Source organism: Aquarana catesbeiana, linkage group LG04 (assembly GCF_042186555.1).
Source record: "Aquarana catesbeiana isolate 2022-GZ linkage group LG04, ASM4218655v1, whole genome shotgun sequence".
Taxonomy (NCBI): domain Eukaryota; kingdom Metazoa; phylum Chordata; class Amphibia; order Anura; family Ranidae; genus Aquarana; species Aquarana catesbeiana.
This window is the reverse complement of record NC_133327.1, coordinates 537,632,283-537,704,371: the sequence shown is the minus strand read 5'-3', so window position 1 is coordinate 537,704,371 and position 72,089 is coordinate 537,632,283. Positions and strand designations below refer to the sequence as shown.

The 72,089-nt window shown below is 42.6% G+C and overlaps 1 protein-coding gene across 1 annotated transcript; it reads left to right on the top strand.

The window, feature by feature from the left end:
* The first annotated feature begins 34,415 nt into the window (after positions 1 to 34,415).
* GJE1 (gap junction protein epsilon 1) lies at positions 34,416 to 63,406 on the top strand. The gene is made up of 3 exons (XM_073627857.1): positions 34,416 to 34,727; positions 37,850 to 38,032; positions 58,125 to 63,406. The coding sequence occupies exons 1-3, from the start codon at positions 34,689 to 34,691 to the stop codon at positions 58,518 to 58,520; spliced, it is 618 nt and encodes a 205-aa protein (XP_073483958.1). The 5' UTR covers positions 34,416 to 34,688; the 3' UTR covers positions 58,521 to 63,406.
* The last annotated feature ends 8,683 nt before the right edge of the window (positions 63,407 to 72,089 follow it).

The following is a 72,089-nucleotide window of genomic DNA, read 5'->3' as shown; positions in this document are numbered from 1 at the left end:
TCTGCCAGAGCACACAAGGGGAAGACCTTACCCTTGAGTGCCCCTCCACACCCTGAAAGCTCTCTGAATACCATCCTGCAACCCCAGGGCCCACGAATCATTTCCACCACATTGAGGTGTACCCCGTCACCCTGAAGGTATCGCCAAGTATCCGTTTCCAGTTCCAAATGCCGGATAACCAGGCCCCCGTTCCTAACTACAAATCTGCCTACCTCCCTATTGACCTTCCTGTGGGCAATGATGTTGGACCACATGATGAGCATATCCAGGAAGGCCATGTGGGAAATTAAACTTGACATTATGAATGATGTAGAACATGGACCTCAGTCCTAAATCATTGCCGCCGACGTATAGCACTAGAACGTCCGGCAGTCTATCCAGTCATGCAAAACGATGAGCTTCTGGTACCATCCTGCTCCATAGCATACCCAGTACCCCCAACCAGCAGACGCAAGCCTCCTGCCTAGAAATGCCTAGTTGCCTACCATTGGGCCTAACGTCTGCTCGCCTGGCCCCCCAAAACACATATGAGTGGCCCAGTATCCAGACAAGGCCCATCGCGCCACCTGAAAGAGAATAAACAACACCACAAATAACACCAAACAAGCATGCAAACACAGAACACTCATAAAATTACCTACTCCCCCCCCTAAACAGATGAGAATGAACATATAGCTGGAACCTCTTCAATTCCCACCTAAATCATTGCCGCTGACGTCTAGCACCAGAATGTCCGGCGGTCTATCCAGTCATGCAAAACGATGCACTTCTGGCACCATCCTGCTCCATAGCATGCCTAGTACCCCCAACCAGCAGGCGAAAGCCTCCTGCCTAGAAATGCCTAGTTGCCTACCATTGGGCCTAACGTCTGCTCACCTGGCCCCCCAAAACACATATGAATGGCCCAGTACCCAGACAAGGCCCATCACGCCACCTGAAAGAGAAGAAACAACACCACAAATAACACCAAACAAGCATGCAAACACAGAACACTCATAAAATCACCTACTCCCCCTCCTAAACAGATGAGAACGAACATATAGCTGGAACCTCCTTGATTCCCACCTACCAATATGCTTGACCGCTTCGTTATTGAACCCACACCTGGCGCCTTCTGTGGCCGCCCCAATTCGGAATGAGTGCGAGGAGAATTCTTTCTCCTCCAAACCCAATGCCCTTAAACATTTACGGAAAATGGATATGAATTGAAATCCGAACAAGGGGAACCCGTCTGGATGTAACAAAAAGGGCGGAGCCGGCACAGCAAAAATCGGAACCCTTCTGCCCCTGCCAGCCTGATCCGCTTTGGACCGTGGCAAAAGCAGGGATACCCTGTCCTCCCCACAGGTGACCTCCTGATCCAACATACCAGCCTCTTGGAAGGGCTGACTAGTTCACCAATCTGAAAAGCCCCCAAAAAAGCCAGAGAGAAGCTCGTTTTAAACAAAGAGTCCTCGTAGGCTAAGGAACACAGGGAAACCAATTGGGCTAAAACATTTTGCAGAATATCAAACGAAACAGACCTACGATAATAATTTAGAGCCTGTCAGACCCAAAAATCTTTTGTGAAATCACGACAGCCCTGCAATTTTAAGAAAAATGCTAACCCTGGCAATTTCCGCTCTATGACTGACACCGACACCCCTCCTCACAGGTCCGCAAAACATAGTAAAGGACCTCACCTCCGGGCCCTCTTGCTCCACCTCAGCCTGCTGCAGCAAAGACAACCACTCTTGCCATACTTTTTTTATAGGCTGCCCACGTCGTGTCACTCACTGACCATCTGATCCATCTGGAGATGACCCCAAGGCAACCCTCCACAGCCATTCAGGACAAGGGACCCCATGTTGCTCTGCTGATGGAACCTGCCCCACCAAAAGCGAGACAATGCGTCAGTTAAGTTTAACTCCTGGGAGGTGAACAGCATAAAGAAAAACATTTAACTGTCAACAACGTAACAGTAGGCATACCTCCCAACTTTTTGAAATGGTAATTAGGGACACCTATCAGCAAAAGTATGCAGGCATAGGACACACCCCCTACCACACCCCCTTTAAAGGGACTTGTACAAAAGAAAGATTAGTTAAACCCACAAGGTATGTAAAAATTGGTGCTGCGCTGTTCTTAAAAAAAAAAAAACTATGCTGCTAGAGGAAGTAGTACAAAGGTTAAAAAAAAAAATAAATAAATAAATAAATAAATAAATAAATAAAACTATGCTGCTAGAGGTAGTAGTACAAAGGAAAAAAAACTATGCTGCTAGAGGTAGTAGTACAAAGGTAAGAAAAAAAAAAACTATGCTGCTAGAGGTAGTAGTACAAAGGTAAAAAAAAAAAAAACTATGCTGCTAGAGGTAGTAGTACAAAGGTAAAAAAAAAAAAAAAAAATCTATGCTGCTAGAGGTAGTAGTACAAAGGTAAAAGAAAAAAAAACTATGCTGAAAAAAAACAAAATAAACTATGCTAGTAGAGGTAGTAGTACAAAGGTAAACAAACATGTAAAATGATATAACTATATAAAAAAACAGAAACAATATAAGAATATGTACAATCAATATAGAGCACTTCTATACCCAATAGGTGCAGTGTGATGTTCCACAATAATCGGTGGTAATAGCAAAGTGCAAAGTGCAAGAAAATAATTCAATAAAGATTTAAAGCCAGATGTGATAAGTATCTAACTGGAAACACTAAAATCAATATACAATCACTAAAAACCTCAATAGATCGTGCAAATAGGCAAAAAAAATTGTGCAAAAAACAGCAATTAATAAATTAAATGTGCAACGTGCAATCAATATGTGCAAAAATTGCAAATGCAGTGTATAATAAACATATAACCAAATAGGTCCACTGTAGAACTTGTGGAACTTCAAACAAAAGATAAAATAGATAAAAAGTGCATTTTATATACATCTATATAGATCAGACCAAAATGAGCGACAAATGAGGAGGAATGAGGGACAGAGGGACATTGCTCCAAATCAGGGACAGTCCCTCAAAATCACGGACAGTTGGGAGCTATGCACTAGGTGCTGAAGAAGTTGCACCACGGGTAGTGATGAGGCTGTGACACGGTTGATGACCTATACCACCCCAAGATTGTCACTGTGAAAATGCACTTTAAGGTCCCTGAAAGACTCTCCCCACACCTCCACGGCCAGCACCACCAGAAACAATTCCGGGAGCACCAAATTTTGGAGAAAACCCACCTCTTTCCATGAATCCGGCCAAGGCCCGGCACTCCAGTGGCCTTGAAAGAAGGCCCCATAACCAGTCGAACCGGCCGCATCCATGTAAAGTTCCAGGTCATAGTTACTCACCGGCCCGAACATCCACAATGCCCGCCCGTTAAAGGATTCCAAGAAAGAGTGTCACGCTCGCAAGTCTTCCCGATGTTCCTTGTTAAGGCGCACAAAATAAGTGGTTGGTTTGACCCCGGCCCTACTTGCCGACAGCCCTCAACAAAATACTCTGCCCGTAGGCAGGATGCGACACACAAAATTCAACTTACCCAACAACGACTGCAGTTTCCGAAGTTGAACGTTGCGCAACAATTCCAGGATCTCTAATCACTAATCTCAGCCTTAAGGGCCACCAGCTTTTCTTCCGGCAGACACTCCATGGCGCAGGATTCCAACACAATGCCCAGGAAACTAAGGACAGTGGTCGGCCCCTCCGTTTTCTCCGGGGCCATGGGGATACCAAAACGATCAGCGATGTGTTCCAACATAGCGAGGAGCACTGCACATATCTTGGAGGAGGATGGACCCACACAAAGGAAGTCATCCAAGTAAATGAAGGATTGAATTCACCCCTGAGACATCCCGAACTACCCACTCTACAAAAGAGGCTGAACGTCTCAAACAATGCGCATGAAATAGAACAGCCCATAGGAAGGCATCGATCTACATAGTACTCCTCTTGCCAATGACAACCCAGCAAGCGAAAACTATCTGGATGAACGGGAAGCAGCCTTTTTTGGATCAAATCCTTTTTATTACTTTTTCAACTTTTACATTATTCATCATAAACAGTAAAAAAAAGAAAAACATACCCCTTTATACCATTTAATAACCCATAACACAGCCAGTGTCATCATAAACATATTATCTTAACCATGCCTTATGCTTGAACTTCTCCACCACCCTAAAACAGGGTATCCCCTGAGGGAGATAGCCAGTAGTCGAGTCAATCGGGAGAAGTGTAGATTTCTCCCAGTTGACTATCAACCCCGATACCCTCCCAAATCCTTCCACCAACTGCATTGCCTTTACTAGTGATGGCCCCATGTCACCCAGAAATAGCAGAACGTCGTTGGCATATAACGCTATTCTTTCCTCACCCCCTTTTCTTTTATAACCCTGCAGACCGGGTGAGTTTCTTACTACCTCCGCAAAAGGCTCCACTGCTAGGGCAAACAGCAGGGGCGATATGAGATGGAGATGGACACCCCTGCCTGGTTCCCCTCTCAAGGGAGATCCGTTCCGAATATGTGTTGTTTATTTTTAATCTAGCGCTGGGGTGCTGATAGAATATTTTAAACCAATTGATAAACAGGGGGCCAAACCCATATCTTTCCAATACCCACCATAAATAGCCCCATTCCAGAGTGTCGAATGCCTTGGCAATATCCAAGGACAAGACAACTCTGGAACCTTCATTCTCTACCGGAGTCTGGAGATTCAAATAAGTCCTTCTTATATTTTTACTGGTAGACCTGTTCTGCATAAACCCAGATTGGTCCGGGTGGATCAAAGTAGAAAGACATTTGTTTAGCCTAGTTGCCAGGATTTTTGCCAAAATCTTGACATCAGTACCCAGCAACGAGATTGGTCTGTATGACGATGTATCTAATTGGTCTTTCCCCTCTTTCTGAATTAGTACTATAATAGCTTCAGACATTGACAAAGGTAGTCTACCTACTGCAGCTGACCAGTTCAATGTCTTCAAAAGCTCAGGGGCCAACACCTCCCCATATTGTTTGTAGACTTCAGAGGGCAATCCATCTGGGCCTGGGGACTTCTGGTTCGGCATATTCCTTATTGCTTGCTGAAGTTCCTCCAGTGTTATTGGAGCTTCCAGACTATTCCTGTCTGTGTCCTATAACACCGGAAGCTTAGTGCCTTCCAAGAACTTCTCCGTCTCTCCCTGTTCTGGGCAGTGTAGCGTCTTATATAAATCACTATAAAATTTTGAAAATATTCCGTTAATTACCAGAGGATCTGATGAAATTTCCCCTTCAGTTGTTTTAATCATGGAAATTATTGAAGAGGGTGAATTAGTCTTGGCCAATAGGGCCAACGTCCGATCCACTCTTTCCCCCTCCTCAAAGCTCCTCTGCCTCTGGAAAAATTTCCTATTTTCTGCTCTTCTAATTTCTTCCATTTTATATTCTTGTTGCTTCATTACCCAGGATTCTTGATTTTCCGGGGTTGGATCTAGTACATACTTTTTTTCTGACTCCAAAACCTCTTTTCTAATAAGCTCTCCCCTTGCCCTTGTTTGCTTCTTTACTTTTGATATCTGTTGAATCAAAAGCCCTCTGAGATATGCTTTCAAGGAATTCCAGATCACACCCCCCGAAGATGTACCAGTATTATATTCAATAAATTCTCTCAATCTTATTTTTCTTTCGTCCCTATTCCCCATTATCTCCAACCATGTTGGATTTAATGACCACATTCTCTGGCCACCATTATCCCGCATAGTTATTGTTACTATCAGTGGCGAGTGATCGGACACCCCCCTTGGCCGATACTCGATTTTACCTATTAAGGGTTGGACTTCCTGATTACCAATGGCCATATCGATGCGGGAGAGAGTGTGGTGGGACCCCGAGAAGCAAGAATATTGCTGACTACTGGGGTTACGGGCTCTCCACAAGTCACACCACCCAACCTCCTCCAGGAACTGTGCCAACCTGCCCTCCGACACTCTACCTCCACTGAGCCCAGGCGGGAACCTATCTAGCCTGCTCTCCAGCATGGCAATCCCCTACTATAATAACCGGAACATCTTTCTTATCCTCCAGAAACCCCAATAGCAGGGACAGGATCTCCAACTTAAATGGGGGAGGGATATACAGATTTGCTATAACAAATGGCCTACCCTCAATTAAACAATACAAAAAAATAAAACAACCCAACCTATCAATACTGACATCCCTGCAGGAAAACATCAACCCCCTCCTGACCAGAATGCTTACTCCCCTTGAGTAGGAGGAGTACACTGAGTGATATTGTGTCTGAGATTTTTTATTTCTAATTAATAATTTAGTCTCATCAGTCAAGTGAGTTTCCTGCAGGCATATCAGTTCGGTAGCACAAGATTCCAATTCCAAGAATACGGTAGCTTTTTTTAATGGGCTCGCTCATCCCCCTAATGTTCCAGGAGTTTATACCAAATGTTTTAGGCCGCATTCAAATATATAACAATAAAGAACAATACCAGCAATATAACAACCGGCATGAAGTTAACCTCCTACTTAGAAATAAAAAAGTCAGGGCCATAAGACGTCGCTGTTCTAAACCAGCGCTGTTATATATAAAACTACAAAGAAAGAATCTCCAACCTCTATTTTGACAGTACCAAATTACCACATGTGCCCTTTTTCCCCATAGCCATTTGGCCTTTTGCATCAAAACAACAATAACCCCTCTTACTTCACTCAGTGCTAATATTGTGAGGAGGGGACAGGGAGAGTTTGGGGAAAAAATACCCCCCCCCCCCTTTCCCACCTCTATCTAAGGTTTTTTTTCTATTCATTCTTATTCTTGTGGAATTTAAGTGTTTACGCTTCATTTCTTTCACCTTCCCAAACTTTATTAACAGTTCTCTGTAATTTTTTACCATTTTTATTATAACTGTGATACCCCATCCTTTAAATAGCCCCTTCTTCCCCACCCATTGCCTAACTTGGCGTGCCCTAGGGGCATTCCTTGTGACCTTACTAACCCCCACAACCCAATCCATCCACTCCCCCAGGTGCAGGGAGAGGCGATCGACTGCTGAGTCTGAGCGAGCAGGAGCCAACCATAGAGATAACATCTACAGGAAGGTGAATTACCCCAGACCTTTGGATGAGATCGGTGGAGCAACCGTGGTGGGCCTAAAGATAAGCGCATTGCCCCCGTGGGGGCGAGGGGATCTGGTGAGTGGGGACACTTGAGGGGGAGCACGAAGTCACAAGTGGAATTTTTCGAACACTTACAGTCACCAAATTTTTTGAACACTCACAGTCACCGTGTTTATGTCAACTATTATGAATGGAAATTCAATTTACTTGATGAACTATTAGCTACACGCAGCAAGACCTGTTGGAATATTCGCACTCACTAATTTGGGATGTTAACCCCGAGGGGGGTTCTACATATAATTATGGACTATCACTAAGTCTTTATGCACTCATAAAAATATTTGTTTATATATTTATTCTTTATTGCACATGTTTTCACTGCATATATATTCTTTTATGATTTATAATTGAGGGTATGTGCTTTATTAAGGTCTATACCAGTATTAATACATAGGACGGGTAACTTGGAGCTAATAATCTAGCATACACTTAGAGACTTGCACATTAAGGTATATTTACCAGTAGGAAACACTCACTGATTAAAGATGAGTCATGTTTTTGGCAGGATCATTTCGCTAAGTGAATAACAGCCTGTTTATTAGTCACATATTCATAGCTCACTGAGCATTAATATAAAAAATTAATTTTCCTTTTTTCTCACACCTGGCACCTTTACCCAAACTAGGAAGCGCCACCACCCCTCTTCATTCGTATAATCTGTGGTTATAGACCCCTTTGGGGGCCTATATTAGGGGAGGCAGCATACCAAGACAGATCCGTAAGCGCGATCATTTATTCTCTTTATTTGCATCTCTTTACTTTACTTGCCCTGTTCCCCTGTTCACACTTGTCATGCCTGCCCTTCTCTATTTTTTTTATTTTATTTTTTGCTCCAGGCCTCGCTGTATTAGAACTCGAACAACTCTTTGCTTGATGGTTTCACTGCTAGCTCAGGGAATCCAGGGTAAATTCATTTTTAACCTCTTTAATTGTACTTATTATTATTAATAATTATGCAATGTATGCAATTGCAGTGAAAACAATACATTTGGAATAGGTGATTGTGTGTTTGCTGTTTGTGTCAGTGTGTATACAAACTATGTTTTTGCAAAACTAGCACTAGCAAGACAACCTAATACAGTGAGGTGGCAACCCTAGTTGTGGTAATACCTGATGTCCTCACGTACTGTATACATCCTGTGTTCAAGGTTAGCCAGAATGTAAAATCATTGTAGTAACATACAGAAATGCTTTAAACCTTTTCTGTCTACACACAGGGTAGTCAAGGGCATTAGGGTACATTAAACACCTTCTATTCTATGTATGCACTGTGCAAAATGTGTTTAGAAAATAAATGGTAAAACTTAGAGTACATTATGGTGATCTCTTTTTGTTCACAAGATGACATATAGTATGTTCTCCTGTGACGAAAAAACAAAGCATGTGGCGGGCTATTGCCTACTATATGCAGAGCCGCGCTGCAGCCGGGACAGATCCCAACAATACTGTCGAGATCCACCCTGCCGCCTGATTAACAGCTGGCTCTGCCTCACTAGAGGCAGAGCCAGCTGTGCCTGCCCCCTCCCCCGTCCGTTCCCCATCTGTTCTTCCAGTCAGCGCTAGAGAATCCGAAGGGGGAGGGCGCATCCCTGCAGGGAGAGGATCGGGAAGGGGGGGATCCCTGCGGGGGGAGGCAAAACTATGCATGTTAAGTAAAACATCATGTACAATATCCACCAAATCTGCACAAAACCGGAAAAAAATAAATCTAGTTGTATGTAAGATTTAATAATGAGGTGTAAAGTCAGTGTGGTTTGGCAACATATAAACGCACAATATCTCAGAAACCAAAGCGGCACAAACATTTATTTTTGCGGCACAAACGAATAGCGTGTTTGTTTTTAAAATTCAGCAACATGGGGTGCAAAGTGGGCAGGGTTTCAGCAACTATAACGCACAATATTCCTGAAACCAAAGCGGCACAAACATTTATTTTTGAGGCACAAACCAGCATAAACGCGGTACAAGCGAATGGCGTGTTTGTTTTTAAAATTCAGCAACGTGGGGTGCAAAGTTGGCAGGGTTTCAGCAACTATAACACACAGTATCTCAAAAACCAAAGCAGCACAAAGTTTATTTTTGCGGCACAAACAAATAGCGTGTTTGTTTTTAAAATTCAGCAACATGAGGTGCAAAGTGGGTGGGGTTTCAGCAACTATAACGCACAATATCTCTGAAAACCAAAGCAGCACAAACGTTTATTTTTGCGGCACAAACCAGCACAAACGCAGCACAAACTAATGGTGTGTTTCTTTTTAAAATTCAGCAACATGGGGTGCAAAGTGGGCGGGGCTTGCATTGAATTGAATGTTTAATATCTCAGAATCCGAACCGGCACAAACGCTCGTTTTTGCAGCACAAATCAGCACACACGCGGCACAAACGAATGGTAGATTTTTATTCAGGTTTTACAAACATGGGATGCCAACTTCACACAGCTAAATAATAGTCACCATTTTCTCACTCAGTCTATGCTTCAGGGGTCACAATGGGGACTAGCCTGGCTTATACTTTATAGTTTATTGTGCTTTGTTCAGTTGGTGCATGTTAATGATGAAAATGTTCCTGGAAAGCCAGAAAAAAATAATCTTTGACACATAGGGGTTTATTTACTAAAACTGGAGAGTGCAAAATCTGGTGCAGCTGTGCATGGTAGCCAATCAGCTTCTAACTTCAGCTTGTTTAATTAAGCTTTGACAAAAGCTGAAAGCTGATCTCAGAAACCGGACCGACACAAACGCTCATTTTTGCGGCACAAATCAGATTTTACAAGCATGGGGTGCCAACTTCACACAACTCTCTTATTTACATGGCCAATTCAGCAGCAATTCAGAAACAAACCTGCCTGTTCTAGCAGCAGCTGAATTAGTTCAGATGATACAGAATATTGGAGCGGTTACTGTTTGTACAGCTCTGCAAATCTGTGTGCTAAAGCCTGATGTTATCTTTTCAATAAGGCATTTGAACAGTTGAACATAACCGTTGTATGGGTTTTGTATTGAAGGACCAGCCAGGGATATTGATGTATATTATCTGGCTAGATTCAAGATCATCTTCTGCTGTTGCACTCAACAAGTGTATATATATATATATGGATTACAATTAACGCTGGGAGGTAAAGAGGTTAGTGTGTTGTTAAGTTGTCTTTTCCAACTGTTTCTTTTTTTTTCTGCATTTTCACTGAATATATTGTGCCAGAAGGCCAAAGATGTTTAAAAGAAAAAAATCTAATATGAAATATTGGAAAAATGTAAATTCTGATAAAGCTGCCTCTAAAGTGTAGTTTCATAGAACTGACATTTCACCATAGCTATAGGTCAGACTCAGACCTGCCCTAGAAAATGGCAGTTGGAATCTAAAAGTTGTTGTGGGGATTTCAGGAAAAATAAGATGTAGCATGATGACATAATGAAACACGAAGGTCAAGGCTGCTCATGGAGGATCCCTGGATATCTTTTATTTACATGTGAGATCAGAGGGAAGAATAGTGTCTTTCACAGTAAACCATCAGATGCATTTTTTTAAAACTTAAACCCAAGAGCAAAAATGTAATATATTTAAACTTACCAATCCATGGATGTGGTGGCTGCTTTAGTTTTCCTTTTTCAGCCTTCTTTCCTTTATTTTCACCTAAAATGCTGGGAGGGACACACTGCTAGATGGCCCGTGTGCATGCTAGATGGCCCGGTGTGCAAGGGGCCTTACTGAGTGGGCCAGTGTGAACAGACCCTAAACTATATCAGCCATGTTTTCAAACATTGAGCATACATTTGACAACCCCATGTTCAGAAGGCACTGTTCACAGAGGGTAATAGGTACATTTTATAATTACTTGTTCCCAATAATAGTGTTACTGTTATGGGATGGTCAGTGTTTTATTGGATGTGTTACTCTTATGGGATGATTTAGAACATTAGATTATTTCATTAAAAACTAAACTTTGGTTTTCTTTGCCTGGCAGTACTGTTTAAATGCAATCTTGAGAGCTAAATCTGGTATGTTTACCCAATAATTTCCTTATACATATATACGTAATATAATGAGTATACTGCACATTCTTCATGCCTTGGTCAAAGGCAATAACTGATTTTAAAGCAAATTATACTCACTTACCTGCGCAACAGTGCTTTCAGCCATCAAGGGGCTTGAATTGTATCTTTGACAATTCATTTTTTTTAAAGAAAGGGTAAGGAGGGAAAGGAAACCCTTTTTGTCTAGTGCCCTGGAGACCTTACTGGCCCTGGAGACCTTCCTAAATATGGATATTGTAGTTCTCTGGATTATATGACAACTGGTGCCAGTTTACGTAATCATAATTCCCCGCAATAGGTGTCACTTTACACATTAATAACCCCCAGCATTGGTTCCAGTTTCCAGGATAATAACCCTCACACAATATTAACCCCCAGCATTATTGCCAGTGTCAGCAATTATAACCCTCAGCATTGGTGCCAGTTTATACAATAATAACCCCCAGCATTGGTGCCAGTTTACACAATAATTCCAAACATTTGGTGCAAGTTTATGCAATAATAATCCCCAGCATTGGTGCCAATCTCTGCAGTAAACCCCAGAATTGTGCCAGTTTAAAGAATATTAATCCCTAGCAATACACAATAATAATCCATAGCAATAGTGCAAGTTTCCAAAATATTGACCCCCTGCATTGCTGCCAGTTTTCACAATAATAACACCTACATTGGTGGTCAGTGGTGTTGTGCTTTTTAAATCCCCCTTCACGGCCAGTGGTAGTGCTATTTAAAACATGCTTCCCCAATGGTGGTCAGTGGTGGTGTTTATTAACCCCTTTGTGCTGCAGTAGTGGCCAGAGGCAGTGTTCTTTAACTCCTTCAGAGTGTAGCATGAAGGGGCTAATTAACACTGCCACTGGCCACTGGCCACTAATACAGAAGTGATCAGTGACAGTTCATTAACCACGTCATGCTGCATTACTAGCCAGTGGTGGTGTCAGTTAAATAACCCCTTCATGATCCCCCCAATCACAAAGGCCCCATACACATCAGAGGCCAGGACTAGCAGTCATGTGTAGGGCAGAGATCAATCTTAAAATATTGGACTTCCCATCATATTCGGTCACAATAACATCAGTCAGACTAAAAATTCCGGTTATACAAGATAATATATTATATAAGACAACATTGTCAATATGAGAAAATACAAGCATATGAAAGGTAAAAAAATTTAAGTACAGAAGAATTTGAAGGGGGGAGTCATAGAGGGAAAATTCTAGCGAAAGGTTATGACTAGGGATGAGCTTCGTGTTCGAGTCGAACCCATGTTCGACTCGAACATCGGCTGTTCGATCGTTCGTCGAATTGCGAACGATATGGGCCGTTCGCGCCAAATTCGTGTGGCGCGTCACGGCCCATAATTCACTGCAGCATCGCAGTGCATTGCTTGCTGATGATTGGCCAAGCATGCACTATGACCCGCATGCTTGGCCAATCACAGCGCCGCCTTAACAGAGAGCCGTAATTGGCCAAAGCCAAGGAGGCTTTGGCCAATTATGGCTCAGGGGATTTAGTACAGGCCCCACACTATATAAGGCCGCCTGCACGGCGGCCCTGTGCAGTGTGTTCCGGTGTGCTGAGAAATAGAGAGAGAGAGAGAGACAGTGTCATTTCATTTGAGTTAGCTAGATTAGGCAGGACAGTCAGTCAGTTAGCTGCACTTAAAGTGTATTGTCTATATATATGCATCCCAGGTGTTGCATATATATATATATATATATATATATATATATATATATATGTATATATATACACTGTATTCAGTTTAGCTAGATCCGTTCCTGTTATCTTCTAGACTATTTACATTTAGTGCAGTGAGTCGTGCTCACAGTGTTCAGCTAGATCCGTTCCTGTTATCTTCTTACTGACAGGCAGGCTTGTCTTGTTACAGTATTTTGAAGAAAATTACTGGTGTTCTTTCGATCCTATTAGTACCACAGTCAGGCAGATAGACTATTTACATTTAGTGCAGTGCGTCCTGCTCACAGTGTTCAGCTAGATCCGTTCCTGTTCTCTTCTTACTGACAGGCAGGCTTGTCTTGTTACAGTATATAAAGCTACCTGAAGAAAATTACTGGTGTTCTTTTGATCCTATTAGTACCACAGTCAGGCAGCTAGACTATTTACATTTAGTGCAGAGCGTCCTGCTCACAGTGTTCTGCTAAACCTACAAGTTAGTGGGGTGCGTCCTGCTCACAGTGTTCAGCTAGATCCGTTTCTGTTATCTTCTTACTGACAGGCAGGCTTGTCTTGTTACAGTAAATACAGCTACCTGAAGAAAATTGCTTGTGTTCTTTTGATCCTATTAGTACCACAGTCAGGCAGCTAGACTATTTACAGTTAGTGCAGTGCGTCCTGCTCACAGTGTTCTGCTAAACCTACAAGTTAGTGGGGTGCGTCCTGCTCACAGTGTTCAGCTAAACCTACAAGTTAGTGGGGTGCGTCCACCTCACAGTGTTCAGCTAAACCTACAAGCTAGTGGGGTGCATCCTGCTCACAGTGTTCAGCTAGATCCGTTTCTGTTGTCTTCTTACTGACAGGCAGGCTTGTCTTGTTACAGTAAATACAGCTACCTGAAGAAAATTGCTTGTGTTCTTTTGATCCTATTAGTACCACAGTCAGGCAGCTAGACTATTTACAGTTAGTGCAGTGCGTCCTGCTCACAGTGTTCTGCTAAACCTACAAGTTAGTGGGGTGCGTCCTGCTCACAGTGTTCAGCTAAACCTACAAGTTAGTGGGGTGCGTCCACCTCACAGTGTTCAGCTAAACCTACAAGCTAGTGGGGTGCGTCCTGCTCACAGTGTTCAGCTAGATCCGTTTCTGTTATCTTCTTACTGACAGGCAGGCTTGTCTTGTTACAGTAAATACAGCTACCTGAAGAAAATTGCTGGTGTTCTTTTGATCCTATTAGTACCACAGTCAGGCAGCTAGACTATTTACAGTTAGTGCAGTGCGTCCTGCTCACAGTGTTCAGCTAAACCTACAAGTTAGTGGGGTGCGTCCACCTCACAGTGTTCAGCTAAAGCTACCTGTAGAAGGTTGGTGGTGTTCTCATACTACAGGCAGGCAGTTGATTTTGCTAGCTGCAGTATCAGTACATATATATATATATATATCCCAGCTTAGTGCAGCTACAGGCCATTAGTATGTCTGGAAGGCCAAGAAGGAGAGGCAGACAGTCACAAGCCAATAAGAGAGGGCAAGCAGGCTCTGTGTCTAATGCTGGTCGTGGAGACGGTGCATCCTCATCAGCACGTGGCCATGGGACACGCTTGGCCTTTTTTTCGGCAGCTGGCCATGTTGAGCCGCAACATGCGGAAGACTTGGTCGAGTGGATGACCAAGCCGTCCTCATCCTCCTCATCCTCTCTCACCCATGCCCAGGGTACTTTGTCTGGCAAAGCAGCGGCCTCTTCCCTCGGCTCAATGTCATCAGTGACTCCTTCCCTAGCCCCACCATGTCCTCCTGAGGAGTCCCTCGAACTGTTTGACCACAGTGTTGGGTACATGCTCCAGGAGGATGCCCAGCGTTTGGAAGGCTCTGATGATGATACTGAGCTCGATGAAGGCAGTAACATGAGCACGGACAGAGGGGGTGCCCAAGAAGGACAGCAATCTGGCAGTCATGCTCCCCCTGCTGCAGCATACTGCCAGGTTTGCTCCAGTGATGAGGAGGGAGGGGATGATGAGGTCACTGACTCAACGTGGGTGCCTGATAGGAGAGAGGAGGAGGAGGAGGAGGAGGAGGCGGCACATCACCAACGAGGCAGGATGCCCTCCAGGGGCCAGCCTAAGGGCAGCACATTGACTGCATCACACCCCAAAGCTCCACATGTGCAGGGCGCTGCAGTCTCTGCGCGTTATTCAAAAAGTTCTTTGGTGTGGGCCTTTTTTGAGACGAGTGCATCAGATCGCACCGCTGCTATTTGCAACATATGTCTCAAGCGTATCTCGCGTGGCCAAAACATCTCCCGCTTGGGTACCACATGCTTGACCAGACATATGTTGACCTGCCATGCAGTTCGTTGTCAAGCGTATCTAAAAGTCCCACACCAAAGAACAAAGAGGACCTCTCCTTGCTCCTCATCAGCTGAGATTTCCAACCCCACTAGACCTTCAGTCCTCTCTGAGACCTGCACTGAGAGGAATGAAGGTGTAGAATTAGGTGTGTCACAGCCAAGTACTTGTGGGCAATCTTCTTTCGGTACACCGACGTCAGATTGTACCAGGCAAATTTCCCTGCCCCAGCTGCTGCACCGCCGAAAGAAGTTTGCTCCCATCCATCCACATGCCCAGCGGTTGAATGCTAGCTTGGCAAAATTGCTAGCACTTCAACTGCTGCCTTTTCAGTTGGTAGACTCTGCCCCCTTCCGTGAGTTTGTGGAATGTGCGGTTCCTCAGTGGCAGGTACCCAAACGCCACTTTTTCTCACGGAAGGCGATTCCGGCTCTCTACCAGCATGTGGAAGGCAATGTCCATGCCTCGCTGGACAGGGCGGTCAGCGGTAAGGTGCATATTACCGCTGACTCATGGTCCAGCAGGCATGGACAGGGACGTTACCTAAGTTTCACGGCGCATTGGGTGACTCTGCTGGCAGCTGGGAAGGATGCAGGACAAGGTGCAGTAGTGTTGGAGGTTGTTCTGCCACCACGCCTCCAAAATGCTAATGATTGTGACACACCTCTCTCCTCCACCCCCTCCTCTTCTTCTTCCTCCATGGCCTCTTCCTCGGAACCAGCGGTGCTCCGTAGTCGTTCAAGGGGCTACGCAAGTACGCAGGCCAAAAGATGCCATGCGGTGCTTGAGCTGGTGTGCTTGGGGGACAGGAGCCACACTGGGGCAGAGGTTCTGTCAGCTCTGCAGGGGCAGGTTCAGAGGTGGTTGACACCACGCCAACTTAAGGCAGGAATGGTGGTTTGCGACAATGGCACCAACCTCCTCTCTGCCCTCCGACAGGGACAAATGACCCATGTGCCCTGTTTGGCTCACGTCCTTAACTTGGTGGTGCAGCGGTTCTTGGGCAGGTACCCGGGCTTACAGGATGTCCTGAAGCAGGCCAGGAAAGTCTGTGTGCATTTCCGCCGGTCATATAATGCCAGTGCTCGGCTGACGGACCTCCAAAAGGAGTTTAACCTGCCCAAGAACCGCCTAATCTGTGACATGCCCACCAGGTAGAACTCAACGTTGGCCATGCTGCAGCGGCTGCACACGCAGCAGAGGGCCATCAATGAGTACCTGTGCGACTATGGCACCAGGACAGGGTCAGGGGAGCTTGTTTTTTTTTCCCCACGCCAGTGGGCCATGATCAGGGATGCATGCACTGTCCTGTCACCATTTGAGGAGGCCACGAGGATGGTGAGCAGTGACAGTGCATGCATCAGTGACACTGTCCCCCTTGTCCACCTGTTGGAGCACACGCTGCGTGGAATAATGGACAGGGCACTTGAGGCAGAACAGAGGCAGGAAGAGGAGGACTTCCTTAGCTCTCAAGGCCCCCTTTATCCAGACAGTGTTCCTGCGTGCCCGCCGATCACACAGGAAGAGGACGAGGAGGAGGAGGAGGAGGAGGAAGATTGTGTCAGTATGGAGGTGGAGCCTGGCACTCAGCATCAGCAGCAGTCTTTAAGGGATCAGTCCCAAGAAACACATGGACTTGTACGTGGCTGGGAGGAGGTGGCTGCGGACCATGTCGTCCTTAGTGACCCAGAGGACTCCGGACCGAATGCCTCAGCAAACCTACGCTGCATGGCCTCCCTGATCCTGCAAAGCCTGCGTAAGGATCCTCGTATTCGTGGTATCAAGGAGAAGGACCAATACTGGCTGGCAACCCTCCTTGATCCACGTTACAAGGGTAAGGTTGCGGACCTTATCTTGCCATCGCAGAGGGAGCAGAGGATGAAACATCTTCGGGAGGCCTTGCAGAAAGGTCTGTGCAACGCGTTCCCAGAGACTGGGAGGTTACAAACTCCTGTTTCTGGACAACGTGTTGCTGAGGCTTCGGTCAGTCAAAGAAGGAGCGGTGGAGAAGGTGGCCGTCTGACCGATGCGTTCAGACAATTTTTTGGTCCGCAGCCCCAAGGTATGATCGGTTCCAGCAACCATCGCCAGCGTCTGTTTTACATGGTGCAGGAATACCTAGGGGCAAGATCAGACTTGGACACCTTTCCCACCGAAAATCCTCTGGGTTACTGGGTCTTGAGGATGGATCACTGGCCAGAGCTTGCACAGTATGCAATTGAGCTACTGGCCTGTCCTGCATCCAGCGTTCTTTCGGAACGCACATTCAGTGCTGCTGGAGGCGTGGTAACCGATCACAGGGTGCGTCTGTCCACTGACTCGGTCGATCGACTGACCTTCATAAAAATGAATCAGTCTTGGATCACCACCAGCTACCAAGCACCTGATGCTGATGTAACCGAATAATTTTTTTTGAAATCTCAGATCCCTTCAAAGACTGCCTATGCTGATGCTGAGTGACTATCCCTGAGTAATTATCCTCTTCCTCCTCAATCATCACGCTGATAGCTTGTAAGAACATTTTTGGTTCTGGGCGCCACCACCAGTGCCTAAGGCACAATTTTTCAGCCACTGTTTAACAGGGGCGTGTAATTACAATTTTTGATGTAATACTTTGCAGCAGGGCTCGTTCCTGCATTCCAACTAGAGTGTCTGTGAGGGGTTGCAGTGTTGTGGCACCAGCACCAGTGCCTAAGGCCCATTTTTTCTGCCCCTGTTTAACAGGGGCGTGTAATTACAATTTTTGATGCAATACTTTGCAGCAGGGCTCATTCCTGCGTTCCAACTAGAGTGTCTGTGAGGGGTTGCAGTGTTGTGGCACCAGCACCAGTGCCTAAGGCCCATTTTTTCTGCCCCTGTTTAACAGGGGCGTGTAATTACAATTTTTGATGTAATACTTTGCAGCAGGGCTCGTTCCTGCATTCGAACTAGAGTGTCTGTGAGGGGTTGCAGTGTTGTGGCACCAGCACCAGTGCCTAAGGCCCATTTTTTCTGCCCCTGTTTAACAGGGGCGTGTAATTACAATTTTTGATGCAATACTTTGCAGCAGGGCTCGTTCCTGCGTTCCAACTAGAGTGTCTGTGAGGGGTTGCAGTGTTGTGGCACCAGCACCAGTGCCTAAGGCCCATTTTTTCTGCCCCTGTTTAACAGGGGCGTGTAATTACAATTTTTGATGCATTACTTTGCAGCAGGGCTCGTTCCTGCGTTCCAACTAGAGTGTCTGTGAGGGGTTGCAGTGTTGTGGCACCAGCACCAGTGCCTAAGGCCCAATTTTTCAGCCCTTGTTTAACAGGGGCGTGTAATTACAATTTTTGATGCAATACTTTGCAGCAGGGCTCGTTCCTGCGTTCCAACTAGAGTGTCTGTGAGGGGTTGCAGTGTTGTGGCACCAGCACCAGTGCCTAAGGCCTAATTTTTCAGCTCCTGTTCAACAGGGGCATGTAATTACAATTCTTGATCTAATATTTCACAGCAGGGCCCTGTGAGGGCTTACAGTGTTGTGGCCACAGCAACACCTAAGGCCCAAATTTCTGCTGAGTATATAGGGCAGGACCCTACTTTCAAACAACTAACTTACAAACGACTCCTACTTGCAAACGGAAGGAGACAACAGGAAGTGAGATGAAATCTACCCCTAGGAAGGGAAATTCTCTCCTGTAAGAGTTAATATGGGAAAAACATTTCTCCTTTCCACTGATGCTTTCCAATCCATTGGGACAAAAAGTGAGGTGAAATCTTCTGAAGAGGAGGAAAGACAGCAAAACAAATGTCACAGGGGTGATAACCCTTCCCTATGTTTTCCAAAAAGCTTAAAAAAGATTTTTTGGCTGGAGCTAAACACGTTAAAAATGTACCCGTTCAAAATTACAAAGAGATTCTACTTAACAACAAACCTACAGTCCCTGTCTTGTTTGCACCGCCTGTATACTGCTGTTCAGAGTATATAGGGCCTGGTGGCCCCACACCTTTCCTTATTTTAATTTGGGTGTGGGGTTCCCCTTAATATCCATACAAGACCCAAAGGGCCTGGTAATGGACTGGGGGGTACCCATGCTGTTTGTCTCACTGATTTTCATCCATATTGCCAGGACCCAACATTACATTAAACCCGCAAGCAGTTTTAAATGAGATTTTTTCCTTTAAAAATGACATTTGGTGCAGGGACTGTTCTAAACATGGGAAACACGCGTCACTTTACAGGCATACTATAGACACCCCTCAGGTACGATATTTAAAGGAATATTTCACTTTTTTTTTTTTTTTACTTTAAGCATCATTAAAATCACTGCTCCCGAAAAAACGTCCGTTTTTAAAAGTTTTTTTTGCATTGATACATGTCCCCTGGGGTAGGACCCAGGTCCCCAAACCCTTTTTAGGACAATACCATGCAAATTAGTTTTTAAAATGAGCACTTTTGATTTCGAACGTTCGAGTCCCATAGACGTCAATGGGGTTCTAACGTTCGTGCGAACTTTCGGTCCGTTCGCAGGTTCTGGTGCGAACCGAACCGGGGGGTGTTCGGCTCATCCCTAGTTATGACATGAGTAAAATTCCAATTATAGAGTCACACAGTGCATTTCATAAAATATGAATGGAAGTGCAGTAACATTTTTTTAGGAGCATTAGAGAAGGGGAGGAGGTGGGAGAGCTTGAAAGTCTGACAGGGGATTTAACCCCTTGCCACTCTAAATAAACTGAAAAAAATGGGCTTTAGATATACTTTTAATGTTTCTAATGATGTCTAATGTAGTACAGTCCAATCTTGTCCTGTGTCCCAGCTGTCCAATCTAGTTCATAGATGCAAAGCTATGTGTGGCCAAATGAGGTTGATTTTTCTGAGTACTGGCCTCATGCTGCATCAGAGGCTGTAGATGTGAATTCGTTCTTCTGCATTTTATATCTGCATCCCTGAACACACAGGACCCACAATGCGTGTTCTGCACCACCTAGCTTATGGCTTTGGCAGACTGTCTGCAGTGGGGCTGGACACTCCTCCTGTCTGCCCCAGACAGTCAGACTGCTATGGCTTTTGTTGGGGCTGAGAAGGTCTTGCAAGCCATGGTATAGATCAGTGGTTTTCAACCTCAGTCCTCAAGTACCCCCAACAGGCAATGTTTTCAGGTTTTCCTTTACTTTGCACAGCTGCTTTAAATCAATATCATGGACATGGTATTGATAACAGCTATTTTATCTAAGGGAAGTTCCCAAAACATGGCCCGTTGGGGGTACTTGAGGACTGAGGTTGAGAACCACTGGTCTAGATAGCACTGAAGACCCAAACGAGAATCAAACTGCCCTGACTCCACATAAAACATCTGTATTGGGCTAAGTTTCTGTTTATTGTAGGCATGATTACATTTTTAAAAACAAAGTAAAAGGAAGTAAAGGAAACAATTAGTATAAATGCTTATAAAAGGAAGCACAATGTAAAGTAGACTTGATCTACCTTACTTAAAGTGAATCTGTCATGAGAGAAGTATGGGGGCTGCTATTGCAGCCCTCTTTCCTAAAATGCTAGATGCCTTACTGTATCTGACTTCAGATTGTTTCAGTCACAGTCCTGAAACAAGCATGCTATAAATAAATGCCAGAAAACTGGTAGAACAGGCCAGCACTGGACCGGACTGGTCCGACGGTCTATCCGACGGACTTTCGGCGGACTTCCGATGAACTTTCCGAACAAACAGACTTGCCTACACACGATCACGCCAAAGTCCGACGGATTCATACGTGATGACGACCAGACTAAAATAAGGAAGTTGATAGCCAGTAGCCAATAACTGCCCTAGCGTCCGCTTCAGGTCCGATGAAGCCCACACACGGTCGAATTGTCCGCCGGACTAGGTCCGTCTGATCAGTCCGGTCGAAAAGTCTGCTCGCGTGTACGCGGCATTAGATAGCATTGATGTCAAAGTATCAGAATGACAGACAGGGAACTAATATACTTGAAAAAGTGAGTCCAGTAATGGCAGCCTCCACAAATCTTGCATGATAGTGAAAAATATGTCCTGTTTAGAGATGGAAGGCCTGAAAAAAAAAATACAGTAAAAAGTGGGAAAAAAAAACATTTTTTCCTGTTTTTTTTCAAAGCCGTTTGCCGTTTGCTGTTTTTTTGTTTTTGTCTGGAAAAATTGGAAAAAAAGAAAGAAGTGTGGAATATGTTCTTTTACAATGATAAATAATATACATATGACATGGTATTCAATTCGATCATGCATTAAGGTGAAAGACCTTCTGTGCTGCAGCTCTCCCCCAGACCCCCCCCTTTTTCTTACCTGAGCCCGATTCGATCCAGCGATGTACACAACTGCAGAGGCTCCAGCCACTGTCGCTCTCCTCATTGGACAAATTGATAGTAGAGGGAGCCATTGGCTCCCACTGCTGTCAATCAGGAGCACTGGCGGGGGACCCCCTAAGAAGAGAATCGGGGCTGCTCTGTGCAAAACCATTGCACATAGCATTTAAGTATAGGCATGTTTGTTATTTTTATATAAAAAAAAACAAAGGTTTACAACCACTTTAATGAAAGATTTCATAGAGTTTATATAAAGTCTTAAATTATTGCAAGTTCTCTCAGCTGAAGACAAGCAAATCCTGAAATACAATTAATGTAACACTGTACTCCTCAATGCAGTTTTCAAACAAGAAAAATATGCATATCTGCCACTAGGGGAGAATGCAGGGAAAAGGATCCGTTAAGTTTGATTTTGGGCTCCATCTTGTACCTCCTACAGTTGGTTGATTGTTGGAATACATTAGATGACAGTTTTTGTCCTCTCAGGCCTAATTGACAGGTAAAAGGGTACGTTTGTCTGACAAATTAGTTAACCTTTATAGCCTTTAAATGATTCCTATTAATGTTCTCCACCATCACAGCATAATGTTTCCTTATAGTCTGTTCAGTAAATTGTATATTTCTTTTCCTCCATAAAATGGTGAGGTCAACATCTAGCTTTTGGAAACATTTCCACAGTACAATTATAGATTAGGGCAATGAGGGATCAAGACCAGGCACCACATCCCATTAAATAAATTAGGAACAACTGGTAAAGAACTAGCGGGACTTTAAAAGTGCCAAAAATAATATACAGTATCTCACAAAAGTGAGTACACCCCTCACATTTTTGTAAATATTTTAAGCTTTTCATGTGACAACACTGTAGAAATGACACTTTGTTACAATGTAAAGTAGTGAGTGTACAGCTTGTATAACAGTGTAAATTTGCTGTCCCCTCAAAATAATTCAACACACAGCCATTAATGTCTAAAACGCTGGCAACAAAAGTGAGTACACCCCTAAATGAAAATGTCCAAATTGGGCCCAATTAGCCATTTTTCCTCCCCAGTGTCATGTTCCTCTTTAGAGTTACAAGGTCCCAGATGTGAAAGAGGAGCACATGTGTTAAATTGGGTGTTTTCGCTCTCACTCTCTCATACTGGTCACTGGAATTTCAACATGGCACCTACGGCAAAGTACTCTCTGAAGATCTGAAAAAAAGAATTGTTGCTCTACATAAAGATGGCCTAGGCTATAAGAAGATTGCCAAGACCCTGAAACTGAGCTGCAGCATGGTGGCCAAGACCATACAGCGGTTTAACAGGACAGGTTCCACATAGAACAGGCCTCACCATGGTCGACGAAAGAAGTTGAGTGCACATGCTCAGCGTCATATCCAGAGGTTGTCTTTGGGAAATAGATGTACCAGTGCTGCCAGCATTGCTGCAAAGGTTGAAGGGGTGGGGGGTCAGCCTGTCAGTGCTCAGACCATACGCTGCACACTGCATTTGGTCTGCATGGCTGTCATCCCAGAAGGAAACCTCTTCTAAAGATGATGCACAAGAAAGCCAAACAGTTTGCTGAAGACAAGCAGACTAAGGACATGGATTACTGGAAACATGTCCTGTGGTCTGATGAGACCAAGATACAATTATTTGGTTCAGATGGTGTCAAGCGTGTGTGACAGCAACCAGGTGAGGAATAGAAAGACAAGTGTGTCTTGCCTACAGTCAAGCATTGTGGTGGGAGTGTCATGGTCTGGGGCTGCATGAGTGCTGCTGACACTGGGGAGCTACAGTTCATTGAGGAAACCATGAATGCCAACATGTACTGTGACATACTGTAACAGAGCATGATCCCCTCCCTTGGGAGACTGGACTGCAGGGCAGTATTCCAACATGATAACGACTCCAAACTCACCTCCAAGACGGCCACTGCCTTGCTAAAGAAGCGAGGGTAAAGGTGATGGACTAGCCAAGCATGTCTCCAGACCTAAGCCCTATTGAGCATCTGTGGGGCATTCTCAAACGGAAGGTGGAGGAGCGCACCTTTGTGATGCCGTCATGGAGGAGTGGAAGAGGACTCCAGTGGCAACCTGTGAAGCTCTGGTGAACTCTATGCCCAAGAGGGTTAAGGCAGTGCTGGAAAATAATGGTGGCTACACAAAATATTGACACTTTGGGCATAATTTGGACATTTTCACTTAGGGGTGTACTCACTTTTGTTGCCAGCAGTTTAGACATTAATGGCTGTGTGTGAGTTATTTTGAGGGGACAACAAATTTATACAAGCTGTACACTCACTACTTTACATTGTAGTAAAGTGTCATTTCTTCAGTGTTGTCACATGAAAAGATAGAATAAAATATTTACAAAAATGTGAGGGGTCTACTCACTTTTGTGGGATACTGTACAAAATAAGTCTATAAGAATATAAATTTTATTAAACATACGTTTCTTTAAAATGACAGTCAATGTTCAAAAAGCATATAATTCATACGACAGTACAGCCACTTCTAACTCCACATGTTTCGCTCAGAAGAGCTTCCTCAGGAGCTTTTGAAAGTACTGCATGAAGTTAATACTACAAAAGAAACAAACAATTGTAAACAATTATACTTAAGAATTATTGTGACAATAATGTCAAACAAATATTACATAACAAATAATGAAACATAATTACATACATTTTTTTCAAAAAATTACAAGCAGAGAATGCATGCCTACCAGATGCTTAGAGTCACAAAAACACTAGAATTAATCGAATAGTTCTGGTTCCTAGACTGGAGCCTGGGTTATAGGGGCAGATATGCAACCATAGGGAGAGGATAAAATTCTGAAATATATAGAATTAACATATACATTTTAACTGTATGACCATAATTGATCAGTCTGTAGGAATAATTGAAATTTGTCTTCAGATGAAGCAAAATTACCTTATTCAGGGTTATAAAAAAAAGAACCAATAAATTCATTAATCCCCAAGAGAGAGGATATAATTTATTGCTGGGATGTCTAGTAGAGAAAACAGCAGATGGTATTTGCTGGAACTTTACAAAGCCCAGACACAGACTAACAGCACTCCTGCTACAACGTCTGTTTTCTTGGGAGATCAGCCAGCACAGTCCTAAAAGAACAACAAGAACATTTTGTATATATACATTTCTGCATATATATATCTCATAGAGATTATTCCTGTCTTGCAGAGGGCAGGGGTCTAGAGATCAACTTGACAGGGGTATCAGCACAGAGGAACAAGCTGGAAACAAACCATCTGTGACTGACAAAAGAGAAATGCCCCTTCCTCTCCTAAAGTGGAGGCAAAGTTGGCCAGTAAACCCCATATCCCAACTCCTAAGCAGGATTAAAAGTATTAAACCCATCGTGGCAGAGTGTACTTACATGTGCCAAGGAATCAAAAAGTAACTTGCTGTAAAGGGGGAGAGAGGGGAGAGACAACACTCTCTCTCACAAAGATTCCCCGTCAGTGCATGGTGGCTGAAAGCCACGCTTTAAACTCTCCCCACCCCTCTGCCGTCATCAGCTTCCGATGTCATCAGCGAGGCGTGGACGTCTTGATATCTTTATTGCGCGTGTCTGGACCGATTGCAGTGGATCTGACGTCGCACGCTGGCGTGCGGAGTCACAAATGACCATATTGGAAAGTTCAAGGTTACCAGTTAGGCAAAGGACATGGTTCCAGTCTGCCCCTCAGCGTCATAGGTAAAGGCATCTCCATGTGGTCACACGGAAGTCAGATTATTGACTGCTGGTCATAGAGATGTTATAAAAGGGTCAAACGGACTCCTGCTAATAGCTCTAAAAGGGCTCGAGCAAATCATGAGTGATTGGTTAAGCACACATGCAGCAAGTGCCCGGGGCGTCCGTATGATTGCTTGTCCCCCAACCTGGTTCTTCCAGTCTTAAGTAAAAAAGACATATCAACTTGGGTCTCAATTTATTTTATTTGCATCTGAAAATAAGGCATACCTTCCCAGCTCATCATATGAGCAAACAGCACAGCACCTCCTAAACAAAATATATAAAAAAAGGCATAAAAATTAATGAGTATCTGTCAAATAATCATATTATGGAAAAGTGACTATGAACGGCCAGATATAAAAATGGGGAAGGGGGAGGGGTTTTAGGGGGGTTGGGAAAAGGGGGGGGGGAGGGAAACAGAGAGGGATACAGAATTATTTGAACTGATATTGGATTTATTTTGTTTTAAACCGCAAAGTGGGAGGGAGGGGTTTGGACAATATTGACAACCCAATTCACAGGAAAGGCTTGAAACTGAATGCATAATTCAGTACCGGGGGTTTAAGGGCTGATAATTCAGTTTCAAGCCTTTCCTGTGACTTGAGTTGTCTATATTGTCCAAACACCTCCCTCCCGCTTTGCGGTTTAAAACAAAATAAATGCAATATCAATTCAAATGATTCTGTATCCCTCTCTGTTTCCCTTTTCCCCTCCCTCTTCCCCCCCTAAAACCCCTCCCCCTTCCCGTCCCTCCCCTACCGTCCCCCTTCCACATTTTTATATCTGGCCGTTCATAGTCACTTTTCCATAATATGATTATTTGACAGATACTCATTAATCTTTATGCCTTTTTTTTATATGTTTTGCTTAGCAGGTGCTGTGCTGTTTGCTCATACATGATGAGCTGGGAAGGCATGCCTTATTTTCAGATGCAAACAAAATAAATTGAGACCCTAGTTGATAGGAGTCCGCTTGACCCTTCTATAACATCTCTAAAAATTTATGTAATTGTGTTTCATGATTTGTTAAGTAATATTTTTTTGACATTATTGTCACAATAATTCTCAAGTATAATTGTTTACAATTGTTCGTTTCTTTAATTCTATATTTTATTTTTCCAACAATTTTTATACATACAGACAAACACACTTTAATTCCATGCATATCACAAAAAATATCTTAGCATAAATCAATTCTATTTTCATCTGAGATATATGTGGCCATGAAATAAAAAAAAAGAAAAAAAAGAGGGTAAAGAAAAAAAAAAAAAGAGAGAGGAAAAAAAAAAAAAAAAAGGAATTATATTCTCTCTTCCCCCTCCCCCGCCATCTCTGCCTCCACAAGCGCATAGCCATATTCCCTGGTACATACAAAAAGAGACCGTGGTTTCCATTTTAGATTAAATTTCTCCTCTTTACCTTGGGTAATTGCAATACCTTTTTCAATATCATATATATATCGGCTATTTTTTTAAGCCACATCAAGATCGAGGGGGTACCTCCCGCTTCCATAGGGCCGGGATACAGGCCTTAGCCGCATTCAAAAGATGAGCGATCAACAAATTTCGATATTTGCGTTTAGAGACGTCTGAAAGATAGAGAAGGTATCTTGCTGGATCTCTACCCAAATCATAAACTGTTAAATGTCTTATGATGTCTCGCACTTTGGACCAGAAATCCACTAACTTCCGACATGACTAGAAAATATGAAGCATACTACCCTCTGACTCTCTGCAACGCCAACAGGTATACGTCTTTTCCGGATAGATTTTCTGTAATAGTGATGGAACTTTGTACCATCTTGTAAGGATTTTATAACATAACTCTTGATAATTGCTAGCTGTTGAATAGTAGTGGGCAAAATATAGACTATGTCTCTGTTGCTCTTTAGAGAATGTAGTATCTAAATCTCTTTCCCATTTCTCAAGGAATCTAGGAACAAAGTCCACAGAAGGATTTATTAATATTTTATATACCTCAGATAACCCATGGCAGTGGCGTAACTAGAACCTTCAGGGCCCCGGTGCAAGAAACCATGGAGGGCCCCCCTGACCTCCAGTCAGGGCCCTTCCCACTGATCCGGGGGGCAGCAGGACCTGGATAGGAGGGGGAACAAACCCCCTCCATTTTCCTCCTGCAGCCACTTAATGCCTGTCAGAAGGAGAGGAGGAGAAGCAGACATTTAGTGGCTGCAGGAAAAAAAATTGAGGGGATTTGTTCATCTAAATGCCCCCCCATCCAGGTGTTCAGGGGCAACATGTGTGCTATTGCAATTGTGACCTCTGTAGTTATGCCCCTGGGATGAGTGGCAGCGGTGGTGGGGGGAAAAGGATCAGTGGCATCGGTGGTGGGGCATGGGATGAGTGGCAGTGGTAAGGGAGAGATGGGATGAGTGGCAGCGGTGGGGGGGATGGGATCAGTGGCAGCAGTAGTGGTTGGGTGGGGATGGGATCAGTAGTAACGGTGGTGTTGGGGGATGGGATGAGTGGCAGCGGTGAGGGGGGATGGGATCAGTGGCAAGGGTTGTGGTTGGGGGGTGGGATCAGTGGTAGGGGGGTTGAATGGGATGACTGGCAGAGGTGGTGGGGGGGAATGGGATCAGTAGCAAGGGTGATGGTTGGAGGGGGATGGGATAAGTGGCAGCAGTGGGGGACATTGGATGAAATGAGTGGCACCGGTGGTGAAAGGATGGGATCTGTGGCGAGGGTGGTGGTTGGGGGGGTGGGGAATGGTATCAGTGGCAAAGATGGTGGTTGTGGGATAGGATCAGTGTCAGCAGTGGTTGTGGTGGCGTGGGAGGAGGGGGGTATCAGTGGCAGTAGTGGTGGTGTGGGGGGTATCAATGGCAGTAGTGGTGGTGTGGGGGGGTATCAGTGGCAGTAGTGGTGGTGTGGGGGGTATCAGTGGCAGTAGTGGTGGTGTGGGGGTGATCAGTGGCAGTAGTGGTGGTGTGGGGGGTATCAGTGGCAGTAGTAGTGGTGTGGGGGGTATCAGTGGCAGTAGTGGTGGTGTGGGGGGTATCAGTGGCAGTAGTGGTGGTGTGGGGGTATCAGTGAGGGCAGTGGTGTGGGGGGTATCAGTGGCAGCAGTGGTGTGGGGGGTATCAGTGGTGGTGGTGTGGGGGTATTAGTGGCAGCAGTGGTGTGGGGGGGTATCAGTGTCAGTAGTGGTGGTGTGGGGGGTACCAGTGGCAGCAGTGGTGTGGGGGGTATCAGTGGCAGTAGTGGTGGTGTGGGGGGTATCAGTGGCAGCAGTGGTGTGGGGGGATCAGTGGCAGCAGTGGTGTGGGGGGTATCAGTGGCAGTAGTGGTGGTGTGGGGGGTATCAGTGGCAGCTGTGGTGTGGGGGGTATCAGTGGCAGTAGTGGTGGTGTGGGGGGTATCAGTGGCAGCAGTGGTGTGGGAGTATCAGTGGTGGTGGTGTGGGGGGTATCAGTGGCAGCAGTGGTGTGGGGGGGTATCAGTGGCAGTAGTGGTGGTGTGGGGGGTACCAGTGGCAGCAGTGGTGTGGGGGGTATCAGTGGCAGTAGTGGTGATGTGGGGGGTATCAGTGGCAGCAGTGGTGTGGGGGGATCAGTGGCAGCAGTGGTGTGGGGGGTATCAGTGGCAGTAGTGGTGGTGTGGGGGGTATCAGTGGGTAAGCTGTTGCACCAGCCATGGATCCAATGGCCGACTGAACAGCAACTGTATTTCCGCTGAGGTTTTCACCCTTGATGCTTCAAGAAAGTCACCTAGTCGGAATTTACAACGTCCCAGAGCTTGTTTAAAGCAGCTATCTGTATAAACTGGGGGGAATGACAGGTTTCCCAAAACTGGATGGAGTCGAGCCGAGTAATTTCCCAATCCAATTTTGAAAACATATGACTTTGTTGGATTACTCTTAAGGTTGCCCCTATCAGGGGGTGATATCTTAAAGTTGGCAGTACTCTTAGCCGTAGCCATGGCAAACATCGAAGTGGAATCTCTGTACACAATTGTTCAATCACTACCCAGGTTTAATGTACCTCATCTCTACACCAAGCTAGTACCCTAGCGAGGTGGACTGCTTTATAATATCTTATCGGGTCTGGGAAAGCCATACCTCCCTGGGTTTTTGGCATAGCCAAGTAATGGAAAGATAAACGGGGATTTTTTTTGCCCAGATAAATCTAATAAAAGGACTATGTAATGATTTCAGAAAAGACTCTGGTATAGCTATTGGCAGAGTCTAGAAAAGATACAATAATCTTGGTAAGATATTCATTTTAAGAATAGCATTCCTGCCCATCTATGTATAGGGACCTTTATTCCATCTTTCCAAATCGGAAAAGAGTTCCTGCAATAGCGGTGGGAAATTTGCCTGAAAAACTTTATCTATTAAGGAAGTCAATTTGACTCCTAGATATTTCAAGGATGACGATGCCCATTGAAAAGAAAACGCTGATTGAAGAGCCTGTACTCGTGTAATTGATAACATAATGTTCAGTATTTCCGATTTTTGAACATTGATTTTAAAATTCGAAAGTAAGCTATAACGATCAAACTCACTTAGTAAATTTGGTAACGTAGTTTCTGGTGATGTAGTAAATAACAGTATATCATCAGCAAAGGCCGCAATTTTATGCTCCAATTTATTGACCAAACAACCTTGAATATCAGTACTTCATCGAACATGTCGCAAGAAAGGTTCAAGGGTTAGTATAAAAATCAATGGAGACAGGGGACAACCTTGTTTTGTACCATTGTTCATATTAAAATATGAGGAGGTCACCTCATTGATTCTTACCGCCGTGGAGGGAGTAGAATATATGGCCTCTATCCATTTACTGAACACCTTCCCTACGCCAATATGGGTCAACGTCTCCTTCAAAAATATCCAATCCATCCTGTCAAAATCCTTTTCTCCATCAGACTATAATAAACACAATGGTATTTTACAGGAATGGGCCAAGTAGATAATATCTAAGGCTTTAGTAGTATTATCCTTTGCTTCTTTAGTAGGCATAAAGCCTACCTGATCAGGGTGGATGACATTTTGAAGGAGAGGTTGTAGCCTTGAGGCTAATATTCGTGTAAAAATTTTAAAATCCACATTTAATAATGAAATAGGTCTATAATTCTTACATTGGGCATGGTCCTTACCCTCCTTAGGAATAACTGTAATATGTGCCCTTATGCCCCGTACACATGGTCGGTTTTTCCGACGGAAAATGTGTGATAGGACCTTGTTGTCGGAAATTCCGACCGTGTGTAGGCTCCATCACACATTTTCCATCGGATTTTCCGACACACAAAGTTTGAGAGCAGGATATAAAATTCCGATCGTGTGTACACAAATCCGACGGACAAAGTGCCACGCATGCTCAGAATAAATAAAGAGATGAAAGTTATTGGCCACTGCCCCGTTTATAGTCCCGATGTACGTGTTTTACGTCACCGCGTTTAGAACGATCGGATTTTCCGACAACTTTGTGTGACCGTGTGTATGCAAGACAAGTTTGAGCCAACATCCGTTGGAAAAAATCCTAGGATTTTGTTGTAGGAATGAGTATCTCTCGGTATAGGCCGATCTTCTAAAAGGGAGTTAAATGCTTTTGTAAATCTCGGGCCTAAAATAGAAGCAAATGCCTTAGAGTAAGCTACTGTATACCCGTCAGGGCCGGGTGCTTTATGGGGCTTAAGCATATTAATTGCTCTCATATATTCATCGATTGATATCGGCACATTTAGCAGTTCAGACGCGTCTTCGGATATTGACAATAATCCTGAAGAGGAAAAATAATCTCAAATTAATTGTTGCTTTTGTAATGTCTGATCAGACGAGGTCTTGGTCTGCAGATTGTATAGCGACAAATAATATTCTCGATAGAGCTCTGCAATTTCACTAGATATTAAACTACAATTCCCACTGTCAGAGTCGATATTTGGAACATAGTTTCTCCGGGAAGTCTCCCTAAGTGAATGTGCCAGCAATTTACCTGATTTATTCCCTTGTTCATAATACGTATTCCTAGCATTCAATATCTGTATATTAGTCTCTTGTCTCATCAAGGAGGATAACTTTTCTCGCTCTAACCTGAGGTCTACTACTACAGACTGTGAGAGTGATTTTTTTATGCTAAGTTTCTAAGTCTGCTACCAAATTCAGTTGGGCTTGGAATGCAGCCTGGCTATTTTTCCGTACTTCAGTCGCCTTTTTATAAGTATCCCCCGCATAACGCATTTGTACGTTTCCCATAATGTTAAAGGGGAAATTTCGTCTGTGTCATTTTCATTAAAAATTCTAATCAATTCACTAGACAGGTCATTTCAAATTTGGCCTTCTTGTATAACGATTCATCAAGTTTCCATGACCATGATCTGTTAGCCGACTTAACCAGCTGAAGGTCTATAAACGCTGGAGCATGGTCTGACACCACTTGTTTTCCAATTGAAGAATTTACTACTGCTGGTAGTAAAGATTGGGATACCAGTACATAATCAATTCGAGAATAACTATCGTGTGGCACCGAATAGAAAGTATAATCGTGCTCAGCTGGATGTTGGACTCTCCAAATATCTACCAATCACACTGTTTGGAGGGCTTTTTTTATCCATCTAAGATATTGATATGATAGATGTGAGGCAGATTTAGAAACATCTAATAATGGGTCCAGAGCCACATTCAGGTCTCCACCCAGTATCACTCCACCCTCCATAAAACCTTGTAGGATATTAAGAATTCCATCCAGAGAGCTCAACTGCGCTTGATTTGGTAAATAAATAGACGCTAAGGTAACTCGACAACCAGCTATGTCACCCTTAAGAAAAAGATAGCGTCTTTCCCGATCGCTCATCTGATCAACACATGACCATGGGACCGTTCCAGAGAGCAGGATACTCACCCCCCTCATCTTAGAATCTGGGGCTGTACTATGAAGCACCTGTGGATACTGATCATCCTTTAATTTCGGTATCTTCCCAGATTGAAAGTGGATTTCTTTTATAAATGCAACTTGTGTACGCATACGCCAGAGTTCACGTAGAGCCATTGTACACTTTTCCAGTATGTTCAATCCATTAACATTTAAAGATAAACAGCGTATATTTGTGATGCCGAAACCTAGGTTCTATTGCCTGCGCACCAACAGAGCAGGAGCAAGCAGGCAGGGGGAGGGAAGAGAGAGAAGAAGAAAAAAAAAAAAAAAAACACAAGGAAAAAAAAATTGTTTGTTTCTTTTGTAGTATTAACTTCATGCAGTACTTTCAAAATCTCCTGAGGAAGCTCTTCTGAGAGAAACATATAGAGTAAGAAGTGGCTGCATTGTTGTATGAATTATATGCTTTTTGAACACTGACTTTCATTTTAAAGAAACTTCTATTTAATAAAATTTATATTCTTATATACTTATTTTGTATATTATTTTTGGCACCTTTAAAGTCCGGCTTGTTCTTTACCAGTTGTTCCTATTTTCACAGTACAATTTTTGCTGAGAGCAAAGCTGCAATTTACAAATAATGTGAGAAGAAATATTATTTTCCAAATTCTACAAGACTGACAAATCACATCATTACATGCCACAGGTGCCCTAAAGACAATAAAAAATACTTTATGGAATGAAATGATAAGGACCATAATGACAGTGCAAGTAGCTTTTCCCTCCAGAGTTCTCATTGCAGAAACACTCTTTCTGCTGCCTCTGGGTCATCACAAAGTGTTTCTTCACCAGCAGCATTTTCAAGTAAGGAAGTGTTGCAAATGACAGCCTCCCAAAAATACACAATACCTTCACTTATAGGTAAAATAACACCTGAAAATGAGGAGAAAACTGATCAAGCTCTTGCAAGAGCAATATATGATTCTGGATTAGCATTGTCAATAACTGAAAATGCATATTGGCAAGAAGCTAATAAATTATCAGTGGTGGCCCATCCATATGGGGTGCAGGGGCGCAGCCCCCCTAAACCATGCGTCTGGCCCCTAATCTACATGCAGGGTGCTGGACACATGGATTCTAATGGGTTTTGTTTTCGAAGCACGTGATTAGATCCGGAAGCTCTAATTAGCTTGAAAAAGTGTGGGCTCGGGGCACAGAGCACTGTGCCCCAAGCCCCCCCACTTGTGTGACAATAGAGAAATATTATTCACTATTGTCTTCCTGCTTCTCCTCCCAACCAATCAGGAAGCAGGTCCCCAGATCCGTTGGGCCGAGAGGAGAAGCATGGGCTTCCATTCTCCTTCCTCCCATCTGGCTTGCTGCTGCACGTCATCCAGGCACTTCGGCTCGTCTCCCCTGGTCTCCGGTCCCGCTTCCCAGTTGGCTTCCCTTCATGATCGGCTCGGCTCATTTTGGCAGGCACACCGAACCCTTTGACTTGGTCAAGGGCGGTTACAGGTTACAGGTCACAGGTCTTTCCACATTCTGCAGCATCACATCTCCCCGGATACCTCCGTGTCCTTCACTTCAGGGGTAAGTGCTTGACTGGTGGGCAGACGAACAAGTGTGCGACAGGGGGGGTTTGGTGGGGGGACCAACCAACCAGGAGGCGTGGTGTGTGGTTTATTTGCCGCCCCCCCCCCCCAAAAAAAAGGCACACCAGGCGCCACTGTAAATTATTATGAGGGAAAGGGGGTGGTTACCTGTTCTCATGTATAGTTGAAATGTTCTTATCATATACAGTCCTTGTTATTCCATTTGTAATAAAAAAAAATACTAAAATACAGTTTTAAAAAGCAAGTTTAGATTATTTACAGAATAAGCTGTACTTTTCTTTCAAGTATAATACTTTTATATACACACTGCATTTAACATTCTCAGTGTAACAAAATGACTTTTAATTTGTAAAACTACTCCACACTAAAAAAAAAAATAATAATAATTTTTCCAAAATTTCCATTTTTCGTGTAAAAAAAAAACAGGGAACATGGCTTCAAAATTTCTGGAAATTTTACATCTTTGGTCCGGTTACAAGAATTGAAATGATGCACAGATATTTTAAACATTTTACAAAGCATACAGTATATCTAAATAAAAAATAGCTGCACTGTAATCCTCACAACAAAATGATCTAGATTTTGTAACCTGAACATAGTCATTGGGTTGCAGTTTATTAAGCTAGTTTAGAACTGATGTAAACCATGGTACTAGGGAGCAATCTGAAAGGGGCTTTCAAATACTGTGATCACATGATGCTGAGCTTTTCATTACTCTGCCATCAGACACAATGTACAGAGCATTTTCGCACTAGTGTATCTACTGTACTGTACTGAGTGATTCTTCTCTTTTCTGTGACTGGCAGTACCAAGCCACAAAAAACATTTGTTAGAAAGTAACCAATTATGGATTATAACATTGTTATTTAATGAGTTAATCAATCTGCTGATGAGTTTTTGCATCTACTAGCTGCCACTTAGCAATGGCAGAGAAATGGCTCTCTCTGGCTCTGTTAATCCAGATCAGCCTGGGAATTCTAGGAACAAGGATGAGACTGACCCCAAACAAGGACTGAATGGGTCGCCCAAACAACACAGCACCTGGACTGAGGTTGGTGAGTAACATACCCTTTATAGTCTCTGTTTTATACATTTTATACATTAAGTAAAGGACTAAGTAAATATTTCATCATATCCATAACTAGATCCTTTTTTTGTACTAACCTTTATTACAAAAAAATAGCTCTATATGTTTATATGAAGCAGAATTGTATTTTGTTGACAATTTTGGAAGTGTAACATCTTTAAAACAAGTGTCTACATATTCTCACTAAAATTACTGTTTGAAGTAAATATAAGTTAATTAAAGAAAAAAGTACTTTTTGACAACAATTTTAATAAATTAAGGCAAGGATTTGTAAAGTGTTGTAACTGATCGTAACCAGTCAGGAATAATTTACTTATATCATACTAATAAAATATTTTTTTGAGTGATTGTTGAAGTTTGCACATTCCCCTTTTGCCATATTAAACAAGACATTAACGTATTTTTTTAAAGCTCTTACTTGTTAAATTAAGACTCTTAAAAATCTCCCCCAGCCCCCCTACAGTAAACTGTGACCCCCTGCAGGTCTTGAAGCTATCCATAAACAGCCTAAATTCTGTTAGCACCAACCAGATTGACAAATTTGATTGAAAAATCAAAGGGGCTCCCCTTTTTTTTTCTTCTTTTTCTTTCATCTCCTCTTCTGTACCACCAAGTCCTTTCTTCCTCCTGGCCAACCTCACCTCCCCTCTTCCAACCTTTTTTCCCTCCTGACCTTAAAGCTCCAACAATGTTCAGGATTTTATTTTGCCTGTCCTCTTTACAGTTTAGTAAACATGTCATTCGCCTACACCAGTTCTTTGGTATGAGTATCCTTTGATTCTTTCAAATTTTTTCACGTTATATTCCACTATGTTGTAACCTTCCCCGTCTATCAATTATACCTTGATTGCTCCAGTGAGAGGCAACTTTTTCTATAACACTTGCAATATACATGTTTGATTTTTCTGTTGGGCCATTACCGCACTCAACTTTTTTCTTCAGCCATGCCCCTTCAAACTATGTAATATAATGTGTTTTTCTACTGTACACATATTGGTCCACATTATATCTTTGTATTGTAAAACTCAATTAAAATATATTGAACAAGAAAAATCAAAGAAGTTGGGTGGAAAATTATCAGCTTAACAGAAGCTGCATACTATCAGATACAGTCACTGTTTGGCTATTCAAGCAGTCACAGCCACGTGTGTCATGGCTACATGAATACAATAGCCAGCAGATAACTCTATCCTCACTGTTTAATGTGGAAGGAGGAAATCTATTTGATTTCCCTTACAGCCGCAAGCTGAAAAAGAGAATTTATGTGTGTATGGGTAGCCTTATTTAACTCCTCTAACAGCTACAATCCAGACCAGTGAAAATCTAATACTGGACTGCCTGTACACTAGAGTCCCATAGACTTGGATGGGTAATACTCCTACTGCAGGGGCAACGTCCTATTTGAGTCTATGAGACATTAGTGTGCAGGCGTGGGGAGCCTATTATGAAACATTTACTGGATGGGCTGAAGACAGCACAAAAGGCTACAGCCATCAGGGGAGATAGGTAATTAAAAGTGAGGGTATAGGGAGGGGAGTTGGGAGCAAATTTGTGAATGTGTACGCAACCAAATAGTGATCTCCTAGCTCAACTTGCTGGATTCTGAGAGGGTGTTATGGGTTATTGTTATTTTTTTTTTTAAATTAAGAACTATTTAGTGAATATAGTAATGCATGTTTCAGTTGATAATATGTTAAGGCTGTATATGCCATCTGTATAAGTTGTAAATAATTAAAAAAGCCTCATGGTGAAATAAACATATTTGTAAATTGCTGTAGGAAATTGCACATTTTAAAATAACTATTATTTAAATATATAGTACATTCAGATGACTTTTTGTGAGCTTATGAATAAAGAAAAGTGAGTTAGAAGTGTTTGATATACAAGCAACTTTGATTTAAATAATAGTCAGGAAATATAAGTTATAAGATATAAGCTTTCTAAGAATGTTAAAAAAAAAGTCTGTCATTGTCACCCCAAATATATCAACTGTACTCACCTTAGAATTCTGTTGGTTTTTCTGCTGACTGAGTTTGTTGGGTATTATAGAGCTGACCACATGTACTATGCTTTGTTTTGCCTTTTTTTGTCTGGAGAGTGAAAGTTGATTGGGGCCTAGAGATAAAAGAGAAATGTGCAGTGACAAGAGTTTTTACAGCAAGGGTCATGAGAGAGCAATAACAGTGAACGAGGTCCAGTAATAGCAAATTGGCAATGAGAGACATGAATTACTCCAGATTTTCACCAAGATAACATTTTGCAAGAGATGTCTTTAAATTATATCAAGAACTTCTATGAAGGATGTGTGAGTATCCAGAAAGGTGTTAGCATTCTAAGAAATGCGTAACAGTAAAGGTATGAATCATTGCAACAGTGTCTGTCCATTCTATGGTAACAAGTCCTTTGATTGTATCTGGAAAACTCGGTCTGTATTAAGATTATTTTTTCATAATCATTGTAGACACTCGGCGATACTAACTAATATTTTCTTAAAGGCTTCGGGCTTTCCTAGGAGGTAGTGAAAGGGTCAGATAGCATAGCTCCTGGATATTGGCCGTTGAGTTAATGTCAACTTGTTAGTTTTTTGCTCGCATCTAGTTAAGTAATGTTGTGCTTGGTTTCTGTATGTCAAAGCTTGCAGTACAATTCCAAAATCATCGGAAAACGCCCCCTCAGTTATTTATTTGCTAGCATGTATCGGGAGAATTCTATCATCTGTATATTGGATAACAATGGACAAATCTGTGTACTGTTTTCCTGCTGACCTTTCTGTGATATAATACAATGAGCATTGGAGGTCTCGAGAGCTGGGTTGGTTAAAAAAGCATTCTGTTGTATTTTTTTTGTGATGACAGTAGTGTCTTTTTGAGGCAGTTGTGTGCTGAATGTAGTCTACGTGTGGGTCTTTTTATGTCTGTGGCGTAATTGCTCTGCAAAGAAGAAAACAGAAATAATATGTGATCAATGAGGAATGTATGTAAGTTATATTAATTTTAATAAATATGACTGTAGCAATTGAGTATTTAGCAGATATGTCCTAACTGTAAAATGAAAGCTCATAAGGTTTATGTTTTTTTTTTATTCTTAAAGCTCAGACCTCCAACGGTGATTGGTCAGTTCCATACCCTTTTCTTTGGTTCTGTGCGAATGTTTTTCCTTGGTGTCCTGGGTTTTGCTGTTTATGGAAATGAGGCCTTACATTTCAGCTGTGAACCTGACAAAAGGGAGGTGAACCTCTTCTGTTATAACCAGTTTCGACCGATAACTCCTCAGGTGAGGCAAAAATGAAATTCACTTCAATAAGCTAATAGGATACGAATACTAAAAAGCTTAGTGGACTATCATTGTGTGTGGCTTTTACAATATTCTGCATTGCAACAATTCAATAATTATATTGTTTAATCCTTTACTCCCTTGCTACCATCTTTGTTCTTTAAATCATACAAAAGGTTCAATTATATTTACATGTTAGTCAACCTAAATTATATAAGCATAATTCATACAATTCATATATAAATATATAATGTTTAAAAGGAAAATATAAAGCTTCAAGGACAAGTGCTAGAGAGAGAACTTCAATACCTAATTATTTCATGTTGCAAATTGTAACTGTAAAATAAAAACTATATTTTATAAAATAGGATCAATTAAATTTACATTTTATGAAAAACAAGATAAAACTGTGCTCGTGAGTAACTAGACGTGTAAATAGCAGCACCACTAACGAGAGATATAATCACATAGACAATAAAAAATATGTGTTATACTTGAAAATAAAAAATGCAAATCGGTCCATGTGTCTTCAAAACGGCACCAATGAAATGCCTTCACAGTATGAATATGTGCAGAAGTTCTACTTCACTCAGCTCCTCCACTACGTGAATAGACCACCACCATAAGTTAGGATGTAATCTTACCAGTGAGTGTTGACCACCTATTATGAGTGGTCAAAAGGGGCCCATAAATATCATATGCTCCATCCACGGTTGTTCCCTAGCATACAAAGAGCAGGAGGGATCATCCAACTGTCACATGGAAAAGGATACTCCTCTTGTCTCAGATCGTAGTATTCTTGGACTATCTACTTTCCAAAAGGGGGTTATTTGGGCGATATTTGTATTGTCTTGGCATGTTCAGGCCTCATGAAATGATACATAACACACAAGTCTCTGTGGGTCAGTATAAGGAGATACAGAAGCAGCAGGCAGTGGTGAGAGCACTGAGAAGATGACCACGATGAGAGTCTGCTGGCTCCGGTGTCCAATCTTTTTCCAACCCCTATGCTCAAAAGCTATAAAGCTTATATATTTACATTTTAGTCAACCTAAATTACATAAGCATAATTCATATATAAATATTACACTTCAAGGACAGAAAGCTAAAATCAACTACATACAATAAAAACTCATTTCAGTTGCAGACGCTGAATGATGCTATATATCCTGGACAAAAAAAAGGGCAAACTGATTTTAAACAGAGTTTCTACCACATTCAACTTTCATAAGCAGCCCTATAACAAAAATAGGTTTATTAATATCTAAAAAATATTTACCAGCGGTGATGCATGTTTTCGGGGATACTGAAGATAATAATAAAATTAGAAAATTAGAAAACATATCCAAACAGTAAAATGTAAGCCAAAAAAAGTGTTAAATTACACAACAAATTTTGGAGGTAAGAGCTAATAAAAACACACCATTGTTACCATTAGTGACATGTCTTTTTGTAGCCTTACTAGGCAAATAAAAGAACAAGCAAAATATAAGTAACATTTGATGTATTTTTTTTTTTGACAAATGATAAAAATTGTAATGTACAAAAGAATAACATTTATAATAAAAGAAATATCGGGACATGGTTTACACTGTACATTCCAAATCAATATTGCAGATTGTCTCTGGGTGTGGATGAACCTTCATCTGCCTGCAAATTAGTTTATGTTTCAAAAGAACAGCACTGGAATTTCAGGTTATCATTATTACCTGCTAATTTAATAGTTCATATCTAAATAATATATATTTGAATATTGGGTCTGGTGACCATTTTGTTAAGAAATACCACAAAAACTCTACAGAATAGAAGCTAACAGAGGATAAAGATGGGGTGATGCACAATGATGGGCTTAAAACAGGAATCACACTTTTTTGAAGCAGTTAAATGTGATACACTGTTCCTAATTTACTATGCACTTTTATGGTGTGAACAGGGCTCATAGAAAAAATTATTTTCTGTGTCCTTGCGTTAAACCTGTGTTGCTCTATTCAGAGCAACACAGCTCAATGGATATGGCGTGAATGAGCCCTAATAGGAAAGGAACAACTGCAGGAAGACATCATTATGAAGATAACTGGCATGCTCCTCTTGTGGGTTTGCAAGTCCAATAAACATGGTCTCTTTACTGTTCTGTTAAAGTGTACATTCATGTTCAGTGCATATGGTTCAGTCCTTATTTACAGTTTTGTGCCTAAATAAATTAAAATATGTCAAAGCATGAAGACCCCTCCAAACAATACTCCAAGAGTTAAAATTTCCTGTCCTTGTTCTTCTAGGATCTTCACTGTAAGGGCTAGGAAGGAAGGAGGGGGTGCATTTGAAAGACAACTGTACTTAAAGGGTAAGTTCACCTTTACAGAAAAATCTGTAAGGTGAACTTACACAGGACCCCCTACTCACCCCTCCCCCTTGTCCCACTGGGGGATAACAATGGACAGGTGGCGATCCCCCTTTCTGAGCCCTGCTATCGCCACCTCACCGGTCCGGGGCTTAGAAAACCCCCCCGGCTTAATTTCCAAAATGTCCCCCATCAGGAGATACATTTTGGAGCATTCTAATTGGCCGATCAGTCAGATCCTGCGTAGCCCGTCCTGTCAGCGGTGAAGAAGTAGAGAGAATGCAGGGGGGATTTCTAAGCCCCGGTCCGGTAAGGCGGCAATAGCAGGGTTCCGTATGGGAGATCGCCGTGCTGCAGGTCAGTGGGACAGAGGGGGGGGGGGGTTTCTGTAAAGGTGAACTTACACTTTAAAGTGATTGTAAATGATCACCTTGTAAAACAATCCATTCAGTTTAAAATAGAAATGAAAGGCAAGACATTTTTGTATAGATTTAAAAATACATTATTAATATTGTTTTACCTTTTTTATAAGTGTTCACATTCCCTCTGTTCTCAGCTGCATAAGAGCTGGGGGGAGGAGAAGCAGCAGCACACTGAGCTTCCCAGTGAAAGGCTGTGCAGGGAGGACGTGTCAGGACAAGTATGATCATTGGAGGAGAGCACACTGAGTTCCCAGCATAGCTAGAGAACTGACCACTGTGTGCTCTCCTGCTTAGTGTGGTCAGTTTTTAATAGGAAAGCAGAGAGACTGGCAGGATCACCAGGGATTTCACACAATGGAAGCAATACAAAGAGAACAGGATATTTTCTCATACAAGTACATGGTATAGCAGGCACATATCAGAAATATGAAATGTTGGGGTAACAAACACTTTAAATTACAGTTATCATTTAGGACTCCCAACAATGAAAGCTACCCAACTAAGTAGCACCACCAGAAAACACAAATGCCATACTCTTGGAGCAAATAAGGCAGGATAAATTTAGGTATTTTTTCATTAAAACATGCACTAATCATCAAAAGCAATGTAAGAAATCATATATGTGCACTCCCAGTGGCCAAAGCATGAGTAAATGTGCATATGCGCTGTGATACAAATACAAAGCCTGCGTTATGGCAGGTGTTTTTTACTACCAACTTTATGCAGTATTGTTCCTGGATGAAATGAGAGTACAAAATAACTAACAGAGAAAAGGTATTCCACCAATTAGCTGGTATGTTCAAACAACATTTTTAAAGCTGGATTCACACTGTTGTGTTATAGCAATGTGTGGCAACCCATGTTATGCACTATGGTGCACTGCAGTGCTAAATAGTAAAAGGTATATGGCATGAAATCCAAGCAAAAAGCCCAATCCCTATATCTCACCCAAACAGACTGCAGGGCTCCGGAGCACAACTCCAGCTTTTTCTAGCTCGCTTTTGATAGGATATTAGTAATAGATAATCCGCATCATGGAAGGTTCAGAAATAAAAAAAGTCATACATTTTATTGATGCATAAGTCTAAAAACAGCTGTGCAGGAAAAGCTGATGTTTCAACCCAAAATGGCCTTAGTTATCGTAGTAATACATGCACCTTTTTGGTGTGTTTTGGTGCAGTTGGAAGCCCCAATAGGCTGCCTTAATGCATCGGACATTATCTTAAAGTGGTTGTAATACCTTTACTACCACTTTTACCTATACGCAAGCCTATAGCAAGGCTTACATGTAGGTACCATTAATATCTCCTAAACTTGCACCGTTTAGGAGATATTCACTATATCCGCATGTACCGATGTCATTGGCACATGTGCACTGAAGAAACGGCTCGCTCGTGCTGTTTTTTCAGTAGCTATGCCATGACCGGCATGCACAGGAGTGACTTCATCGCAGGTCCAGCCAATCACAGCGCCGGAGCCGCGAACCCGGAAGTAACTCCGGCAGAAGATGTCAGCGCTGTGCTCGGAGGATCGATGCCGATCTAGGGCATCGTTCTAAGGTAAGTATTTCATAATAAGCTTGTATGCAATGCATACTAGCTCATTATGCCTTTGTCTTGTAGGGTTTTTTTTTTTTTTTTTGAGTTTTACCATCTCATTAATGCACCACAAGCATATATATGGGCTTCCTAGTGAATTACGTTGGGTGTATATATATCATAGCTGTGTACATTTACATGCATGTAGTCTGAGAGTATGTTTTGGCTGTTCAGCTGGGTTTGTGGGGGAATTGAAGCACCAAACATATTTTTTAGTAAATCATGCCCAGTGTTTCAAAACCTGTTTTTTGTACATTAGGCTCAAAGCATTATGATGTGTTTAGCTGCTTCAATAATTTGTAGAATCTTACCAAAAAATTATGTTGTGTTTCACCTCAACTCCACCTCAACTTAAAGTGTAAGTCCACCTTTAAAGAAAATCTGTAAGGTGGACTTACACTGGACCTCCTCCTCATGCCCCCAGGGCCTTCTAACCTGGAGTCCGGTTATCCCCCGAACTGACAGCTCGTATCGCCGCTGTAACGGTCCAGGGGGTTTTAAATCCCCGTGGCTTTCTCTCCTCTTTGCCCGTGGTGACAGAACAGGCTACGCGGTTTCTGATTGGTTTAGTGCCACCCATGTGACGGTGCTGACCAATTAGAATGCTCCTAAACGTACCTCCTGGCGAGGTACGTTTTGGAGAATAAGCTGCGGGTGATTTCTAATGATGGTGAGGCGGCGATACGAGCTGTCAGTGTGGGTGATTGGCGTGCTGCAGGTAAGCAGGACTGTGAGGGGGGGGGGGGGCGTCCTGTGTCCTGTGTAAGTTCACCTTACAAATTTTTCAGATGTAGGGCCTGTGTTGACAAGCTTTTGTTTGCTTGAAGCATGTTTTACATTTTTATGCAAATCTATTAGAATGCAAAACTTGCTTGGAGCAGGTCAGAAGGAGGTCGATTGCAGCTCAAATACATGTGCCAGTCATTTCTGAATGAGCTCAGACTTGGCTAAGACTGATGCCAAACTGATGCCATTCACACAAGCTCATAGCCTGTCAACACAGACCCTTAAGCCACCTAAATTAAAACATTGAACTCCACCATTCATCAGCTTTCTGATGCATTTGATACTGAAAGTCAAGGGATTTAAATCATAAACTTCTTAAATAGCATTATTTTGTTCCATTATGCCTGTACAGGCTTGTTACCATGGAGGTCTGTCTACAGCTGTCTTCAATTGACTGTGAAATGCTCGTATAGACACAACATTCCATTGTATCGACAGTTCCCACATGGCAAAAACCACTATCTGATCTTTTCCCACTGACCATAAAGGATACCTCAAGAGTGTGTAAAATCATAAGGGAACAAAATAGGTAATCAATATTATTTCTAAAGTTGATTATTTCACTACCCTGTGCAATATCAAATTTATCAGAAAGTTGCAAGACAGTTAGTTTATGATTTAACACTTATTTTACTTAGTTGCTTATGCAGTTAATGTTATTTTTTAATTATTTAATAACATTAATTAATTATATATTTTAATTATTATAACAAAAATACAAATATAGCCTTACTTTAAGCTACTGCAAAACATTTTATATGTTAGAAAGAACCATAATAGGATAAACCAAGTTGTAAGTAATTCATTCCTAATTACTACAATTACTAAAATTATTTATTGTTATTAAACATGACAAACCATGACCCAGTTAGTTACACCCTTATATTTTTTTTTTTAATTTTCAGTATTATTTAAATTTTTATGACATATTGTTTAATTATAATTTTATGTAATATTTTTCTGTCAGCTACAAAAATAAACTTTCATATGAATAATTACCGTATTTATCGGCGTATAACACGCGCCGGCGTATAACACGCACCCCAAGTTTAGGAGGGAATTTTAAGGAAAAAAACTTTTAGGAGGGAAGTTTAAGGAAAAAACTTACATTTAAATGCCCATCAATGCAGCCTTGTCAGTGTCCATCTGCAGCCTTGTCAGTGTGTCAGTGCAGCCTTGTCAGTGTCATTGCAGCCTTGTCAGTGTCCATCTGCAGCCTTGTCAGTGTCAGTACAGCCTTGTCAGGTTCCATCTGCAGCCTTATCAGTGTCCATCTGCAGCCTTGTCAGTGTAGTCTTGTCAGTGTCCATCTGCAGCCTTGTCAGTGTCAGTGTAGTCTTGTCAGTGTCCATCTGTAGCCTTGTCCATCATTGCAGCCTTGTCAGTGTCCATCTGCAGCCTTGCCCCTGTGTCATTTGCAGACTTGTCAGTACACTGCCGTTAAAAAATGGTGCTGCCGTTCTCGGGGGCTTTCGGCCGCTCTCGGCCGTTCTCGGCAGCCTTCGGCCATTCTCGGCGGGTTTTGGACACACTTGGCTGCTCTTGGTGGCTTTCGGCGGCTCTTGGCCGATCTCGGCGGCTTTCGGCCACTCTCGGCCGTTCTCAGCAGCTTTTGGCCGCACTCAGCTGCTCTTGGTGGCTTTCGCTGGCTGACGCGGGCGAAAGCCACTGAGATTGGGCGAAAGCCGCCGAGAGCCGCAGAGAACGGACGAAAGCCGACAAGAGCGACCGAAAGTGACCCTAAGCCACCAAAAGGCTCACAGTCGGCGAGGGATCGGCATATAACACGCCCCCGCGATTTTACCCTGATTTTAAGGGGAAAAAAGTGCATGTTATATGCCGATAAATACGGTATTTGTTTACTCATATCATCTCTTACCAGTGGAAATGTTTTCTGAATGTTATCGGTGCTCCAAATACATAAAATAAATAACTAAAATGTTTGTCGATACCTTCTTTGGCTTTGCAATTGCCCTGAAAGCTTTGAGTAACCGGTGGAGATACCTCATCACTGAAGTCCCAGAAAAAAAAAATGGCATAAAATGTAATTTCCCAACAAGCATCCAATATTGAAGAAATAGTTTGGGGCAGAAGTAGCGCTTTATGATCAGAAATATTATTTCTTTGTGTCCAGAATATATTTTTTGGAGAGTTTTGATTTAACTGCTAATGCCGTTTTAACCGCTTAAAGCGTTTGTTACCCCAACACTTCATATTCTCGATATGTGCCTGCTTGTACCATGTACTTGTATGAGAAAGTATCCTGTTCTCTTTGTATTGCTTCCTTTGTTCCTGCCAGTTCCTCTGCTTTCCTATTAAAAACTTACCACACTTCTTACTTTCTGGGGTTAATTTACTAAAGGCAATTAGACAAATAACCTGTGCACTTTGCAAGTACAGTTGCTCCAGAGCTTAGTAAATGTGACAAAGCTCTGCCGACTTCCATCAGCAATGCTGTTTTTTTAAATTTTCCTTACATGTGGTTGGGTATTCTTTGCAAAGTGAAGCCTCTCCTTATTTACTAAACTCTGGAATAGGGATGAGCCGAACACCCCCGGGTTCGGTTCGCACCAGAACCTGCAAACAGACCGAAAATTTGCACGAACGTTAGAACCCTATTGACGTCTATGGGACTCGAACGTTCGAAATCAAAAGTGCTCATTTGAAAGGCTAATTTGCATGGTATTGTTCTAAAAAGGGTTTGGGGACCCGGGTCCTGCCCCAGGGGACATGTATCAATGCAAAAAAAACTTTTAAAAAGGGCTGTTTTTTCGGGAGCAGTGATTTTAATGATGCTTAAAGTAAAAAAAAAAAAAGTGAAATATTCAGCAGTATACAGGCTCTGTACTCTGAACAGCAGTATACAGGCGGTGCAAACAAGACAGGGAGTGTAGGTTTGTTGTTAAGTAGAATCTCTTTGTAATTTTGAACTGGTACATTTTTAACGTGTTTAGCTCCAGCCAAAAAATCTATTTTAAGCTTTTTGGAAAACATAGGGAAGGGTTATCACCCCTGTGACATTTGTTTTGCTGTCTGTTCTCCTCTTCAGAAGATTTCACCTCACTTTTTGTCCCAATGACAAATGTTTTTTGAAAATTTAGGTTTTTTTGTGAAACAAGGATTGGTGATAAAGCATCAATGGAAAGGAGAAATGTTTTTCCCATATTAACTCTTACAGGAGAAAATTTCCCTTCCTAGGGGTAGATTTCATCTCACTTCCTGTTGTCTCCTTCCGTTTGCAAGTAGGAGTACTTTGTAAGTTGGATGTTTGAAAGTAGGGGCCTGCCCTATATACTCAGCAGAAATTTGGGCCTTAGGTGTTGTTGTGGCCACAACATTGTAAGCCCTCTCAGGGCCCAGCTGTGAAATATTAGATCAAGAATTGTAATTACATGCCCCTGTTAAACAGGGGCAGAAAACTTGGGCCTTTGGTGGTGGTGCTGGTGCCACAACACTGTAAGTCCTCACTCGCTCTTGGTGGGCACAGAAACGGGCCCTGCTGTGAAATATTAGATCAAGAATTGTAATTACATGCCCCTGTTGAACAGGGGCTGAAAAATTGGGCCTTAGGCACTGGTGCTGGTGCCACAACACTGCAACCCCTCACAGATACTCTAGTTGGAACGCAGAAACAAGCCCTGCTGCAAAGTATTGCATCAAAAATTGTAACTACATGCCCCTGTTAAACAGGGGCAGAAAAATTGGGCCTTAGGCACTGGTGCTGGTGCCACAACACTGCAACCCCTCACAGATACTCTAGTTGGAGCACAGGAACTAGCCTTGCTGCAAAGTATTGCATCAAAAATTGTAATTACACGCCCCTGTTAAACAGGGGCTGAAAAATTGGGACTTAGGCACTGGTGGCCGCGCCCAGAACCAAAAATGTTGTTACAAGCTATCAGCGTGATCATTGAGGAGGAGAGGATAATTACTCAGGATAGTCACTCAGCATCAGCATAGGCAGTCTTTGAAGGGATCTGAGATTTCAAAAAAAATTATTCGGTTACATCAGCATCAGGTGCTTGGTAGCTGGTGGTGATCCAAGACTGATTCATTTTTATGAAGGTCAGTCGATCGACCGAGTCGGTGGACAGACACACCCTGTGATTGGTTACAAAGCCTCCAGCAGCACTGAATGTGCGTTCCGAAAAGGACGCTGGATGCAGGACAGGCCAGTAGCTCAATTGCATACTGTGCAAGCTCTGGCCAGTGATCCATCCTCAAGACCCAGTAACCCAGAGGATTTTCGGTGGGAAAGGTGTCCAAGTCAGATATTGCCCCTAGGTATTCCTGCACCATGTAAAACAGACGCTGGCCATGGTTGCTGGAACCGATCATACCTTGGGGCTGCGGACTAAAAAATTGTCTGAACGCATCGGTCAGACGGCCACCTTTCCACCGCTCCTTCTTTGACTGACCGAAGCCTCAGCAACACGTTGTCCAGAAACAGGAGTTTGTAACCTCCCAGTCTCTGGGAATGTGTTGCACAGACCTTTCTGCAAGGCCTCCCGAAGATGTTTCATCCTCTGCTCCTTCTGTGACGACAAGATAAGGTTCGCAACCTTACCCTTGTAACGTGGATCAAGGAGGGTTGCCAGCCAGTATTGGTCCTTCTCCTTGATACCACGAATTCGAGGATCCTTACGCAGGCTTTGCAGGATCAGGGAGGCCATGCAGCATAGGTTTGCTGAGGCATTCAGTCCGGAGTCCTCTGGGTCACTAAGGACGACATGGTCCGCAGCCACCTCCTCCCAGCCACGTACAAGTCCATGTGTTTCTTGGGACTGATCCCTTAAAGACTGCTGCTGATGCTGAGTGCCAGGCTCCACCTCCATACTGACACAATCCTCCTCCTCCTCCTCTTCGTGTGTGATCGGCGGGCACGCAGGAACACTGTCTGGATAAAGGGGGCCTTGAGAGCTAAGGAAGTCCTCCTCCTCCTGCCTCTGTTCTGCCTCAAGTGCCCTGTCCATTATTCCACGCAGAGTGTGCTCCAACAGGTGGACAAGCGGGACAGTGTCAATGATGCATGCACTGTCACTGCTCACCATCCTCGTGGCCTCCTCAAATAGTGACAGGACAGTGCATGCATCCCTGATCATGGCCCACTGGCATGGGGAAAAAAAAACAAGCTCCCATGACGCTATCCTGGTGCCATAGTCGCACAGGTACTAATTGATGGCCCTCTGCTGCGTGTGCAGCTGCTGCAGCATGGCCAACGTTGAGTTCCACCTGGTGGGCATTTCACAGATTAGGCGGTTCTTGGGCAGGTTAAACTCCTTTTGGAGGTCTGCCAGCCAAGCACTGGCATTATATGACCGGCAGAAATGCACACAGACTTTCCTGGCCTGCCTCAGGACATCCTGTAAGCCCGGGTACCTGCCCAAGAACCGCTGCACCACCAAGTTAAGGACGTGAGCCAAACAGGGCACATGGGTCATTTGTCCCTGTCGGAGGGCAGAGAGGAGGTTGGTGCCATTGTCGCAAACCACCATTCCTGCCTTAAGTTGGCGTGGCGTCAACCACTTCTGAACCTGCCCCTGCAGAGCTGACAGAACCTCTGCCCCAGTGTGGCTCCTGTCCCCCACTGCATGGCATCTTTTGGCCTGCATACTTGCGTAGCCCCTTGAACGGCTACGGAGCACCGCTGGTTCCAAGGACCAAGCACAGGAAGAGGTCATAGAGGAAGAAGAAGAGGAGGGGGTGGAGGAGAGAGGTGTGTCACAATCATTAGTAGTGGCATTTTGGAGGCGTGGTGGCGGAACAACCTCCAACACTACTGCACCTTGTCCTGCATCCTTCCCAGCTGCCAGCAGAGTCACCCAATGCGCGGTGAAACTTAGGTAACGTCCCTGTCCATGCCTGCTGGACCATGAGTCAGCGGTAATATGCACTTTACCGCTGACCGCCCTGTCCAGTGAGGCATTGACATTGCCTTCCACATGCCGGTAGAGAGCCAGAATCGCCTTCCGTGAGAAAAAGTGGCGTTTGGGTACCTGCCACTGAGGAACCGCACATTCCACAAACTCACGGAAGGGGGCAGAGTCTACCAACTGAAAAGGCAGCTGTTGAAGTGCTAGCAAATTTGCCAAGCTAGCATTCAACCGCTGGGCATGTGGATGGCTGGGAGCGAACTTCTTTCGGCGGTGCAGCAGCTGGGGCAGGGAAATTTGCCTGGTACAATCTGACGTTGGTGTACCGAAAGCAGATTGCCCACAAGTACTTGGCTGTGACACACCTAATTCTACACCTTCATTCCTCTCAGTGCAGGTCTCAGAGAGGACTGAAGGTATAGTGGGGTTGGAGATCTCAGCTGATGTGGAGCAAGGAGAGGTCCTCTTTGTTCTTTGGTGTGGGTCTTTTAGATACGCTCGCCAACGAACTGCATGGCAGGTCAACATATGTCTGGTCAAGCATGTGGTGCCCAAGCGGGAGATATTTTGGCCACGCGAGATATGCTTGAGACATATGTTGCAAATAGCAGCGGTGCAATCTGATGCACTCGTCTCAAAAAAGGCCCACACCAAAGAACTTTTGGAATAACGTGCAGAGACAGCAGCGCCCTGCACATGCGGAGCTTTGGGGTGTGATGCAGTCAGTGTGCTGCCCTTAGGCTGGGCCCTGGAGGGCATCCTGCCTCGTTGGTGATGTGTCTCCTCCTCCTCCCTCCTATCAGGCACCCACGTTGAGTCAGTGACCTCATCATCCCCTCCCTCCTCATCACTGGAGCAAACCTGGCAGTATGCTGCAGCAGGGGGAGCATGACTGCCAGATTGCTGTCCTTCTTGGGCACCCCCTCTGTCCGTGCTCACGTTACTTCCTTCATCTAGCTCAGTATCATCATCAGAGCCTTCTAAACGCTGGGCATCCTCCTGGAGCATGTACCCAACACTGTGGTCAAACAGTTCGAGGGACTCCTCAGGAGGACATGGTGGGGCTAGGGAAGGAGTCACTGATGCCATTGAGCCGAGGGAAGAGGCCGCGTTGGCAGCTGATTTGCCAGACAAAGTACCCTGAGCATGGGTGAGAGAGGATGAGGAGGATGAGGACGGTTTGGTCATCCACTCAACCAAGTCTTCTGCATGTTGCGGCTCAACACGGCTAGCTGCCGAAATAAAGGCCAAGCGTGTCCCACAGCCACGTGCTTATGAGGATGCACCGTTTCCACGACCAGCACTGTTGCCTCTTGACACAGAGCCTGCTTGCCCTCTTTTATTGGCTTGTGACTGTCTGCCTCTCCTTGTTGGCCTTCCAGACATACTAATGGCCTGTAGCTGCACTAAGCTGGGATATATATATATATATATATATATATATATATATATATATATATATATATATATATATACTGATACTGCAGCTAGCAAAATCAAATGCCTGCCTGTAGTATGAGAACACCACCAACCTTCTACAGGTAGCTTTAGCTGAACACTGTGCAGAGCTCGCAAAAAACTAACTTGTAGCTTATTTAGCTGCCTGCGGTAGTCATAGGATCAGGAAAACACCACCAACCTTCTACAGGTAGCTTTAGGTGAACACTGTGCAGAGCTCGCAAAAAACTAACTTGTAGCTTATTTAGCTGCCTGCGGTAGTGATAGGATCAGGAAAACACCACCAACCTTCTACAGGTAGCTTTAGCTGAACAATGTGCAGAGCTCGCACTACACTAACTTGTAGTTTTAGCTGAACACTGTGAAGAGGACGCACTACACTAACTTGTAGCTTTAGCTGAACACTGTTCAGAGGATGCACTACACTAACTTGCAGCTTTAGCTGAACACTGTGCAGAGGTCACACTACACTAGCTTGTAGTTTTAGCTGAACACTGTGAGGAGGACGCACTACACTAACTTGTAGCGTTAGCTGATCACTGTGAAGAGGTCACACTAAACTAACTTGTGGCTTTAGCTGAACACTGTGAGGAGGACGCACTACACCAACTTGTAGTTTTAGCTGAACACTGTGCAGAGGTCACACTAAACTAACTTGTAGCTTTAACTGAACACTGTGAGGAGGACGCACTACACTAACTGTAAATAGTCTAGCTGCCTGACTGTGGTACTAATAGGATCAAAAGAACACCAGCAATTTTCTTCAGGTAGCTGTAAATACTGTAACAAGACAAGCCTGCCTGTCAGTAGGAAGATAACAGGAACGCATCTAGCTAAACTGAATACAGTGTATATATATATATATATATATATATATATATATATATATATATATATACACACAACACCTGGGAAGCATATATATATATACACAATACACTGTAAGTGCAGCTAACTCACTGACTGTCCTGCCTAATCTATCTAACTTAAATCAGATGACACTGTCTCTCTGTCTATCTCTTTCAACGCCGGAACACACACTACACAGGGCCGCTGTGCAGGAGGCCTTATATAGTGTGGGGCGTGTACTAAATCCCCTGAGCCATAATTGGCCAAAGCCTCCTTGGCTTTGGCCAATTATGGCTCTCTGTTCAGACGGCACTGTGATTGGCCAAGCATGCGGGTCATAGTGCATGCTTGGCCAATCATCAGCCAGCAATGCACTGCTATGCCGCAGTGAATTATGGGCCGTGACATGCCACACGAATTTGGCGCGAACGGCCCATATCATTCGCAATTCGGCGAACAGACAATGTTCGAGTCGAACATGGGTTCGACTCGAACACGAAGCTCATCCCTACTCTGGAACAACTGCCACTTGCAGAGTGCAACTGCACTTGAAAAGTGCAAGGTTTATTTGCCTTTAGTAAATCAACCCCTCTGTTTTACTTTCAGTTACTAGATGGAAACAGAAGTGTAGGTGAAAGATCTTCAATCTGGAAATAAAAATATTTTTCTAGCATAGTGGAGAAGGGTTAAAACCTCATGCAGGTTTTTATTGTTAACAAATTATCACACCATACTGCACAGACACCAATAGGTAACCCTTGTGAAAGGTGGGTACATGGCTTTATAGTGGTACTGTAGAGAATCCAGCAATGAAGAGTAAACCAACACACTGAGAAGTAGATTCTGAAGCAGGATTTACTGAAGTGCCATATAATCAAAACAAATGCATTGAGAGCACGGTGGCCCTCTTCAAGGTGACAGACAGTGACTAGTGACAGATAGAGACAATGTCACCCTAAACAAAGACAGCCACCATACTCTCGAAATGTGTAATTCTTTTGCTGAAATGGGACTTCAGTAAATCCTGCTTTAGAATAAACTTCTTGGTGTCTGGTTTTCTCTCCATTGCAGGTATTTTTTGCTGTCTATGTCTCCATTGCTGATATTTCTAGTATAGGTGTCAGACAGAGCAGGAAGTGAGTGAAGACAAATTTAAACTTATGGAGGTTATAACCCTTCTCCACTGTATCAAAATGCAAAAAAATTAAAGATTGTATCAAACACTTACCAACATTTAACTTTCCTGGTGCCTGTCCATGGCACCATACATATGATAGAGCTCCATCCCTATCTCCACTTACAGGTCCAGTGTAGATCTCTAAAAGAAAAGAGAGAGAGAGATTCTCACATGCTCTGAACAAGACTGAGGGAGGGTCTATATGCTGCCATTGATTGGCATCAGGAAAGGAAAATTACGGTAAGTATTTAATACAATCTTCCATTTTCCTGGTTCCAATATGACAGTATACAATATGATTAATATGATTAATAAAGAGCTGTAGAGGAGGGTCATATTCAAACTTTATTAATATTGAACATTGAAGCTTGGATGGTTTTCCTGCCAAGGTATGCTGTAATGAGAGTAGCTGGGTCCACTAGTGCTTAAAAAAGTGTGCCATGTTGACTAATTCACCATACATATGGTCTCTATAGGCACCCTTGCATGTGCTGCCTATGATTTAGAAATAGATCTGGTCAAATGCGCCTTTACCACTCGCAGAGGCTCCCATCTGGACACCCTATATGCTCTCTGGATGACTGTAACAATCTAGGATGACAAAGTCCTTGCTGTAACTTGCTTCCCTTTGGACCTGCCAGTTGGCAAAATGAACTGTTTCTCCAAGGACCTAAATGAGGAAGTACCTGAAGATAGCTCATGCAGATAAAATTCAGTGTCTTCCAGGAAGGGATGGAAATCCACTTTCCCTGCACGTTGAGATGGTTGCAGGGTGCCCTGGAGAGTTGGCGTCAGTGGTAACAATGGTCCAGGGTAACAGAACTAACAGATGGGATTGAGTGAGGGTCCTACCGTGCCTATTAACAGAGGCTCATGTGCATCTGAAGAGGAATCTTTATGACTTGGCTCAGGTGCTGCTTCCTCCACTGCAAAAGGAAACCCTTTGGAACATTCTGAGATGCTAGTGTGCCCAGGGTAGCATAACGAAGGAAGACACCATTGTGTCCAGGAGACTCATGCATTGGCAAGCTGACATCACTGATGAAGATATGACCCTCTGAACTTTTTCCTAGATGCTAGGTGATTTCTGAAGACGAAGAGAAAGGGCACTCTCCCAAGTATCATGCTGAGCCCCCAGATAGATTCATTGGGTCGGCTCCAACTGGCTCTTCTTGACATTTACTGTCCAGCCATAACTTCTCAGACTGGCCTGAAGAATAGGGTTTCACCGATACCAATACTAGTATTGGTATTGGTGCCAATATCGAGCATTTGCCCGAGTACTTGGACTCAGGCAAATGCTCCGATGCTTGACCCAATACCTGGGCAGTTGGGGATGATCGGTGCGGGGGTGGGGGAGTTACAAGCACTGATCTCCCTGTATAGATTTAAATAAAGCAGCTAGGAGCCGCTTCTCCTCCTCTCCCTCCCTGCAGCTTTTATCTGCTTTATTGAAATCTATACAGGGAGATCGGTGCTTGTAACTCCCCCACTGCACCACCGATCATCACCGACTGTACCCTCTGTCCTCCTTCAGTCCCCCTCCGTGTCCTCCTCCATGCTCCTCCTGTCCCACTCTGTTTTTCTGTCCCACTCCGTACTCCTCCGGTCCCCTTGCATTCTCCTGTCCCCCTTCATGCTCCTGTCCCCCTCTGTGCTCCTGTCCCCCTCCGTGCTCCTCCAGTCAACCTTCATTCTCCTGTCCCCCTCCATTCTCCTCAGTCCCCCTTCGTGCTCCTCCGCCCCCTCTGTCTTCGAATTATCTCCTCGAATATGTAATTTACCGGCTCCTTCCTTTTCTGAATGAATAGAGTCATGTGATCACTGACGCTGTTCGTTCATAACTGAGTACTGTATTGCAAACTGTGTTTATGATGCTTCAGTTTATGAATGGACAGGAACCTCTGTTTCCTGTCCATTCATCTTCAATGCAGCTGAGGCTACAGAGAAAGGGACTGGGGAATCTCTGTCCTTAGTTCCCTTCTCTGTCTCAAAAAGGAGATGTCAGGGGTCTGTTAAGACCCCTGATATCTCACCATAGCCACCCTCCAACAGGACTGATAAAAATAAAAAAATAAATAATTGTAATAAATAAATATTTAAAAGGTTAAATTGTAAAAATAATAATAATAAAAAAAAAAAAACACACTGACACCATCCACTCCCCCCCCCCCCCCCCCCAAAAAAAATGTATTGTAAAAAAAAAAGAAAAAAAATTGTAAAAAAGAAAAAAAATTGTAAAAAAAAAATACTGTCATTCCACGCATCATCAGTGCTGCATATTAGTGCCACTGTCACATGACATTAAAAAGAAGGTAATTGGTAATCGGTTTTGGTGAGCACTTGAAAAAAGTATAGGTACTTGTACTCGGTCTTAAAAAAGTGGTATCTGTGCAACCCTACTGAAGAATCTTCCTTTGAACTAATAGCTAGTCTCGAATCTGGGTCAACAGTAGAATGCCTTCCAAGTAGTTATGGACTTGAAGCTTCCCTGTACTCTTGGATGGTATAACACAGAGACCAGGACCTCTGTTAGGGCCCTCGGTAGGCTAGAGAGCCTGAAAGGAAGGCACACCAACTGGAAATGCTCCTCTCCCATTGTGACTCATTTTCTTTAAGCAAATAACCGGTCTCCAGACCCTATATTTCTTGTATGAGAAACAGATTAGAGTAAAGCCTGTAAATCTCTCTGAGTGAGAAACTGGACAATTGCCTGTTGCAGTTGTAGAATGTTGATAGACCGATAGATGACATCTCTTTTAAGTGGAATGCTTTTCTGTGATAGGGGTGAAGAAATGTTACAGAGGGTGATGTCTGAACTCCCAAAAAGGGCTGCCCCAACATGTGCAAAATCAGCCAACCTAGCCCCCGTCACTCCAGCCTGGGCTGCCCTCATGTCAGCAAGACTTTGAGAGTCTAAAGGGACCGAAAGAGACTTTGGCTTCTGCATTTTCAGAGAGGTGGCTTGCGTACCCTTCCATCCGCTCTTGAAGTCTCTATTCTGGTGAAAAGGATCTTAAGTCCTGCAAATGTATAGATTAAGAATAGCAGATAGGATCCTATACTGACTGGAAAGTGAAAAACCACACCCCTCCTTATCTTTTAAAAAGAACAGCATAGGGCAACAAGGAGAAAAATTCCACTTCCTGAGGACCAGAGCAGACACCCCCATCCTGTACCTGCCCAGACTTAAAATGAGAACATCACACAAGAACCGACACCCCACCACCACCACCACTACAGCGACCCAGCACGGCCGCAGAGCGCATTTCTCTATACCGAGATGCCAAAAGAAGCCCACCACCACGCACTTGTGGACCGTCAAAAAAAAGGAAAAAAAAAAAGTATAAAAGGGAGAGAGAGACTATTAAGTCAAAGGCAAGAAATAGCCAGGTCATAGAACAGATTCTGCAGTGCTGACTTCAGCATCATAACACAAGTGTTAATTTCGTCAACGAAAACGTTTTTGTCAAATTGTTCGTCAGCTGCATTTTTACAGTAACAAAAACTAATTGAAAAGTACACTACATTTTCATCCACTGACAAAAACTATGACGAAAATCAATTTTGTTTTCGTTAATGAATGAAAACGAAATGAAAATGTTAAGAAGGGACGTTTACCCTTGTGAATTTCTGGTTTCTAAGGAGCTCCATGCTTAGCAGTTAGCACTAGCGATGTTGGCTGCATCTCTCACACCACACGAGTGCCTGATTTCCGTTCTCTCTGAGCCTGGGCTACCAGCGTCTGGACAGCACATTCTCCTGGATCTGCACTCCCTCCCTGTGCAGCCCCTCCCTCTGTGCAGCCCGTCCATGCGCTATACTGTATATGTGAAGAGGATGTGTGAGCAGAAATGCTACAATCAAGCAGCCGAAATATGAAGCTGGGGACTGAGTGAGTGAGCAGTTCAGCACTGTGACTGTACTCTTCCACTTCTCCTTCAATCCTTTCCTGCCATCTCTCTCCCTCCTCCTCTTTCTTATGTTGTTCCCCAGCAGAACCTTTTCTTAACTGCAAGCATAGAGCTTTCTTTCTTCAGGCTATAATTTTACTTGGTTCTATGTGCATTCAAGTGGGCTCACCATGCCATTACCTTGAGGGATTGGCATTTAGGAGGTTAAAACAGGCAGGGAGAAGTGATATAACCTCCTAACTGCCTGTCAAATGCCTCTGAAAAGTGACCTGAGCATAGATCACTTTTCAGTGGAGTGACAGTGGCTGCAGCAAGTGTGAACAACCCTTTGGGTTCACACTGGTATGCTATGGTTTGGCTGCAGTGGTGGTGTACTGTGGTGGTGCAGTTTTCCTGCATGTTACTCCTGGTTATAAAACAAATCTCTGAATAAACTGAGATTATAAATGTTCATGTGAATCTCAAAACCAATTTTAGGAGTATGTGAAAAAACCTTAATTAGATATATTCACAGTGATAATGAATCAGTGTATAGAAAATGAATAAATGTGAAGTCCACAAATAAAAGAACCCAGTGTGTAGTGAGTCCACAGATATAAACCAAATGTTCATAACATCCTCTTGACATCAAGGATGGAAACAATTCATGAGGAAAGTTGTAAGTAGAATATCCACCACCATCAATTAGATGAAGTCTTACCAGAATGCTTGGACCCAAAAGGGCGTACACCCAATGAGTCAAAAAGGCTTGTGGTGATGTACACCAAAGGTGGGTAGATTCTCCCGTGCATTCATATGTATAAAATTCGAAATTTGCTGCCAAAATTAACACTGCATAACACCACCATAGGTGTGCACCACTAGAGAAATAGAATTTCTAGTTAAAAAAACCCTCAGCTCCAAAAGACCTCCATACCAGACTTTCCATTTTGTTGGTGCATTTTGCATCCTACAAATCGGGATAGCACCTGGGAGAGGCTGAACCCAGGCAGACACCGACTTAGTCGGTCAGTAGGCCAGTGTTTTTATCTGGAATAACACACCAATCTGCAGGTGAAGGTCTTGAGGACAATAAGAAGAATGTGCAGGTCTCTCTCTCTTTCCTTTTATAGATTTACAATGGTCCTGTGGGTTGAAATAGGGGCAGAGCTCTATCATATGTATGCTGCCATGTTTGCACCAGGAAAAGATTTTAGTAACATTTTAACCACCTCCCGCCTGCCGTATAGTAAAATGATGGCAGACGGGATCCCCTCTCATTCTGGGACGACGTCATATGGCTTCGCCCCAGTCTCGCCACTCTTGCGAGACAAAAAAATTCTGTTCCACCGATTCAGCTCGGAAGAGCCAGCAGCCTCCTGATAATGTCACACAAGAATATGGCGGCACGGGAACCAAGCGGTGGCAGAGGAGAAGGGGATCTCAGCAGGACAATGCTGGATCCACTAGGTGAACGAGTATTTGACCTGTGCAGAACCTGCAACCTGGAAAGCAGAGGTTAGAAAAAAAGGGAGGGAAAGATCCACTTTAAGCTGTAGATCTACTGCCTGTGGTCATTAATGGGCAAGCAAGTAACTGCTTTACAAGAGCTTTTGTTAACCTTCTGTACCGCAAGAATTCTATAATAAAAACACATTTCAGTGCACCTCACAATTGTAATGAATTTCCATTTTGCAGGTATTTTGGGCACTTCAGCTGGTGACAGTATTGGTTCCAGGAGCAGTTTTCCATCTCTACGCAGCCTGCAAGAGTATTGACCAAGAAGACATTCTCCAGAAGCCTGTTTATACAGTGTTCTACATTATTTCAGTACTGTTGAGAATTACATTGGAAGTAGTGGCCTTTTGGTTACAATCTCATCTTTTTGGCTTCCAAGTGAATCCAATTTTTAAATGTGATGCAGCAAGCCTAGATAAAAAATACAATTTCACCAGGTGCATGGTCCCTGAACATTTTGAAAAAACAATCTTCCTCATTGCTATGTATACTTTTACTGTGATTACGATAGTATTATGTGTAGCTGAAATCTTTGAGATTCTCTGCAGGCGTTTAGGATTTCTAAACACTCAGTGACCTATTGCCTTACCAACAACTTTTTTCTGGTGTGAAACAGACTATTTCTAAATACATCTGCAATTTTATGCAGGTTATACAGCTGTTAAATGTGACAGGACTAATGTGAAACACGTTACAGCAATAGAGAAATGTTTTTTTATGTAGTGATTGACCAACTTACTGTATTTAATTGTATTTTTGTAAATATCCTAGGTACTATAACTTTATAACGGATACATTTGCAGCTGAAAATTTGGTGGGAAAATACCATATTAGAATTCTAAGCTATATTTTTAGGAGGATGATAAAGTAGTGATATTCCCATAGTAGCTGGAATAACAAAGGGTTATTGCTGTGATGAAATTCTGTTTTTGTCTATCAAAGGAAAAGGTAAGCGTTCTTGGGGCAGTAAAGCGAAATTAAAATTGCTTTAATTTTAGCAATATTCTAAAAGAAAATTATGGTAGACAAAAATTTGTGTTTCTTTCTATTTTCATGGTTCTTAATTAGTGTTCCAACTGTCCAGTCACACAATACTACAAACCATATTTCATATTGAAATTTTAGTCTCAGCTACTAACGACAAACTCTCTATACAGTATACAGGATCAGAGCCTGATTTATGAATTCATACTGTAATTTTAAAAATGTCCGCTTACAACCTATCCATAGATATGGACTATTTTCTAGAAAATGCAGCTTTTGCAGTGCATTATTATTACAATAAGGGAAAAAAAGATTTTGTGATAATGAGTGGTTTAAGTTACTATATAAGCAGTCTGTTATACTATTTGTTACAATAAATACCGACACACTGTATTTAATTGTTACGCATATTGTAGTATGGTACACCTCTGTCATAAGGAAAGTTGACATTGTAACTGTAATGTTATAGCACATAACAAAGTCTATACACCCAGATCTAGTTGTATTTTTTGTGGCAGTGAAATGTGCAGAACAGATGCTGATGCGGTGTCAATATTAGAAAAGCTAATTAAAGTGAGACTTCAGTTATACAACAAAATACATATACCTAAACAGATTGTATTGCTGTCCAGCCAGTCTTGTGATTCACACATCTCTGCCCATCTCTACCACACTACATAGTATATATTTTTTTATTTTGGATAGAGTAGGGAAAGGTTAAAACCCCTATCTGGTTATTTTGTTGTGTATGTGCTGTTAGGGAAATTTCCCTTTTCTTCTTGTGTTGGAAATGCAGCAGGAAATGAGAGGACATCTTCCCAAAATGAAGGAAATCTCCATCTTGGACATTTGTTGCCAACACATGTACTTATTGGAAGATTCATTCTCACCTATTACTGCAATGACAATCAAATATTAGGTGTCTTCCTTTTTTTGTCTCACTGCCAGTGGTCACCAGGACACAGACAGTAATATAAACTTGGCACTTCCACATTCTATCCAAAAATGGAAAAAAAAAAAACTGCTTTGCCTTTACTTATGCTTTACGAAACAAATTTAAATAGAAGCTTCAGTCAGATGTGCGATAATTAAAAGTCAACAGCTACAAAAGCTGTAGCAGCGGACTTGTAATATACAGACACTCACCCGTCCAAGGATCCAGCACTGCCCTCACGTGAGCTGGTTTCTTCACCAGTGTTCGGTCTCCGGTGCTGGCATGTTAACTGTGGGCAGCTGGCTGTGACTCTTAACAGCTTTACAGCTGGCTGCCCACTACATATACGTGAGGGGCGGTGCGCTTTGTGAATGTCCTGCAGCCCTCCAGGACCTGTGATGTGTCCCAGAAGGTTGCGGGCAGGGAGGGGAAGAGGAGAACTTCTACTCAGATCGCTTACGTGATCCGAGCCAAAGTGGTAGCGGGTACCTGTCAAAACTAGCTACCCGGTCCCCCCCGAAAAAAAAACATATAATCCAAATGTGGCAGAGGCAGGGAGGTCAGAGGAAGAGCAGAACTTCTCCTTTTGGGTAAAGTTCTGCTTTAACTAATTCCTGGGTTAACATTGCAGCTTTCTGTATACTGTTGTTCATTGACCATCATTCTGATCCATTATTCAACAAGCAGTCTGGAGGCAAAGGCATGAAGCCACAAAGCTGAACCAGGTTAGGAAGATGTCACTGTGTAGGCAATGCGGTGTAGATGAGTGTAAATGTGAATGAAAAGACTGGCTAAACACAATTGGTAGACAAATAAAAGTTCACATAAAATTAATAGAACTATGTTTTTAGGTGTTTGTCTGGAGTTTTATTTTAAAGATACAAACAATTTTGTAGTACAGTTTTAATTTTCCACCTTTAAAGTGCTATTAACAAGTGTGACAAAACATGTACATGTATTTTGTGACATTAAGACAAAACTCCACAAATGTTAATATTTCCAGTACAACCATTAATGTGTAAAATCAAGAATAAAGTGTCAGTACTTTGGGGTATACAGCTGAGAACTGCTTACCATATTGTAGGCTAGTCAAAGTAGATTAAAGCATATCTAAATCAAGAAAAAAATGCAATTTATTGCAGCGTATTAATCCCTAAATGAGGTTGATTTTCTCCTATTGATCCTGCCAGTATGATTCTTTCTGTCCTAGGATGGCAGTGTGCACTCACCATATCTAGAGAGGGGTAGCATTGTCACCCTAATATTGGAATACATAATAACCCTCTTCCTCTTTCTCTTCCATATAACATAGGAGGAAGATGTTTTGTAGTCCACACAGATAGCTGAAAACAATGCTAGCTGATACCAATGGTGCACAGGCAAAAAGCATAGGAAGTTATTAGCTTACAAGATTTCGGGCAGAATCAACGGGTATTTTTTGCACTTATCGAACAGATATAACAAAAAAGCTTGTAAATATATGTTTAAAAGACCAAAAGGGCGCAAATAAGAGAAGTTTATTGTTAGAGTTTGCATAACTTTAAAAAGGTTAATTCACCTTCAGCTAAAAAATTACTTATGCAGGTAAAAACAAACTGTGCAGCTTTGACTTAAGTTGATTAAGGCCCCTATGTGTAGGCCATTTACATACTGTACCTCCAAAAGCCTGGTTGAAAATCTCCAAGAGATGTCATCTCCTCATTGTGCCTTGTTGCTAAGACATTTCCAGCTATTACTGGCCCTCACAATCACAGGAGTGAGCTCTCAAACACTCATACATGCGCTGTTCACTATCTCCCCTGTTGCAGCAGCACTGTACTCAGAATTAGAGAAAGAGCTGGCACCTGTTATGATGGGGGTGATCAGAAATGGCTCGGAACCATCCTGTCTTAGCAGCATCATAGCAACAAGGCAGGAAAAGGGGCGTTTTTTGGTCAGCCTTCAGGAGGTACATAAATGACCTACACCTACAGCGAGGGCATTATTCAACTTAAGTCAAATCTGCACTACTGGCTCTGCTTACCTGCATAGACAGTTTTTTTGGTAAAGGTAAACTAACCCTTAAAGGAAAACCTTTCTTAACAGAAATATGGGGGATGTACTGAAGATTGTGGTCTCTCATATTAACTCCCTGTAGTTCTCTGCACTGGAGCACTCAGACCGAAAGGAGGCAAAACAGTGCCAGTTAGGCTTGACTATTGCTTCATGCAGTGCTTTCAAGCTTAAAGTGTGAATGTACCTAGAGGAGGAGAGAGCTATTCATTCACTATCTATACTGCTTTGGCTTTTGGACCAGGCTGCATTGTATTGTATTGTTTAACTGCAATATAGTCTTTAGGTAGGTCCATAATCTAGCTTTGTTGTCTGACAGATGTCTGGATCACAAGTCTGCTTGAAGAGAACTATCAATAATTTGGTAGGTAAAACTGTTCATGTATGGGTATTTTAATGGTATATTTAGCTGTATGCCCTATCCTTTCAAAAGAAAAAAATACTTTAACTCATGATTTAAGTAAAAACATCAACAAATGCATCACTTACCTTTAGCATTCTGTAAAAGCAATGATATCTTGGGCCAGATTCAAAGCTTACTGATAGCAGCTTCTTCCCACCCATCACACGTTTCTCTTTGGCAGTGAGGTTGCACATCATAGTGATGGATCAATAGGGAGGTACAGTGGACAGGAAAGGACAACACAGTCCTCTACACCGTCCAAACACAATGCCTAAGGTTTGGGGGGAACCACTGTACTTTTACAAAGCACCAAAAGATGTGAAAGCAGCAGTTGACTGCAATTTAGGCATGTATTGAGATAATCTTTTTTTATTTTTAAACTTTTGTACTTAAAGTCCATTTCAGGCCAAAAACTATTTTTCTCCTAACCCATCCTCTCACCCCTGCTCTAGCCCATGCAGTCTTCTTTACACTTTTATCTTGAGATATACTCACCTTAGTTCACCATTCAGGGCAAACAGTGCCACTGTTTCAGGGTGGTGAGAACCGCTGATCCAGCGCTGCAATGTCCCCCTCTGATATTGCCTGTCCCTTACCGCCCCCTCTGATATTAGTATCCTCCTCTGGATCCTGAGAGAACCCCACTACAGCCCATCCAATAGAAAGTGTCCATGTCCATTTCAGGCAGGCAGAGATGTGACCACACAAAGAAGGACCCAAACCAGTATGTAAACAGAAGAGGAGTAGACTCTAGGCCAGATTGTCACATGAGTGTGGCTACAGGTAAGTAAAAAAAAGGCTTTTAGATAGGATTATGTTTTTTTTTCTTTTTTAACTACTGATGGTAAGTTTTTTTCCTGGAATGGGGCTTTAAAAAAAAAATTGGTATGTTAACATTTGTGATAAAACTATTGCATTAATTATCCATCCAACTTGTATTTAGGAAAGGGCATCTTTTCTTTCAAGCTAAAATATGTAATCTCAGGAAAGGTCTTTCTGCGTGGAAATTCTGTCAATGTGCTATTGTTTTGTTTTCTTTTAATCAAGTTATTAATGCCAATGTCATCTGGATTTTTAAAAAAATTTAAATGTCAAGATCTTTAAGGGAAAATAAAAAAATAAATGTTTACAACTTATGTATGTTGCTTATTATGGTGTACGCCAAGCTTTTACAAGGTTTTTCAAATCAGTGTATTCAATAAAAAGAAAAAAAACTCTATCCACTGTAATCTGTAATGATAATGATTAGCTCAGTGAAATTTGAATCGATTATTGATGCGTGTTACGTCACGTGAAGGTTTGGTCTGATATGACATGTGACGTAGCATTGGAGTATCATTCTGTCTTAAGCCTAGTACACGCTACTATTTTTTTTTTCATTCAACGCAGCGGGCTGAAGGGAAAAAAAAACCTGACAGCTCAGGTTGGAGCCACTGTACTAACAATCTGATGTTTGTACACCAATCTGCCCTGCTGAACACTCTGGTCAGTGCTCTCAGCCATTGGCCTACCTTAAACATTAAAAAAAACACTGAAAGGTAGTTTTTTTTATGACAAAAGAGACCCTTTTGATTTCTTCTTTCATACAGTACATTGAAAAAGGATTCATACCCCTTGAAATTTTCCACATTTTGTCATGTTACAACCAAAAACATAATTGTATTTTATTGGGATTTTATGTGATAGACCAACACAAAGTGTCACATAATTGTGAAGTGGAAGGAAAATGATAAATGAAATTATAAGAGTTCAGCCCTGAATCATGAAATATAAACAAATATCAAAAATCATTGAATCAAACAACAAATAAAGTGCATAATTAAATGTCCATACATAAAAGTGCAAAAAAGTCCATATTAAAACGGTGAAAATTCCACAAATGGATGTTGATTAATGAACAACTAAATGTAATAATGAAATCCTATATATAAAGCTTTCAGACCACCAATGAATCACCTCACTCGTGCTCCCCCCAATGGGTATAGGCTCACCTCTGGGAGGGCAACCCCCCAACTAAGCAGGGTAAGAAAACGCCTGTGAGCCTCCCCAGGACTCAGCGAGATATTCAACACAGCTGGCTCCTAAACTTCTCCCAAGATCTCCTCCTCAGTATGTCAGCAGCAGGGTATATGCAGAGAAAAAGACTCCAATAGTGCTTGAATTGTTTTAAACACTTTAACATGCGTTTATTAAAATATACAGGGTAATACGGACATGGGTTTAAAGCACATCCAAAATCTCGATCAGCTCCTCAAATCGATATAGAGCCCGAGTGCCTTTACCATCCTTGGCCCCTCCCCAACGCGTGTTCGACACAGGGTCACGTGTCTTCCTCAGGGGGATCTCTGAGTCCTGGGGTGGCTCACAGGCGTTTTCTGACCCTGCTTAGTTGAGGGGTTTCACTCCCAGAGGTGAGCCTATACTCATTGAGGGGGAGCACGAGTGAGGTGATTCGTTGGTGGTCTGGAAGCTTTATTTAGGATTTCACTATTACATTTAGTTGTTCATCAATCAACATCCACTTGATGAATTTTCACCATTTTAATATGGACATTTTTGCACTTTATTTTATGGACATTTAATTATGCACTTTATATGTTGTTGGATTCAATGATTTTTGATATTTGTTTATATGTCATGATTCAGCGCTGCACTCTTATATATTGATTTCGGTGCACATGCATATGGGGATGTGATCAGTGCTAGCAGCTGGTCTTTTGAATACCTTTCACACACCTACACTGTGTTTCTAGTACATATATAATAAGTTTTGTTTTTTGGGTAGCTCGCAAGACTTTATCACATAGAAAATGATAAATGTTTTTTAAGTTTCTTTACACATAAATATCTGGAAAGTGTGGCGTACATCTGTATTCAGCCCCCCTGAGTCAATAGTTTGCTGCCACCACGGACTATTTCACGGACATGTGTACATACGTATGCACTCCCATGCATTTATTCTTAGAAAACAATCATCAATTAATTGATTGAGGTTTTTAATAAATAAATAAATGTTTTTTTTATTTAATTAAATTTTAATCTTTGATTTTTAATTAATTATAGTTATTTGGGGCCCTGACTGAACCTTTTAAATTCATTTTCCAAATCCATGAACAATATTACTGACCATAAGTAATTCCCTGATGTCACCATTAATGAATATTGAATAATAAATAATTAATCAATTTGAAATCTTGCTATTAATCAGGTACTATAATATTGATTTGTCAAGTTTAGATAGAGTTAGTGACCTATGATTTCTCCCCTCCCCCCTTTCCTCTTCTGAAGATTTACACATATACATGTATTGCTGCCAACCATGTCCCGATAAGTATATATTGCCCTGTTATTATATTATTTATTATCATATTCAATGTTTTTTAACCTTTAAATGTTTAATTCTTTTTATATATGGATAGACATGTTATTTTTTGCTATATCTGGCATGAACACCTAAAATTGTTGCTTGTCTTTGTAATATAAACGATTTCCCATGTTATCTATGGACATGTGTGCCAGCCCCTTCCCCCTGTACAGCATATAAGACAGCTCCTTGTAGTCTCACGAGTTAGCTTGATAAAGGAGCACGACTGGCTTGTGCGCATTCTAGAGAAACGCATAGCTTTCCAGTGACGGCATCCGTCCTCGTCCTGTACACCACCAGCGTTCCAGGCCTTTCTTCTGAGATCCTCTCCACTGTGGCCAGCCCCCACTACAGCGGAGCAGAAGTGAACGGCGAACGAGAAGATACAGCGCTTCCCATCCGTGATAGGACCGTCAACTGAGGGCATTTTCTTCCACTCTCCACTGTGGGACTAATCATATACCTGCTTTTTACCTCCTAAATGTGAGTTGTTTAGCTTTAGTGCTATTAAAACTTGTTTATTTACAGTGTACTGGAACATGGTTTCTGTTCCCATATGGCGGCTGCCCTGTGCGGTGGATCTTTACACCCTCCTTATGTTCTGTGGACTTTTTTGCCCATACCTGTTGGACATTAGTATATATATATATATATATATATATATATATATATATATATATATATATATATATCATTGCATTCCTTCCCCACCCCCACCCCCCCCATTTCCATTTATTTGACTCATTACCTATGGGATAAATTGTGTTCAGTCCTTTGCGCATATACTTGTCTTATGTTTCATGGTGGGGATGGTGTGTTCAGGGTGATGTGTAATGTTAGTTTTCCACCACACATAACATTCAATTTTGGTCTCATCTGATTAGAGCACCTTCTTCCACATGTTTGCTGTGTTCCCCACATGGCTTCTCGCAAACTACAAATGGGACTTCTTATGGCTTTCTTTCAACAATGTCTTTCTTCTTGCCACTCTTCCATAAATGCTAGATTTGTGGAGTGCACAACTGTGGACAGATTCTCCCACCTGAGCTGTGGATCTCTGCAGCTCCTCCAGAGTTACCATGGGCCTCTTGGCTGCTTCTCTGATTAATGCTCTCCTTACCCAGCCTGTCAGTTTAGGTAGGCGGCCATGACTTGGTAGGTTTGCAGTTGTGCCATACTCTTTCCATTTTCAGATGATGGATTGAACAGTGCTCCGTGAGATATTCAAAGCTTGAGATATTTTTTTAAACCTAACCCTGCTTCTCCACAACTGTATCCCTGACCTTTCTGGTGTGTTCCTTGACCGTCATGATGCTGTTTGTTCACTAAGATCTAAGGTAGGGATATTCAATTAGCGGACCTCCAGCTGTTGCAGAACTACAAGTCTCATGAGGCATAGCAAGACTCTGGAGGTCCGCTAATTGCATATCCCAGGTCTAAGGGCTTCACAAAACAGCTGTATTTATACTGAGATTAAATTACACACAAGTGGACTTTATTTACTAATTAGGTGACTTCTGAAGGCATTTGTTCCACTAGATTTTAGTTAGGGGTATCAGAGTAAATAGGGCTGAATACAAATGCATGCCACACTTTTCAGATATTTATTTGTAAAAAAAAAAAAAAGTTGAAAACCATTTATCATTTTTGTTCCACTTCACAATTTTGTGTCACTTTGTTTTGGTCTAACACATAAAATCCCAATAAAATACATTTACATTTTTGGTTGTAACGACAAAATGTGGAAAATTTCAATGCACTGTAAATCCTCTTCCCTGCCTGTCAGTGTTTGTGTACACTGAGCCGAGCATGTGCATGCATGGCAGTTATATTATTCTGGTCCTAACAATCAAAGCATCTAAAAAGTCCAAACTCAGAAGAAAGACCAGCAGAAGATGGAAGCACCTGTGATGGACAAGAGCATGGACACAGGAGCACCGACACTGCAGCACTGGAGGAGATTAATTGCAAGGTAAGTCCGCTGTGCATAATAGCACATAATGATTAAAGGGTTTGTGACCCTACATTATGATTCGCTGCCAGCCCTCCTATTTTAAGCTGCCATCCTGCGCTGTGTAATTGTTTGTTAAAAGTGAGGCCTCTAAATACCTTTTTGTGATGTATCTTCAGGCCGGTCACGTGTCTCCCGGCCGCTCTAATACTTTGATCCAGGGCTACAGCAGGAGGGGCCGAGATCTCCCTCTGACATCAGCCTGGAGGTCACATGACCACTGAGCTAGCTACTTGGCCCCTCCCACTGTAGCCCTGGATCGGAGTAGGAGAGAGGCCGGGAGTCACGTGAATGGCCTGAAGATCACAAAAAGGTATTTAGAGGCTTTGTTTCTAACAAACAATTACACAGTGCAGGATGGCAGCTTAAAAGAGAGGGGCTGGCAGCACATTTTTTAAAAGTTTAATTTTTTACTATAAGCGGCAGGGGGGGGGGGGGTGAGACAGCTCTCACAGACTACCGAGCTGACAGGCAGGGAGGGGCAAGAGCGGAGAGGAGAGCTGCGGCTGACGGAGGCACGTAAACTGACCACAGTGTGAGGGCTCAGCAGCCAAGATAAACCAGGGTCAGTTTACAAGGGAGAGGGCAGAAATTGGCAGGATCAGCCAGGTATTTTACAGCTTTCAGAGGGGCAGGTTAGACAGCACAAGCACTGTGCTGTTTAACCACTTGCCGACCAGCCGCCGTCGTTATATGGCGGCAGGTCGGCACATTCCCGCAAATCGCCATAGGTGTACGTTGGCTCCTTAAAGGAGCCATAGCAGGCGCACGTGCGCCTGCTGTACGGTGGGGGACCTGATGTGTGTGGCAGGTGCCCGCGATGTCTGCCAGCCACCCATGATCGCGGGAGCGAGAGCCAGAACAGGGATCTGTCAATGTAAACAGACCGATACCGTTCTGACAGGGGGGTTAGAGAGAGATCTGCTTTTCCTAGTGATTAGAAACAGCGATCTCTCTCCTCCTCCAGTCAGCCCAGCCCCTACAGTTAGAAACACTCCCAGGGTACACACTTAACCTCTTGATCGCCCCCTAGTGTTAACCCCTTCCCTGCCAGTGACATTTTTCCAGTAATCAGTGGCTATTCATAGATCGCTGTATATCGCTGTATAAATGTCAATGGTCCCAAAAAATGTTAAAATGTCCAATCTGTCTGCTGCAATGTCGCAGTCCCACTAAAAAATGCAGAGCACCGCCATTACTAGTAATAAAAAAATAATAATAATAAAAATGCCATAAATATATATATTTTGTAGACGCTATAACTTTTGGGCAAACCAATCAATATACGCTTATTGCGTTTTTTTTTTACCAAAAACTGATGAAGACGTTTTTGGGGGGGGATATTTATTATAAGAAAAAGTTTAAAATATTGTTTTTTTTCAAAATTGACGCATTTTTTTTTTATAGCGCAAAAAATATAAACCGCAGAGGTGATCAAATACCACCAAAAGAAAGCTGGGGAAAAAAAGGACATCAATTTTGCTTGGGTATAGCATCACACGACCGATCAATTGTCAGTTAAAGCGATGCAGTGCTGTAAAATCGCAAAAAATGGCCTGGTAAATAAATAGCAACCACTTGAATTTTATATTTTCTTTGTGCAATCCAAAATTTTGCAATTTATTACTATCAATCAAAAAAAAGTGAGGTGCTCCACACTGCAAACATGAAAGTAGATACTGTATAAGACAGCAAATTGCAATAATACAAATAAAAATAAGTCCTGAATAAAGTCCCAAATGCCACACATGTGAAACATTAAGTAATTAAGTAGATGTCCCATACACAGTCTAATTTAAATCTTTAACCACTTGAGCTCCAGATGGTTTCATCCGCTGACCAGAGAATTTTTTGCTATTCAGCACAGCAATATTTTAACTGCCAATTGTGCGGTCATGCAACATTGTACACAAATTACATTTTGTATAATTTTTTCACACAAACAGAGCTTTCTCTTGGTGGTATTTGATCACCACTGGGTTTTTTATTTTTTGCGATATGAATGAAAAATTAAATAAACATTTGGAACAAAAAGAAAATATTTTATTATTTTCTGTTATAAAATATATCCGATAAAATCAAATTTCTTCATAAATTTAAGCCAAAATGTATTCGACTACACGTCTTTGGTAAACAAAAAATCCAATAAGTGTATATTAATTGGTTTGCGTTAAAGTTATAGTGTCTACAAACTATGGTATATACTAGAATTTATAGCTGCCTATAACATTTCTTGAGGTGCTAAAATGCCAGGGCAGTACAAACACACCCAAATGACCCCTTTTTGGAAAGTAGACACCCCAAGGTATTTGCTGAAAGGCATGTTGAGTCCATGGAAGATTTAAATTTTTGCTACAAGTTTTGGAAAAATTACACAAGAAAGTTCTTTTTTTTACAGTTGTCACTGACTGCCTATTACAGTTTTGGATGCCCTGAAATGCCAGGTTAGTTCAAAACCCCCGCCAAATTACCAATTTTTAGAAAGCAGACACCTCAATGTATTAATTAAAGAGGAGTTCCCATTTTTTTTTTTTATTAAAAGTCAGCAGCTACAAATACTGCAGCTGCTGACTTTTAATAATCAGACACTGATTAATAATCAGAACAGAAGCCCCGCTCATCGCCCCCTCCGTTCGGCGGCGCCAGCATTGCAACTGTGAGCGCCGGCCTGTGGCTTCACAGCCGGGCACCCACTGCGCATGCGCGAGCGGCGCCGCACGCCGTGATTGGCCGCTCAGTCATCTGGGACCTGTAATGTGTCCCAGATGATTGACAAGAGGGAGGGAGCAGAGCTGAGCCCTTCCTGCGCCGAGGGGAAGTGATGTCACCAGCCCAGGCACTGAAAGAGGCAGACTACGAGGGACCCCCTAGCAACAGGCATTTAGAGGTGAGTTAAAAAAAAATATATATATTTTTTTTAGGGCACATTCATGCATTTTTTTTTTGGGGTGGAACACCACTTTAAGAGGCACTGTGAGTATTTTGCAGATCTCATTTTTTGTCACAAGGTTTTGAAAAATGAAAAAAGAAAACAAAAAATACATTTGCGTTTTCTTTCTTCATTTTCCAAAATCTTGTGGCAACAAATGAGATCTGCAAAATACTCACTGTGTCTTATTAAATACTTTGTAGCATCTACTTTTCATATGGGGGGGGTGTTTTGTACTATTCTTGCATTTCAAGTCCTCCAAAACTGTGATAGGTAGTCAGGAAGTTAATTAGGAAGTTACACTCCTTAAAAACCTGAAGGTGGTCATTGGATTTTGGGCTCCTGTACGTGACTAGGTTCCCAAAAAGTCTCTCACATGTGATATCCCCATAATCAGGAGAAGTAGTAGAATGTGTTTTGGGGTGTAATTCCACATATACCCTTGACATGTGTGAGAAATATCTCATTAACCACTTGCTGCACAGTCACGTACATGTATGTCACGGTGTTCAAGCCGTTATACTGGGGCCATAGCTGCAGCTATCAGCCATAACACCAGTATAGTTTTCTCAGCCAGCAATGCCCTGGATTGTTGTCATGCTTTACCTAATGTAGGTGGTCAGACACTATAGCTAGCTTCTGTGTTCTTTAGCAGCTCCCTTACCTATAAGGCAAGCGACCCTACTAGTACTCGGTTGCCCCAGGACTTATACAGTGCTATAGTGCCTGGCTACCACGCTGGGGCAGGTGCAAACTGAGCAAAGCAAACAGGTACTTTTGGTTGGCAGACAGGCAGAGTGGTTCAGTGACAGTCCAGGTACAGGGCAGGCAAAGTTTAGAGACAAATCATTAGTCAAAAGGCAGGCAGAGTTCAAAGAGTAGTCAATATCCAATCCGAGGTCATCAACGAGGGAATCCAATCTAGCAGAGCAGGGCAGACAAACAGGGAGCTTGGAACATGTGTAACAAATGCAAAATCACAATTGTGTCAAGTCAGTCAGTGGTGCAGCAATAGTGGGGAAGTTGGAGACAAACCGACAGTAGCACCAAAAAAATGCCCTGAAACACTCAGACCTGTTTCTTTGACAGTGCCAAGCTTGAATAACCTCTAGCTTGTTCATCTGAGGATTCACCAAACCCCTACCCACAATGTATCCAAGATGCCTGGTCTCTTTCATCACAATGGCACACTTTTCTGGATTAATGGTAAACCCCTCTGTATTTCTAGAGTCCAACACAGCCTGCACTCAGGGAAGATGGGCCTCCCAGTCTGTAATAAAGATAACAATTTTGTCCAATTACACCAGGGTGTATTTCCGATGCGGGTATAGTGTTTTATCCATTGGTCTCTGAAAAGTAGCCAGAGCAGAATGTAATCCAAACTGCATTCTTTTTTATTGGAAGTGACCCTCTGGAGTGTAAAAGGTGGGCGTTTCCTTAGTTAAAGGTCTCTCCCAGTAACCCTCGG

Bases quoted from the DNA above. Each gene is read 5' to 3' on its own strand.
- GJE1 (XM_073627857.1), top strand. From the start codon at position 34,689: ATGGGTCGCCCAAACAACACAGCACCTGGACTGAGGTTG. The intron at 34,728-37,849 runs GTGAGTAACATA...TTATTCTTAAAG, and splicing joins CAGCACCTGGACTGAGGTTG to CTCAGACCTCCAACGGTGAT. The intron at 38,033-58,124 runs GTGAGGCAAAAA...TCCATTTTGCAG, and splicing joins TTCGACCGATAACTCCTCAG to GTATTTTGGGCACTTCAGCT.